The sequence below is a fragment of the Polypterus senegalus genome, chromosome 10 (assembly GCF_016835505.1).
Source record: "Polypterus senegalus isolate Bchr_013 chromosome 10, ASM1683550v1, whole genome shotgun sequence".
NCBI classification, from domain to species: Eukaryota; Metazoa; Chordata; class Cladistia; order Polypteriformes; family Polypteridae; genus Polypterus; species Polypterus senegalus.
In genome coordinates, this window is record NC_053163.1 from 12,842,043 (window position 1) to 12,898,577 (window position 56,535).

A 56,535-nucleotide genomic window follows, 5' to 3' on the forward strand; every position below is an offset into this window, starting at 1 on the left:
CTGTGGGGATGCTTCTCTGCAGCAAGCCCTGAAAGTCTTGTGAGGGCAGAAGTGAAAACGAATGGACAAAAATCCAATGAAATCCTGGAGGAAAACCTGATGGTCTGCAAGACACATGAGCCTTGGGAGAAGATTTGTTTTCCAGCACGACAACAACCCTGAAGCATAAAGCCAAAGATACACAGGAACGACTTAAGATTAACAATATTAATATCCTGGAGTCGCCGAGGTAGGCTCCAGATCTCAATCCAACTGAAAGTTTGTAACTGGACATGGAAAAAAACTGTTCATTCTTGATCAACATGACAGAACTTGTGAAGTTTTACAAAGAAGAAAGGAGAAAATTACATAGTTAATAGAACTAGGATGGACCATGTACTATGTTAGCCATTATGAATGTAGTGAGAAGTCAAGCAAAATGACACCTTTTATTGGCTAACTAAAAAGATTACAATATGCAAGCTTTCGAGGAAACTCAGGCCCCTTCTTCAGGCAAGATGTAATCTTCTAAGCATTGAAGACACTTCAGTTGATTGACTGACTTCTGACTATCTATATATAACATTCACTAAGTCAAGACACCCATGGAAAGCACGCCGGAAGTGGGGTGGATTCACTAAGCTGCCGACAAATAAGACACCTATGGCACACGCAGGAAGGAGCCACGCCGGAGGTGAATCGCCATATGTAGCATGTAAAACGGTTTGCGAGGGGTATCCCATGGGATCCTTAAAACAATCCTTTACAACTGAGGTTAAAACACAATGAAGTAAGCAGTCTTTAAAAACCGAGTTTTCGGTTACGACGCACGACTGCGTGCACCATAGCAAACTGTTTTACATACAGCAATTCGCATCCGCGACAAACATGCGTCTTCTTAGAGGCTCCTGCAGGAACACGGAAAGTCTACGTGAGTCACAGGTGCATCTGGACTGTGCAAAGACGACAACGACTCAAGTGACGAGTTGGAGGTGGGCACGTGAGTGATGACGGTCCGCCAGTTTTCAGTCACGGACGATTGTGTGTTGGTTCGTTCCGTGCATTGTTACAATGTTGCTTTTCTTGCTGATTTATTACATTACTGATTTTTCAAATGTTAATTTTCTCTCTGTGCTGAAAAATCATTAAAAAACCGGCCTGATTATGCGGCGTATGGCACGCAGCGGGTTGGCTAGTAGTTAATAAAGAAAGACCTGAGCACGCAGACTCAAGGATGTTATGATGAATACTTATGTGATCAGTTATTTTGTGTTTTAGAGTTGAAATTTATTGAGATTCACTTTGCAGAGATCTGATTTAAATTTGGCATTAAAGAGTCTTTTTCTGTTGATCAATGCCAAAAAAGACAAATTAAATCCACTGGGATTCAATGTTGCTCAACAGTAAAAATGTGAAAATTTCCAAGGGTTAAAATACTTTTTATAGACACACAGTATACTCGAGTACAGGTGTGTTTTAAATAGTGAGAACAGATCTCATTTCCTTTACTTTTTTTTTTTTTTACCGTGTCCTGTTCGGCTGTGAAGCAATCAGAATTGATGTCTGAATGCTGGCGACTAGCCTTACAGTTTTTCTCTCAGGTGGAGCGTTACAGCTTCTGCTGACGTCACGCCTGATACCAAAACTTTATTAAAAATATTTTCAGATGTTTTTAAGATTCGAACCGGACACGGAGACAAAAGTGAATGAAAAAGAAGAGAGAAAAGGAAGAGATGGAGGTAAAAGGGGAAGGGGGTTTCATATAGAATAAACAATAAATGAACCAGAATCCATTTCTAGACCTGCAGAGAAAAAAACAAAAAACAAAAAAAACCACAAGACAAAAACATTGCTGCATCAGCTACATGAAGATATATAAAAGTAAAAATGTTTGCTGACAATCACACAGTAATTATTACTAAGGCATTTAGGGCCAACCACAACCGTAGGTCATGTGCTGAAGATGTCCAAGTCATACTTATGAAAGCACCATGTGAGCACCTGTGTGCGTACGCACGCTTGTATGTGTAAGGTTTCTCTATAGGAGCGTCCAATAGTGAGTGTGAAGGGACACAGACCTGCCCCCAAAAACGTGCGGAAGATGGAGGGAGTTCCAAGCCCAGAGATCCAGAGGTCACCCCAGAGCGCGGAGACCCCAGGGAGACCGTAACCAGAGAAGCCCCAACCCCTCGAGAGGCGCAGAGGATCACCCCGGGGGGCCACAACCAGCAGCCGGCAGAGTTCCGGGAGATATCAACGGCAAGCCCCCAGGCACGCCCGCAGCCACTCACCCCGAGTCGGCCGGGCCCGGAACCCAGCAGCCCGGGACCCAAGGGCGACCCACCCCCCCGAGGACCCAACAGAGCCCAGGAAACCAGATCCCACCAGGCAGCCACCGGGAGCGACCAGACAGATGCTTAAGGCAGGGGGAGGGTAGGCGAAGATGTTGTAGCATTGCCAGATGTCCCAGGAGAGGGGAGGAGTCCAAAACCCCACCTGACATATACAGTCACACACAAACACAGTCATACTCTCCCTCCCTCATGCTCTCACATACACATACAACCCAAGACTTACAAGGATGTACGCCAGACACCCATTCACACTCCCCACACACACCCTACTAACTCTGGTCCCGGTGCTGCCGTACCTGAGGCACAACCATTCCCGGACGCCAGAGTTAGCCCCGTTCCGCAGGGGTAATAATGAGCAGGCACCCCCGTCCAACGCAGAGCAAAGCAACCCACCACTCCAGACCACAGGCAGATGGCCAGCTCCCACTCCTAGCCTCCAGCCCCGGGCAGCTAACTGAGAACAGAGGTGTAATAAGACCTCTAGTCTCATTTCCTTTACTGACAGTGAGTATGGAAGCCCGCAGAGGACATGGGTAGAAAAAAAAAATCATGTAAAGTATTTAGTATGTTTGATTAAACTGTTCCCCTGATTTAGTTTGTTTGTCATCATGTCTTATCATTAAAAACTTCCCTTGACTTATGTAATTTGTGCTCACTTTGCATATACCCTGTGGTAGCCATGGAGTCATCCAGAACCTTGCCACTGGTCAGCCACAGAGTGAATAACTTCAACAATGGTATATCTTTGTTGGTAGAGCCCTCTAGCCCCGAGAATCATATGCAACTGCTACTTGATCAGAGTGATGCCCTGTAAATCAAAAAGTAGTCTTATCATGGTGTCTCTATCCATTAGGCTGTCCGTATACAACAAGAAGTGCAGGATGGCTATGCAGAGCACAGGCACACGCATTAACTAAATCGCGGGAACATTAAGCACAAAAATTTCATAAATCGAAGGAATGTTTTAATTAAAATATGAACCAAAATGATAAATCATTCCTGTGGTTTATTATATTTTTCTACCCATGTCCTATCTGGGGCTCCATATGGGAACATAACAAATTAAAAAAAGAAATCCCTGGCAATAAAGCATCTAATTTCTGGAAGAAATGGTCTCCAAACTGCCCCTTCTAACCAAGTTTCTAGTTAGCATCTTCTAAGCATTGAAGACATTTCAGTTGATTTCTTTGTGGCTTACACAGTGCTTTTTGAAGCCGTTTTCCAGAACTGGAGGTTGGGTGCGTTCTTACTGCTCTTCTTATCTTTCACTATAACAGCAACTGCATCTCCAGAGACTTGCCTGTAAAACAGCTGAAGTTTATTGATAATAGTATCCAAACTGACAACACAGACAGATGGCAGATGCTACATCTGTTCCAGAATGGAAGGCCAAAACCACAAAATACATCTCAAACTGAGTAAGTTACTATATAATATGTTTATAATTTATTAATAAATAAACCTAAAAAAGCCAAAAAATACTTAAGCAAACAATTTTAGAGAATACAAGAATTAGTTAAATAAAGAATTCCAGAAGAAATAAAACAAGAATAAAATACTTTAATAAACAGACTAAAATATGGACATTTCTCAATACTGAAACAAAAGGAGCACAAAAAGAAAAGAGTACAAACAAGAAATTGAACTAAAAATAGAAATTAGCACTAAAAAACAGTATTTATCAAAGCCAAATCTGAAACTGAGATGCTAAGGCAAAAATGTAAAATTCTATACTAAATAATTAATAACCAGAGAAATAAAAAATACAGTTTTAAAGAAGAGGACAGAGCATAATAAGAGGTTGAAAAATTCAGGCACATTTTTCAGCTAATGCACAACAAGGTGTGGGTAGCAGGCTGAGTCTTAAATGGGCCTCTCAGGTAACTGTGGTTCTAATTACCACAGCACCTTAGATTACAAATTAACAATAATGAGGTTATGGGGCCATTAAAAAAGATGGACCATGATCAAAGAAACAGAGAAAAAGAGACAAATATTAGAAAAAAAGTTAACAAGGACAGAACAGGAATCCTGACAAAACCATGTGCAGTGGATTGTCTGGTCAATTAGTGAGCCCTCTGGATTCTAATATTTTAGGGACCATGGGGGTGGTTGTGCATTTTAGCAGATGCCACCATCTTCCTGCATACCTTACTTTGAATGGTGTCATCACTAACAGGATGAATGTGATGAAGCCACCAACTGAAAGTTTCACACCACACAGTGAATACCAGCCCAGTTTTACAAAGCTACAATGGAAGTCATCCTCGAATCCTCAGTCGCTGTCTGCTGTGGGAAAGCATCTCCTTGTTATAAAGGCAAATTGCAGCTTTTCATCTCTTCTGCAGAAATACAAGTTAAAATAATAAAGTATCTATCTATCTATCTATCTATCTATCTATCTATCTATCTATCTATCTATCTATCTATCTATCTATCTATCTATCTATCTATCTATCTATCTATCTATCTATCTATCTATCTATCTATCCCTGTTGGAAACTCTTACTACTGCATCATGTAATGCACAGTAACACATTAATTATAAATAATATCACTTAATCCATTAAACTGTGATTTCTTGACATTGTCTTTATCGGATTGTAGTATCTCTTGTCTGCACAAAATATTTTACATTTTTATAACCCCATTCAAAACTTATGCCATTTTATCATGTGGAATACAAGTTTTTCAGAGATGAGGCTACAACTCTCTTTCAACCAAAAAGACAACATGCTTTGGGAAATAAACTTGTTATGTTCTAATGCACCGCTATTACACCTTAGCATGATCTCAAAAGGAAACATAACTTCTCTTAGCAAAAGCCCAGCAGCATATAGTTTTTCTTCACACCATTTAAATAGGGGAGAGGTGATGTCCCAGCAAGAGTTTCATTTCTGGTATGAGACATCCAGCTGATAACACTCTGAAAACACTGTGGGTGGGGGTATTGACTGTGGCAGTTCACTTGACTTATTTTAGCACAGGAAATCTTAATTTAAATTCAGAGAGGCCAAGGTGGGATCAAAAGATGACACTGATGATGTCAAAATGTCAAGCAACAATCATAATCAAGAAGATTATAATGAAGTAAACAAATATCAGGACATGTAGCCAAAATTGTGGTTTGCAGACAGTATAGAGAGGCCAAAGCCAAAAGGGTACACATAATTAGAACCATAGCACTAAATGAAAATCATAGTTGAAGAACAAAAACAAGCATATTGTCATAACCAGTAAAAACAAGAAACAATGACTCTAAAGTTTTTTTTCTGTGAATCCAGTAAGTGCACTCCAGGACTGGAGTTTGAGACCATTGGTATAAAGTATGACTGACTATTATGCACATTCATGGGCTCTCCACCTCCAAAACTGAGGATTAAAGAAATATGTACCTGTTGTTTGGCTAGGAAAGCATACCAATATAGAGCTCTCAACCTAAGAGGTAAAAATCTTAAACAACATGCTATGTAATGCTTGCTATGATTGACCATTTTCATTTACTTGATTGTAGTAAATGCTATATAATGATTGTACTTCTGTGGAGGGCTGGCGCCCTGCCTGGGGTTTGTTTCCTGCCTTGCACCCTGTGTTGGCTGGGATTGGCTCCAGCAGACCCCCATGACCCTGTAGTTCGGATGTAGTGAGTTGGATAATGGATGGATGGATGATTATTCCTGTCAGAATCTTTCAGATACTATCAATAGAACAAGTGGCTATTGTCTCCAAATGACATTATGAAATGTATTGAATATTGTCGCATAAGCTGCACAACAGGCTGTACTGAGTGCAGACACCATGTTAAGTTATATCAGATGGCACATAACAAAATAGCCTGAAACTCACTGAGTACACACTGACGTGCCTCTTGTTTAGTAGTGTGGTAATCACTGTGTCTGTGTATGAGGACCTCTATTCATGTGATCCAGCGATAACATCTCAAGTGTGGAAAAAAGGGGCTACTTATTGTTAGAAGCAGTAAGTCGCTTTTTCATCTAACTGTGCAGCACTTGCTACAGGATATTGCACCATGACTTCCTCAGATGAAAGAGTCTTTATGAACATATAGCTCCACAATCGAAATATATATATGCAACAGAACTAACAAAAATAAATAAAATGTGCACAGAAGCTCCCAATTAGCTTTGCCTCACCACATTTCTCATTTGCTACTGCTACTTTTTTGTGAGCCGCCTCTATATTTTTACATGAATAGTACAGGTTAAACTGTGAATAAAAGTGCAATACTGACATATGATGCCAATTCTAGGTGGACAGCAGGTTTAGCCATTGAATTTGTTAACTACTGTTTAGTTGAGTTAATTTTAGGAACAGTTCTGATGCTGTGTGCGGTATGGTATTCCAAAATAGGCTAAAATAACTCACAGATCATGTTTGGGGAAAGCAAAATTTGAAACTACTGTTACTATTGGCATGTGAGGAGAAACTGGAATATCCACAGCTTTACAGGATAAAAATGTTGAAAACTCAACCAGGTTTTCTGAAACCATTAACATTTGCCTCAATATGCTGCCTGGACTGTGCATAATAAAGTTAAACTGAACCAAATGTGACATTTCTTCTGAAGAACAAAATGATTAGTGTAAAATAAAAATTTCTAAATACTTTTTGACTTTCTCATATACAAAGTATAGTAATCATGAAAGAAATTCGACCTTGAGATATTGATGAATCGCGACATTTTAGACCTCCCTGAGTCCGAAAATACCTTTTTTTTAGGAATTATATCAGTTTTGTTTGTGTGTCAACACAATAACTCAAAAACGCAACAAGATAGATGGATTAAATTTGGCATGTGATTATTACACCTGAATTTTAGATCTGTAATACCTTTTGGGCCAAATCCATCATCCGGCAGTGGTACTTTAACTGAATACATATTCGATTTTCTTTTTATTCATGAAGCTACAGAGTCCGATTTATTCAGCTTTACTTTTAAAATAATTGTTCAATATATTATTAATTTGATTTGTTGTTGATGGTTCTATAAGGTATATAATATATAAATATAATCATTGTGTTGTGGTTTACTCCTCAAATATTCATCCCCATACCTGAGTATACAAGTAAGTCTAGGGAAGACCACTCTTGATTTTTAGGGTTTTAGTCATCCACTGGGAACCCTGGAGTAGTGAAGAAATAATGACAGTATGAAAATACTAGACATGAACTATACATAGGTGCAAACCTATAAATACTTGGGAGTGCAGCTGGATGATAAATTGGACTGGACTGCCAATACTGATGCTCTGTGTAAGAGAGGACAAAGCTGACTATACTTCCTTAGAAGGCTGGCGTCCTTCAACATCTGCAATAAGATGCTGTAGATGTTCTACCAGACGGTTGTGGCGAGTGCCCCCTTCTACACGGTGGTGTGCTGGGGAGGCAGCATAAGGAAGAAGGACGCCTCACACCTGGAGATACTTGTTAGGGAGGCATGCTCTATTGTAGGAATAAAGCTGGACGGTTTAACATCTGAAGCAGAGCGACGGGCACTGAGCAGACTCCTGTCAATCATGGAGAATTCACTGCATCCACTGAACAGGATCATCTCCAGACAGAGGAGCAGCGTCAGCGACAGACTGCTGTCACCATCCTGCTCCACTGACAGACTGAGGAGAACCCACACTATGCGACTCTTCAATTCCACACTTTGGGGGGTGGTGGGGGGGTTAAATGTTAACATTACTCAAAGTTATTGTCTGTTTTTACATGCATTTTTATTACTCTTTAATTTAATATTATTTTTTTGTATCAGTATACTGCTGCTGGATTATGTGAATTTCCCCTTGGGATTAATAAAGTATCTATCTATCTATCTATCTATCTATCTATCTATCTATCTATCTATCTATCTATCTATCTATCTATCTATCTATCTATCTATCTATCTATCTATCTATCTATCATATAGTGCCTTTCCTATCTATCTATCTATCTATCTATCTATCTATCTATCTATCTATCTATCTATCTATCTACATGCACTGCACATGACTATTGTAAATCAGTCAGTAAGTCAGTCATTGTCCAACTCGCTATATCCTAACACAGGGTCACAGGGTCTGCTGGATCCAATCCCAGCCAGCACAGGGCGCAAGGCAGGAACAAATCCTGGGCATGGCGCCTGCCCACCGCAGACTACCGTAATTATAAAGCTCAATTCACTTCCTATGCAAATGATAGAGACTGAAAAAGAAAAAACTAAATGCAATCCAGTAATCCATTTCTCCTCACATCAGCTATACAAATTATATGAAAATAACAAAAATATTTTTTTTAATTGTTTTTATTTACATTTGTAAAGTTTTAATATGAAAATGAGTCTGAGTGAATCGAATGGATGAGGGCTTGTGTGCTTTGCAAATATGTTCTGGTGTGAATTTGTGGTTAGTGTAATTATCTGACCATTGACAAAGTACAACTAATTTGGCCACTCCTGATTTTTCTAAGATGGAAACTTCAGTTTCACATATTCAAAGTTATTTTAGCATAATGAGAGTGTTATTAATGTTCAATAAGCAGGTACATGAGGTTGAAATGGGGCTTGTTGTTGATATCCAAAAGGTCTTCTTACTATTTCCACTCCTGTTTAATCCAGTGATATCTGGAATCAAAAGTATAGATAAAAATATTCCAACAAATAATATTGTGTGCAGTCATTTGGAATTACTTGAAAATAACGTAAAAAAAAATCTGGTATCAAAGGTACTAAGTAAAACATTTCCCTTGGACGACAGGAGAATTACCAGAATCATTAAGAAAAACCCATGAGAGACTTTTTGATAAAATGAGATTGGTCATCACACAATCAGACAACAAGCATGAAAATGATAAAAAAAGAAACGAAAGAAGAGATGAAACTGTGGCTACACTGTAAGGACTGCCCCGACCTTTAAATTGCATGAAAGCAGAAATGACAGGGTGCTATGTAAAGGTAGACTTAATTAAACATGTGTTTTCATTTTTTAGTCTGTATTTTGCATTGCTTAAAAAAAATTTAAAAAAAATTTAAGGGAAATAAATAAAAATCTGGCTAAAATGGCCTGTTGTGGAGTGGTTGCCCTTTCAGTTCAGGCTTCTGTTTTCTTCTGTATTACTGATTGGCAAGGGTCTGTGTTATTAATCTAAAATTGTTTGGTATGAAAATGAGTGTATGACTTCATGATGGGAAAGTATAGTAAAATTTGTGGGGAATTTGCAGTATTATTAATATTAAGAGTGATTATAAGAACAAATTTGTTTAAGGTCTGGAGTTGGTTCCTTACTTTAATGTGCTGTTGTCGGCATATTGGAAAAGAGGATCAAGTTTTCAATTAACCATCTAAGTAAAACAAAAATGAGGGCAACAACAAAAACATGTTTAATTTGTATAATAATAAAAAGAAAATTAAATGAAAACAGCATGTTTAAATTAAATCCTAATTATTAAAATGTTGAATTCATGACAACTAAGGTCTATTCTGTGCAATTACAAGAATGTCTTGCAGAATAAAAAAAGGAAAAAATTAACAAACATAGAAGAATTGGGAGATCAGAAAATAAGAGGACTAAACTTAAGGATGGTCAATAAAAAACATAAGAGAGTAAAAATAGGAGTGAATTTAACAAAAGCATAAAAACAGTAAAACTAAAATCCTAGAGTTAATAGGAAAGCCAAAACCATAGCTAGAGGCAAGAATCTCTAACCAAAATCTACATCTGTGAATCGTTCAATTTTATTTTTATCCTAAAACTTGGATATTAAACCCTGGGCACCACCCTATTTTGTAAGGGAACACATGTAACATCATGGCGAAGCAATGTTCCCTCATGTGATGGAGCAATAAACAAGATGGCAGCACCCATGACACCATAGCACAAAATAGTAGTGATCACAATAAAAGAAAATGACATCTCAAAAAAATTAACAAAAGCAAAAGTAAAACCTTGGAGAATAGCACAGGTACAACATGATGAATCTGCCACTGAGGGCTACAAAGCAGACATGGATCAGACTGGAACCTGAGAAAGACCTTTTGGAAAAAAAGTTACATTAATCTGTTCTAGACTCAACTCAACAATCCATCCATTTTCTGAGCCCTGATGTGTTTTATTCATCATTTTCATATTGTTACTCTCGAGAGGTTCACAGACAGATTTTTGCATTTTCTTCTTTTCTTTGCTAACTGTTGAAATTTTATATTTGAGGTTTCCATTATGGCTTTATGATACAGAACAAACAAAAGCCTTTCCACCTAGTGACTCTTTACTTGACAACACCTAGGATTTTACAGAAAAGTTAACAAGCAACCTTTGACTGAAATATACAAGAAGAAAGTTGCAAATCCAGCTGTAACTCTCTCCATGACATATTTTTCTTCTTTCTTTCTCATAACTTCTAATTTTCCCAAGTATTAAAAAATGTAAGTGTTTTGAAACAACTAATGATCTCATTCTAATCTCATCTTCTTAACTACTTTTCCTGGTCAGGGTCGTGTTGTCAGCAGGCCAGGCCTATCAGCCCAAACTTGTCTCTTGCCAACTACAGATTCCAGCTCTGCCTAGGGAATTCATTGACATTCCTAAGACAGCTGAGAGATTTGATCCCTCCAGTGAGTAATGGGTCTTCTACGGCATATCTAACACTGGGAAGTTGAACTGGGGGCATCCTTAAGATATACTCAAACAAGCACAAGCGTCTCTTCTCAATCTGGAGGAGCAGCAGCTCTACTCTGAGATCCTCCCAAATTGCTGAGCTTCTCACCCTATCATGGAGTGTCAGCCCAGCCACCCTACAAGTGTAGAAGGAAATTTTTTTATTAGCATAAGAGAATAGCAAAATTAACATATAGAGCCATAAAAAGTAATTACAAGCTTCTAAAACATTAGATTAAGCATAAATTAGAATGTTAAGCAAATAGTTAACTAAAAATTAGTTATATTGCATTATTTTATAGGCTTACATTAACATTTCCAAAGTAAAGAAATTGATACAACGAGACCAGTTTTGGACAGGATAAGAGTTTGAGAACACCTGTGATTCAAGGCTAGGAAGAGATAACATAGAGAAGAGGCCTCTGGAACCAGATGGGTTGCTTAATCAGCAGAAAGGCTTTTACTATAGGCAGGGTCACGCTGACCTAATGCATGAAGAGAAAATCTTAGTAAATGCAGGCATTAGCAAAAATATTATAAGAATAAATTAGCAATTAACTTTAGTGTAGAAATTAAGACAAATCAAGCATGCCAAGCAATGATCAAATGAAAGCACATGCTATACTTCCTTTTAATTAAAGCTTAAGCTTCTGGTCACTATTGTAAAAAGTTTGGAAGGCTTAAGAGAGGAAAACCCATATATGGATTTGAAGCCTTGGCCAGTTAGAGAAAATGGGAACAGAATAGAAAGATAACACATTCCATAAGGGGGCCAGTAATAGGAATAGTAAGGAGATAATAAGGGTTCCCATGGAAACTCAAAGTCTGGTTAGAAGGGAGTAAAAGCAAGTAAAAGGGAGTCAGAGGAGGAAAGCAAAGAAGCTCATTAGAGCAAGGTCAGAAAAGACAGGAAATTACATGGTAAAGCCCAAAAATGGTGAAGAGGAAGCCTTCCACCCAGTCTTAGACCAATCAGAATAAGCCGAGCTGACACCAAGAGGAATAATGAACAGTGAAGCCAGGTGCAGAATGAGCTGATTGAATGAGCCAAAATGATAAGAAATTGTTATAAAAGCTTCAATGGTTGTAATGATCGTCGCTCAATCTCATTCGGCCGAATTGGGTTGAGTCCGTGTGGTTGATTTATTGCAATAAAGCCTTAAAACTCTGTCTGTCTATCTCGAGTCTTAATAGCCTTTATTTTTAGGTAAAAAAGCCTTCGGATGATTAATTTTTCGCCACGACACAAGGAAACCTCATTTCTATTGCTTGTACTCGTGATCTCATTCTTTTGGTCATTAACGAACAGCTCATGACCATAAGTGAGGACAGGGATGTAGATCGACTGGTAAATCTAATTGTTATGAATTCACATTAAATGCTCTCAGTATAAGATTTAAGACCTTACTTACTTATTTCCAAATAAGTCTCGGAAAAAAAAAAAGGCCAGCTTATTACAGCTATGGCAGAAGTATAAATAAAAATAGTCTGTGCAAAAATCCCCACTAAGCAGGGTAGCGTGGGAAACCAGCATATTTATTAATAGATAATTATACTTCATGCTTTATTTGGGCGTTACAGAAGTTTAAAGATATTACAATAAACAAACCCCTCCTTATACCACCATAACAAACATGACACACTGCATAGAGAAATTCTACTTCTGGCCTCGCTCAAGACAAAAACAAAAACGTGTTGCAGTTAGGCATCATAATGGCATATTGCCCTCATGTGAAGGAGCCACATTCTGACACACTTCTGCTGTACAATTTCACATAGATAGTGTGATAGACAAAATGCAAACCATTATTTAACATGACCATTAGTTTTGTTTCTTCAACATCTTTTCCTCTACAAACTTCAGTGAATTGAGAATGCTTCCAATAACTGACTCTGCCTTCTTTATCAGGTTGTTGATTCTTTTATGAAGTGATTTTGCCGGCTCTGCACAGCACAGCGTAGAAAAACACACTGGCTATCACAGGACATGTTAAGGATATCGTTATACATATTAAAGGCAAGCAGCCTCCAAAGGAAAAGAGTCTGTCCTTTCCCTTTCACATATAGTACCTTAATGTTAGTAGACCCATCCAGCATTTCTTGATGTGGACTTCCACGTAGATGAAGAAGTGAACTATTTCCATATCCTAACCCTGGGTATTGATTAGGTGTAGAAGCTCCTTGGTTTGACAAAAGGTCATCAATCTCTTTTAGAATAGAATAGAATGCCTTTTATTGTCACTATACACATGTACAATGAGATTAAAATCAGCACCTCCAGTGCAGATATATATGTAGAACACAACAAATAAATAAATGGTCCAAAAAGTTGCAAAAACATTGCAGAAAATATACATATGGAAAGAATAAATAACTATTGCACTATTGGATTATTGCATATTATTTAAATATTGCACAATAATGATGATCATGTGCGGTGAGTAGTGGATATTGAACCCTGAGAGTAATGAAATTTTACAGTATACAGATATTGTACAGTTATTATCAATAACATTTTAGTTGTAATAATGTTCAGTTGCTGATAATTCAATAAGGTCAAGTTCTCCACTTGACTCCTACACTCTGCCTCACCCCCCTTGACAAAAGACCCCTTTGAAAATGTCTGCAGTTGACAAGTTCTTGGCTTATTTCTATACTGTGAGGTGCACAGAGTAAACAGAGAAGGTGACATGACATGACTGTCCCATGTGGCGCTCCAGTGTCAATCACATCATCTTAGAGCCTAACATATTGTGGCTCCACCAGACAGAGAGTTCATTATCCAGGACACCATTGGCTCATCCACTTGTATATCTCAGAGTTTACCCCTTTAGTGAGGATGACTGAATGGAGTAAAACTTGTGACACTTGTGTAGATAATTGTGTTTACCACTCCTGTATTTTTGGGTCCAAATGGTCTTTCACAAGAGGAACCATATATTTGAGGACCGGCCTTTCATACCCCTTTATGACGTGTGATCTAAGAGGCACTGTTTTGTGGTCATTTGGTGTATAAGTGCCTGCCTTCTGGGAGAATGGGACAATATAAAATGTTTCATTGTGAAACTAAGTGTAGAAAGAGATCAGAGTCTCAAGAAAATGACCAACATAAACATGAGGAGAGCATAACACTCAACAAAGAAGCCATCTGAGCCCAGTGTACATCCGAGAAACTCAAGAGGCAATGACACTATCCATCACACTCACAATCCTACGCACAACACATTTAATAACATGTAACTATGTGTTGCCTATATAAAGTAGTAAAATACAGGGGATGTTCAAAAAGTTTTCACACTTTTATATTTTCGTTGGAAACGGTGAAGGTGGGAGGAGTAGTAATTGGTCGTGTCATGTGACTGGGAAAATTGCATCACAAAGGTAGGTGACTATGTAGAAAAGTGATGTCATTTGTTTTTTAAATCCTTAATAAATAGAGTTTTTAAAAAAGTGTGGAAACGTTTTGAACGCCCCCCGTACTTAAATATCAGAATTAGAATCACTTTATTGCTAGCACATGAACCATACCAGAATTGACTGTAGTTTGGTGGCAAACATGAAATACAGGACAATACCAACACAAGACAACACAATTACAACACACAATTAACCTGACGCTGTGCAAACCGCTGTACAAATACAACAATTTCTTCAACAGAACATTTGCAAACTTCAATACGTTAATTCAAATGAATGAGAAAAGCTATACAAAATTATATAGATATCAGATATCACAAGTTGAGCAAATATGAAATATTTATGAAGGACCAAACAGCACAGTTACCAGTTATTTATTGCAAATACAGTTAGGAATTAACCCTATGTGAGTTTATTTAGTATCTGAATAATATGAGGAATGAAGCTGTGAAGATGGTGTGTGGATAAGATCACGATAAACCTGCACCTCCTATGTGATGGGAATTTAATGAACAGATGGCTGCTGGGGTGGGTGGATTCAGCTGCAATCTTTCCTGCCCTCATTTTCACTCTACTGATGAACAGATCTTTTAATGTTTGGTTATAACAGACAATGATTTCCTCAACTGAACAAATCACCCACTGCAACCAAGAAAGGAAGCAGAAGGAAACCAAATGTCAATGGAGATGGTCACAATGCTCTCAAATGATAGCTGAGTACAAATCTAACAATATACGCCTTGATATGCTAAGCTTCTTGAGCTGGTGAAGAAATAATAACCTCTGCTGGGTGACCAAGGTGATGTGCTTGTCCCATTTTTAATGTATTAGTCAAAGTAGTCCCCGGGAATTTGAATGACTGAACCACAGACACAGTCTGTCCATTAATTTGCAAAGGTGGATAGTTAGTGATCTGCCGGAGGAAGTCAATCCTCATTTCCACTGCCTTAACAGCATTGAGCTCCAAGAGCACCATTCTACAAGATGGCTATCCTTTCTTTGACAGGAAGACATTTCATTATTGGAAATGAGGCCCACTACAGTAGTGTCATCTGCAAACTTCAGGATTTTTACAGATTTGTCTATGGATGTACAGTCAGTTGTATAAAGTGAGATGAGGAGGGGTAAAGAAACACAGCCTTGGGGGGGGGTGCAAATGCTAATTGACATTGGATCTGACAGACGAGTGGCCCAGTCCCACATGCATGTAAAGAATATATATTATTGTTTGATTAAAACTTTTATTAAAAGTAACTTACATATTGTGTGAGGGTTGGATTAAGTGATTCATTCAGAGCCAAACAGTAAATTAGGGATGTGGACTCAACAGACATTCTACATAAATATTATTCACTCAGTGACATTTTGTGACATTTAAAAACCAAGGCAGAGTGGATGAGATTAGTGTGACTCAACTTTCTTTAGCACACATTCATGACTAACTTTACCACAATGTAAAATAAACACAAGAATGGTAATGAGGACAGAATTTTCCTATTAACTTTGTAAAGTATTAAACAGAATTTCCTTTTCATATGAACAACAGTGTGCCTATTTAAGTGAACTTATTCAACACCTGAATAAGTTTCCAGGGAGATAACGAAAGCTCCTAAAAGTGAAACTGTTCTGAACTGCTGAATGATTTTACCTTGAGAAGCATAACATTAAAACAAACAGAAACCCATCCATCCATCCATCCATTCTCCAACCCACCATATCCTAACACAGGGTCATGGGGGTCTGCTGGAGCCAATCCCATCCAACACAGGGCGCAAGACAGGAAACAAACCCTGGGCAGGGTGCCAGCCCACCACAGGGCACACACACCCACCCACACACTAGGGACAATTTTAGAATCATCAATCTACCTAACCTGCATGTCTTTGGACTGTGGGAGAAGAACCGGAGCATCTGGAGGAAACCTGCACAGACACGGGGAGAACATACAAACTCCATGCAGGGAGGACCCGGGAAGCAAACCCAGGACTCCTTACTGCAAGGTAGCAGTGCTACCACTGTGCCACCATGCCACCCTAACAAACAGTTAGACCTGAAGATTTACATTCTCAGTTAATTCCTACTTACAGTCAAACCAGAGCCACTTGGTCACTGCAAGTGTGAAAGCCTCAAAATGAGATTGCAATCTAGAACTGTAGAATATTTACCCTTTCTTTTAAAAAGAAACCCACAGTCAGCAACTGAAAGAATAAAATTAGCAGCAATGTTTTTGCATGAAGGAGTATACTTCCCTTAAAAATATAAATTATTATTATGAAAAATGTTAATAACAACCCTCAGCTTTGTCTTTGTAATTAATTATTTCCAAGTTTCCAACATATGTTTGATGTAATTTCATACCTATAAAAATATTGCTTTTGTTGTGCTGATTGTTACAAGTCTGTATTTAGCAGAGGGTTTAGCTCTTCTGGTCCAGCATTGCTCTTGGTTTACCCTTTTGTGTGTGTGTGCATGGTTACAACCCGAAACTAAATTAAGGCTAGGTTGAATGCAATGACTTTTTCAGTGATTTTCTGTCGTAACCTTCATTTACATAATCTTAGCCAGCCGGAGGCAGTCATGGCATGCTCCCATGAAGCTGACCTAATGTGACAAGCCTAACAACTCGCTCCAATTAAATCAAAAAGGTTTCATTTCTCTTTTTAGTTGTAGGTGTGGGCTTTGTGTGCTTGTGAGGTGACAACCAAGGAATGCTGATCTGGATGTACAGTACAATGTATGGAAGGCAGCACTGAGGAATGATGAATACATGGGCTTTAGACCTCTCAAACAGAAGAGGAGTACATATATCTGATGTTTTGTTTCTTACACACTGTGGCTGAATGGAATAAAAGAGCCAATATTGCTGCTGAACTCGCCACAGCTGTTAACCTTTTGTACAATGCCAACTCTGCCAGGTAGCATGCTACTGGTTGTCAGAAAAAGAGGTGAGCACGACTGTACCAGAATGTCAGCATTCAGGTGGTAAATGTCACATGGACAGCAGATATCAATCATTTTAAATTTGAGATTGGCAGCTCTGGTGGGTAAATCCGACATGCCTAATGACTATAAGTCGTGTAATATGACATTGATTTTAGCAAAGGGGCTTGATGGCAGTAAATAATAATAATAACTTTTTTCTTTCTTTTTTTTTCTCACCAAATTGAATGTTTGTTTTTCCAGTTCAAGCATTTTCCAGTCAAGAAAATGTACCAGAAGATGAACCTCAAATTTTATTCTCTGAAGGACCAGGAAAATTAGCAGCAACTGGCTAAACGAAGGTTTATCAAAACAGCAAGAGAAAAAAGCGATCTTCAGAGGCATGAGGCTCCATTTCCATTCATTTGCTGAGGAACATGGAAAATGTAAGTAAAATAATTTGCCGCACATATGAGCAGATTCAATTGTGCCATTTATCATTCTAGTACTTTTGGGTATTGTGTAAATGATAAAGTGTAACATCCTCTTGTCTTTCCCAGAGCTCTTTTCTAAAAGAAGGTGTAAATCTGCAGGAACCGTACCCGATGTTAGGATTACTCAAGCAACAGACTAGAGGAAAGCATCTCAAAATCTGACTGATTTTTCGTGATATGAAAGGTGTGCAAACTTGGACAACTTGCAGTGAAAAGAGGACCACAAATGATTAGTTAGGTAAGTTAATGTTAACATTGTCACATACGTGCGCTTGGGAGACAGCTGAAGGGCCTGAACAAAAGTAATTCCACAACAGACCAGGGGGTGAAGGAGTGCACCAACTCTTTTTTTTTTTGCTTTCCTACAGACCATTCATGGGTAATTCCGCCTGACCCCGATGACATCACTTCCAGTCTCGAACCAATGGATGAAGACCCTTCCGGTTCTGGCCCTTTTGATGACGTCATGTCCGGGTCTGAGCCTATGGAGGAGGACCCTTCCAGTTCCACCCTAGATGACCTCATTTCCAGTTCTGGCCTTTAAAGCTGCCATCTTACCTCCATACCATCAGTTCCGTATGGAACTTCAATCTATGCACATCAGTGGCATACCTTATACCCTTTAGCAGCCAGGGAACAATATACAGGTGGCTGCCCCAAACGTTTTTTCAATTTTTGTGTCTCCTTTTTGTGACAACGTTAAAAAAGAAAAATTCTGGTACTGCCAAAATGCCACTGATAGGACAAATGACAGAATGAAAATGGTCAACAGTAGTGAAATTAAAGCAAAGAACACTATGACCTAAAATCCTGTTCGTGTTAGCCAACAACATTACCTAAACAGTTGATTAACTAATGCATGCTGACACTTGTGAAAGTATATGCTAATCTTTACAGAGATAGATTTAATTAGAACATGAGGAAGAACTGTGAGATTACTCCACCGCTGACATGTCTGTCCTTTATCTCTTTAGCCAGAATGAAGATGATGATCACCATGGGGACCATTGGCTCACAACCCGATGGGCCTCCGGCAACATCCTTCCTGGTCTGCAGAGCATAAAAGACATCAGGGACAGTAGCATGGTTGTTTTAGTGACCAAGAATAAACAGGACATACGAAAGTCCACCCAAGCACTCATTTTTCAAACCGCATGTCACATTATCAGTAAATGATTCATTCCTTAGTGGATCTCCGTCCTTTTCCATGCCTATACTTTATGTTTAATTACAAAACATAAAATTCTGAACATGGTGGCACAGGTATTAATGTTTAACAGACATGATTGTACCGTAAAAATATACACCAATCAGCCACAACATTAAAACCACTTGCATAATATTGTGCACAGTAGGTCTCCCTCATGCTGCCAGAACAGATCTGACCTGTCAAGGCTTGAACTCCATAAGACTTCTGAAGGTATCCTTTGATATCTGGCAACAAGACATTAGCAGTAGATCCTTTAAGTCCTCTATGTTGGAAGGTGAGACCTCCATGGATTGGACATATATTTTTTTTTTGGTACGTTCCACACATACTCAATCGGTTTGAGTTTGGAGGCTAAGTCAACACCTTGAACTTTTTGTAATGCTCTTCAAACCATTCCTGAACCATTTTTGCAGTAAGGCTGGGTGCATTATCCTGCTGAAAGAGGCCACTGCCATCATAGAATGCCAATGCCATGAAGGTGTATATGGTCTACAACAATGTTTAGGTAGGTGGTATATGTCAAAGTAACCGCCACATGAATGCCAGGATCCATAGCTTCTTAGCAGAACATTTTGAAGTTTACTGTGGTCAGCATGGGCTCTCTGACCAACCTGCAGCTATGTAGCCTCATACGCAACAAACTGCAAAGCACTGTGTGTTTTGATACATTTCTTTCATGGTCTGCATTAGGCTTTTCAGCACTTTATTCTACAGTCGATCTTCTGTGGGATCGGACCAGAAAGGCTACCTTTCACTCCTCACGTGCATCAATGAGACCTGAGTGCTCATTCACTGGTTGACCCACCTTGGACCATTTTTGGTAGGTGCATACTGAGAACAACCCCCAAGACCTGCTCCTTTTGAGATGCTCAGACTCTGTCATCTAGCTCTCACATTTAGGCCCTTGGGCAAGTGACTTTGATATTTTTTCTGCTCCCAACACTTCACCATCAAGAACTGACTGTTCACTTGCTGCCTAATATAAGCCAACCCTTGACAGGTGCCATTGTAATGAGATGATCAGTGTTATCCACAACATCTGGCAGTGGTTTTAATGTTGTAGCTAATGGGTGTATAAATGCCTTTTGGTTTACCTGCACATCAACTGAAATTTCTGAGGAAACGCTTAAGATGATATACAGGGAGTTATCAATGTCACTGCCTGGAATATAAGAAAAGGCAAAAAGAAGGAGAGTTGTTGAAATGGGGGATGAGTGTTGGTAAAGATAAAATATCACCCTAAAACACCACAAAAGCATTAGGCTTACATGTTCATATTCTCTGCTTATTCATCTTCTAAGTCAGGGTCATGCCAGGCTAGGGCCTTATCCTGACACTATTATCACAATAAAGGAATTAGCACTAACACTGGGGCAGTTTAGTCCTGTAAATCAATTAAAAAGTAGAGGAATTTAGGATAAGGGAGGAAAATCAAAGAACGTAGTGGAAAAGGAAAACACAAACGCAGGAGGACATTGGGAAAACATCAGGCAAACATGATGGCTGGTCAAGGACCTGAACCATGGACCTGTGTGACAGCAGTGTTAATCACTCTGTCAAATTTTATTTACTGTATGTTTAAAAAATATATATATTATTTATATACAAAAGTATATCTTCATTAGGTCTCCATAGTCAATGAGAATCTAATCATAAAATACAATCATTTTGAATCTGTGCTATCCAGTTCAAGGCCACAGGGGACCTAAGCTCATCCTGGCAGCATTGGGTGAAGAGGAGATATTAGACCTGGAAAGGGCGTTAATCAGTACAAAGAATAATCAACATAAATGAACCTAGACGTTTGTCTTCCAGATAGAAGTGGTGAGAGAGAGAGATAGTCAGGGAAGATCGCCAGACTCCGGGCACCAGGAGACATTACAGAATAACTAGGGGATTGGAGAAACGAGGCACAGACAAGGAAAAAAAAGCAGCTTCTGAAATAAATTCATAAATCAAATCAATAATTTCCAGAAAATTCCAAAAAACAAGCTAAGAATGTCCCCTTCTGCTTTATGTTTTCTGCCTCCTGTTTTGCTTTCTGTTTTTCATGTTGATGTATAAGCAATTATCATTTTGTATAGTTCTTTCATTCTCCAATGCACTGTATTATTGTTCTTGTTTACAATGTGTGTCAGCCCTACCAAAAAGTCTCATTAAAAATTAACATTACTAAAAGCTGAGCATATAAATAATTAAATACTAAAATAAAATCTAATGATCCATTCCTCTTTCTGGCATCCTGGAGCTGCTAAATTCTGCCATTAAGCAGACTACTAGAGAGTATTACTGAATAACAACACCCGATAGCATATCCTCATTCTGTGTTCTCCACTAATCAATCAATAGAGTCAGCATTAGTGAAAAAATCAAACTTTAATGCATAACAATAATATTTACTTTAAAGCACAGTATAAGTATACAAATGTACTATACGTGAACTGAAAGAAAGCACAAGAAATTCACAAAATGAGAGACAATTCAGACCATCAAGTCTGTTTGAAAAGCTACAAATGAGGTAAAATGGAAGGATCCCTAGTTTGTGAGTCTCTATTGGTTAAAAACAGTAATGTCTGATCTGATAACATGTTATGGTCAGGTGACTTTATAGATGTACAAAATATTGTACCTGGTTGGAAGAAAACATTTGTGTAGTCCTCTGAATTTGTGCATGAATTAACTTTCAAAAACAAGGTCTGATCTTCCAACTAAGTCACAATAATACTAGAAACAAACTACTTTGTTTAAACAAACATTGCGACTAGGAAATCTCTTTGCGCATTTTGTTGGCAATGATTTAGTTGTCACTGAACAAAAAACAGGAGTTTGGTAAACGTGGAAGAAAAATCAAAATGTAAGAATAACACAAAGGACGAGCAATTCAGTCCTCTCCTCTATTCATCTGACCACTTACTCCCTGCCAGTGAGCCTTTGGCATACTCTCTCCTATCATCTCCAAGTTTCCCCAACCAATGGCACTATGGGGTGTCTTTAAACCCAGGGTGGGATTCCAAGGTAATTCCCAAAGTTATTATAGGTCACAGTGTAACACCCAGAAGCAGGGCGGTCTTAACAGCATTATAGGCCCCCGGGCAAAGCAGTGCACTCGGTCCCCTAACCTACACAACCACTCATAGGAATAAAATGTAAATGGTCGATAAAGTTAAACATATATTCATTGTATTGGTACTTCCAACAAAATCAGTGTTTAAACACTAAAAAACATGTGGTACAACAAAGATTAATCAACACAAACATTTGAAAAATATGATAGGAGCCTTGAAAAACACAAACATTTCAACATATAAATGATACTCGATTGGTAAACCCTACAGACAGAGATGACACAGAGTGAAATTACTATAATTATTTATTATTGATCAAGTGTTCAGCAGTGAAATTTCTTTGCAGAGAATTGAGTTAATGTACGCATATACACTTTTACGTTATGTAGTGCGTGAGATTCGTACATATACAGGCACGTGAGGTTGCAGAGGGGACCGTGATACTATGTCTGAGGTGAATGCCAATGTCCACTTGTAGCACAATAACAAATATTTATAGTTTACTATAGTATAGTGTTTATTTATTGACAGCAATCACAATATACATAGATTAGCATGAGGCTCCTATGCTCGTGGGGCCACCGGACAACTGCCCAGCATCCCCATGCATTAAGACTGCCCTACCCAGAAGGTCTTTTGGCCTTAACTTCAGAACTCCCTCTGGTGGCCACATGTCTCCTTGCCCAGTGTGTCCATTATTTAATTTATGGATCACAAAGAACTCTTGCATTGACATACTAGGGTTAGCACTAGACAAACAGATTGCTATACTGGGAGAAATTATTTGTCATCTTTTTCTTCATCATGTTTGCAACATTTTAAATGTTGTCAATGTATTTTATTAATATGCAATTGGGAAATATTCAAATACTAGTGTTGTTACCCAGTGTCCCTTGAGAAATTTCATAAGACAATGAGCCTCGGTTATGTAACACTTTCCACTTATTATCATGTACCTGGTTAATGGAAACAACACAGAGATGTGAAAGGACTTCAAGGTTTTAATTCTTCTGGACTTAGTCCCAAGAAAGTTAGTCCCACGAAAGTTAGTTTTACTGTCATTATGAAATGATGTTGAGTCCCTCTCAGCACTATGTTGACTGCTGAGATGTATTGGCTCCAGCTAGAACTCAAGCAGTTCATTAAACATTCCCAGATATATCAAGGACAGCTACACATCTGCTCTTCAGCGGAGGTGCATTTATGAGCATGTGAACTGGTAGATGCCCGAAATTCTTTTCATTTTCTTGCCATGAAAACTGAAATCAAATAAAAATATATTGTCATTAGGATTCTATAAGCAACACGTGTTATCTTTAAGTGTCATGCATTCTTATGTGTTTCTGCTGTTCACTATATATTATAAACTTTCATCCATCTCTCCATTTTCTGAACCCACGGTTTCTAATTTGGGTTTGTAGACTCTACTCTGGGCACACTCATACACTCATGTCACCAATCACCAGTCTGTTAAACATGCATATCTTTTGGATGTGAAAGGAAACCAAAGGAACAGGGAAAAAAAAGCATGGTGAACCAAGAAGTACATGTAAACTCCAGTAAGCTACTGCTTTGAACACAGATACACAGGCAGGTAAGAAGAGGAGCTAGCACATGAACCGTCCATTTATAAAACAAATGTCTTCACCCATTCCCCTATCCATTCCTCCATCCATTTTCATATTCTGCTTCTTGCTTATACAGAGTCATGGGGCATATCTATCCTGCAGAATTAGACACATGGATAGTTCCGACACTGGATGGGATGCCACTCCATTATTTATTGTTAATTGCAAAAATGTTCCCAACAATAGTCTGTGACTGCATCTAGAGCTTGGTTCCAGCCACGCATTGATAGGATGGACTCCAGGTCACATAGACAAAAAATTGGCTTGAAAATGGTTTGATGAATGGCTAAAAGGCTATGAAGAAAAGCTGGTAGAAAGGAAACAATGTAAGGGGTTATTTAACTGAGAAACAGAAACAAATTCTACAGGATTTTTCCCCAAGAGTCCTTACTTGTCTTTTTCATCACTATAACAGCACATGCTCCAGCCATAAAACCAAAACAGATGAACACTGTGGGGATGATATTACGATGACGTCTATGGCCACCTAAAGAGAAAAAGAGAATAAATATTAATTTTAAAAATTATCATAAAATATTCATTTTCAGATTTTCATAGATAAGAGACAAATTAACTAGTACATGCAACAGGTCTATAAATTATGCAGAAGAGTTGAAATCTGCACAGATTTTTCATATACTGCCTGTGATATGATGTGTACTGTTCTGATCACATGGTAATAATCAATGTTGGGCTCCCTGCTTTATAGGATATTCTGATATCAGTTACACTTTCAAAGGATAGTTACAATCATACAATTGGATGAAATGTCACATTTATTTGATAAGCGCACACTTATTGAATAATTCCACTCATAGCAATAGAAAATCACATTTCTTTTTTAGGTGAACCTCTTTAGCTCTGATAACTGTAATCTGTTCATCAAGCAGGGGGATTTCTATTTGTGTGGTATTTGTTTGCAAGCTAATACAAAATTAATAATCTATTTATGGATAATTAATTATTTTTTTTGTTTTATTACTAATAGTTTAATACAACACAGTCAAATTTCATGAAGTTTACAGACGACTGTCATGGCAAGTCTTTTACAAGATAAGGAGGCCAGACATGGACCTGTTGCTGATGGGTTTGCACAATGGTGTGTGCAGATATGTGCTACGAGGCAGGAAGGAAGTTCAACTGAACTTTTAATAAGAATAATTTCTTAAGTTACAGGCACATGTTAAGTTATTCATGACAACTAGCAAGAGCTCCCAAGTGCACCCGCAATTAAAGTAATCTTGTAAGACTCTACAGGAAGTGTAGAAGCAGAAACTTAATAATAAATAACCTTCCAACACAACAGATGTCTACAGTGTGACGTTTCTTCTTAATAGCTAAATGTTTCCAAAACAAGACAAATGATAAGGCTTTAATTCACAGATGCTCCTCTCCTTCCTCTGTCTCAGCTTTAATTATAGGGGAGACAGTGCAGACGGTAGAGAACTTCTAATATCTGCAGACAATCACTGATGACAGGCTATACTTTGATCGTATCACTGAACACATTTGTAAGAAGGGGCAGACATGACTTTCCTTTATTAGGAAACTCAACAGTCTTAAAGTAGACAAAACCATGATGATAATTTTTTATTGCATTTTATTGAATCTGTTGTCATTTTATTTATTGGTTTGGCAATCTCAGCATTAACAATATAAACCATCTTAACACCCCTGTAAAAACTAGCAGTTAATTTATTGGTTTGCAACAGACCTCTGTCACCGAGGTGTACAACAGGTTAGAAAGAAAGACGACTGAATCCTTTTTTCTCTAAATTTCAGATGATGGCATTAGTCTGCAGATTTAGGTTTCCAGGGATAAAGAGCAACACATTTAAGCACTCTGCTATTCTCAGAGCGATAAGCATTTTGAAATATTACTTGTATGGATTCTGCTAAATTCTGAATTATTTGGTGTACTGTTAAATGCAATTATTCATCTTTACACTAATCTTGAAAATGTGTACTGTATATTAGATTTCAGTTGTTGTGTCCCGACTTACTTTCTTGTATCAGTGTAACAATAGTGTTTTCCCAAAACAGGAACTATATTTTCAGGCAACAATAAGTTCCGGAACATTGTAGTTCCTGGCCATTTTCGTTTCTGCCACACAACAGGAACTGTAACCTTTATGCAAAATACGCAATGTGGGAAAGAGAATGAAATGGTGCGAAGTGCAGCAAGCTCAGGACTCATCCCGTTATTACTTTGAAGTGGATGTGACTTCATGGGGGAGATTATTGCTTTGTTGCAGTGCATAGCACGATGCACTAGGGAGGTGGATATGAAGATTGTTGCGGTGCACAGGGTGGCACAATAGGGAACTCATTAGGCACTTCCAGAGTATGTTGGCCTGTGGCAAAGAATAGCAATCAGCATACAAACCAATTAGTTGTTTTTTCTGTCAGAACCATTTTTACAATTTTGGTCTTTAAGCTTTTTTGTAATCTTCAATTAGGTTTTTTAATTTTTCATGACAGTGCTTTGTCCTTTGGTGAAACCCCAGTTCAGCCAAAAGTGACAAAAAATTTTAAATACATTTTATCATGTCTGATGGTTGACTAATTCCTTTTGATATCATTATCATCCCCAAACACACTTAGTAAAGCCTGAAACTCGTTATTACGTTCATTTAGCTGTATTCAGCTCTTCAGATCTTCATTCATAACTCTCCAAAGTCCAAACTACTAACAGATAGGTAAGATGGTGCTAATGTGTGTGGTAAGCAAATCAGGCGCAATTCATTGCCCGAACACCACCCATGATAGTTCCTGCTTGAGTGAAACATACATATCCTGGAATAGGAGGTAAAAAAAGTACCAGGAACTACAAATGGCCCGAGGTCATGCAGTGAGAATGCTATTCAAGTTTCCGAATTTTTAAAAAATCCCAGGTTTCTAAAATATATAGACGCAGGGCGTCTGTCACATATCAGGCTTACCAAACCATCTATCGCTACAATTCCAGAAGATCAGTTAACTTTGCAAGAGCCACTTCTGATATAAACTTTGCATTAATGAGTTAACTTATATGGATAACATACATAATAAATACATACAAATAATGTGCAGATTTGAACGATTGCTTATCATGGCTTACCATCTTCTTGATAGTCCTCTTTCAAATGGCTGAATTTTACTAATGCTTGAACTTTATGATCTACTAGAATAAAATGGACAAAAAAAATCAGGATATATTTCCCAGAATTTATGTAAAGAACTAATTATTTTTGTCACTAACATTAAAATATTGCCTGGTAACTCTGCTCAAGATATTTATCTTTCACTCAGAGGCCAAAAAAGATAGAGGATTTACAGTTTTATGTTAGTACTATTATAGAATTACAGCTTACATTTTGCCACCATTTAATTTTGCTTCTGGAATGGATAGCACAGTCATTGTGATAGCACATAGAGAAATTTACTACTGACACACTTAAGTACTAAAGTCATAATTTTAAGCTCACAGTTATTTTTTCAGGTAAGGAGAACAGAAGGTTTGATATAAAGATGCTATACAAAGTAATTATGGCACAGGAGAGTAGTGATGCATTATACTCTATATAATGACACTATAAACCATTGTGAAGATGCAAATCAAACATGTAAACTAATTAATCAGCAATGAAAGCCAGACAGTTGAAGATGTTTTGGATGTTGTATGGGACAATAGCAATGTAATACGTTTAAATTACAGAAGATGGAAATGTGAAATGCAAAGGAAATCAAAAGATGTGAATGTTTCCAGGCAATACAATAATGTAAAATAATTTAACATCTTAATACAAGAGAAACAAATAGAACACTGAATAGTGTGAATATCTTCAAATTTTAAAACGTATAACACATAATTCTCTGGTAATAATTCATTTTTGATGCTACTGATAGTGTTGACAATTGTTCACCATTACACAACCACTGTACATCAAGACTGCCAGTACGAATGATAAATGTAAAAAATTATGGATGCTTTTATCACTTTTTTTCATGATTAGATTAACTTTCTTAATTGGATGGGGCATTTGTGGGCTTTATCATATTATTCTTTTTTTCTTATGCTGTCTGCAAATAACCAAAAATTTCTTACTACTCAGTCAATCAGGAATATACAGTATGTACAAGAATAAAGCTATATATTATAGTATACAAAACATAAATAAAGTTAAGATTAAAAAAAGGAAACATTTGGAACTCAAAACATATTGCAACTAACTTGCAGTGTGACATGCTGTCTATCATATGTGCTATTCTGCTACTGCCATAGACTGGCAAAGGAGCTCACCCTTACCAACTATTAACAGGACTATCATTGTCATTTTCTAACTTCTAGATTTTATTTTTAACAGGTAAATAAGTTTTTCACAATGCTGGATTTTTTCTTTTTTTTGCCCTGGGGCTTTGTGACTGAACAATAAGTAGAAACAATTTTCCTTCAGCTGTGTGAGAATATCCAATAACGTTTTAGCACAGTGGTTCTCAACCTGAGGGGTGGGCCCCCCTAGGGGGGTGTGAAATAACAAAAAGGATCAAAGAATCAAAAATATGAAAAAAACATCTGTTGAAACCAAAACAAATTAACTTAAACTACATTCTGATACTAGAACAATAGAGTTAGATAAATGTCGATAAAAGTTAAGTAGGTATAATAAAATATGCATCTACATTTCAAAAAATGTTAGGGGGGGCGCGATTAAAACTGTTATGAAAACTCGGGTCGCAAATACTTAACGGTTGACAAACGCTGTTTTAGCAGTCAGTTCCTTAAGTCAATTGAACACATGAAACATTATATACAGTACAGTATATAGAAAAGGCACCACTACGAAATGTACACTGTTGTGAAAAAAGTGAAGCTGCTAAAATGTATGGCCGGTCTATCTGTGTATGTTCATATTATCTATCGATAGTGCCTTAGTCAGTCTCTTTATTGGTTTATTTTATAAAATACAATTTCATCCACCATTCTCTCTTTCAGATTATTTTTCTACCAATTACATTATTTAAGTAGCTCTTTTCTGTTATATTACTCTAATTGTGTCCTCTCTGTCTGTTAATTTATTTTGTGTAGTATTTCTCCATGCCAGTACTCTAGAGTCATTCAGATTTTCTTCACAGTTGTATTTCAGATTGTGCCTTTCTGTGCACTTTTCTGTTTTACATTGTACTTTCTCTTTCAATTTATTATATTTATATAATTCCTTTCCTATATTTATATCTATTAATAGTTAGTAGAATCAATGTAATCATCTTTCTATTTAATAAAAAAAAAATAATTTACCTGCATCAGTTTTCTCCTTGACACGATCTGCAAAAGCAAATACAACAAAATATTTCAGAACAATTAACTTATGAAAGTAGGTCATCCTAATCATGTTCATAAATCTTTTCAGGTAGGAACAAGTGGGAGAACCGGGGAAACATGCCAGAAGGGAAACCAGAGGCTCAAGATTTCAGGTAATGTAATAGACGGGAAACAAGACAGTGGAGCCATAACTTCTAGTCATGCCTACTGCTTTTTTTTTTTAAACTTTATTCTGGAGTTCTACTTTTGTGTTTTTTGAGCACTAAATAGCCGGCACAGACTTTTACTGGACAAACATGCACAATTTGTGGCATTTCTGTAATGAAAATTTGCTAATTTAACATAATTAACCTACTTAATCCAATTCAAAGGAGGCTAACACCTGTTCTGGCAGTACTGAACCGAAAGTAGAAATCAACCCTCGACTGGGCACCAGCGCTTATACACACACCCACACTCACAAGGGATTAATTTGGAACTGGCAATTAACAGAAACTGCAGTCTAGGTTTCAGAATGAAAAGGCAAAATGATATGTGGAGAAAGTGCAAGAGTCACACAGAGACTGATTGGACTGGAGGACTGAACGGATATGTAAATATGTTTATGTTTTATATACATATAGTCACAAGTGTGCATAGGGGACACCTTCAGGGTGGTTCTGAGATTGCAATACTACAGAAAAGGGTCTAGCTGCAGCTTGCAGTATCTATGACACCAATCAGGTAATGCCCACAACGTCAGTCACAAAACACCCTTTGACTCAGATAAACCTCCTACAACCCTAATCTTAACCATAGTGTAATGGTGCCCTAATGTTAATCATAGTCTAATGTGATGAGTGTAACGTGACTGACGTTGAGGGAATTTCATGATGCTGGGGCATTACATGACTGACCTCATAGTTACTGGGGTCTGCAATTACACTCTGTTGATACCCCTTGACGAGAGGTGGCGCTAACACTTTCTCCCTTTTCGCCCACAGTTTTATATATACTGTACAATGGCTGACTCTGTACTATGATTTAAGGGATTGATAAAGTATATCAAAAATGTTATACACTGTATATGTACAGATGAACACATCCGCACATACCTACATATATACTGTAGATACATATTTACATTCACACAGCATAAATATATGCAGTATATTAAGTAATATTTATGCACTCTAATTTATTTGCCTATGTTTATGATTATATCTTACCTAAGTTATCACTTTCAATTTTTATTTAATTTTTCTTACACTATACAACAGTGTTAATAAACAGTCCTAACTATGTATGATCATATTTAGTTTTAGAAATTAATTAACAAATTACATAAAATTATATACTGTATGAACAAATCATATGATACAGTTCCAAACATACACAATAGTACTATACAAACAGCACACAATAAGACCATTTAATTATAATGTAGGGGTGTCTATGTGGTTTTTTATTTCTTCTTCTTATTTTTTTTATCCCTGGAATTTCTACTTTCCTCTCACACATCAAAGAACTGAAGATTTGGTTGACTGATGACTTTAAAATGGGCAGCTATAGGAGAGTATCATTCTAAATGACAGAGTAAGTGCATTATTTTTGGGTTGGGTCCCAAAGATGTACACATTGGAATATGCAAGTCAGAAAATGAACAAGTGGATGAATGGAAGCTCTGCTTCGTTGCAACAACCTCTTCAGTTTTCTTACATTTCATGCTTCTGCTTTTCTTGAAGTTCACTAGTAGAAATATCTACTTTAAGCATCTCATTTTAATTAATCAGTTGCACATAAATAATAAAGTTACCTAAAAAATAATAAAACAGTCTTACAGAAAAAGAACATTCTTAACAATTATTCTTAAAATGGTCTTGATTTACCTGTAATGAATAGCCGGACTAGTGCTTCACGATAGGCCTCATTGACAATAACTGTGCATTCATAAATTCCATCATCTGACAGTTCAGTATTTGTGATTTGCAAGATAATCTTCCCATGTTTTATATCATCCTCTAGTAAATGATATCTAGAATTCAACGCGTCTCTGCGCAGTCGTGAAGAATTTTGATATTTTTTAAGCACAATGCTGTCTTTTGTCCAAACAACAGTTATTGGTCCTTTTATCTGTATATTGGTCAAGGAGCAATGAAGTTCAGCAGTGGTGTTCACAGGGTTTCTCACAGTATCGGGTACACATGTAAAGTCAAAAGCCACTGGTTTCAGGAAAAAAAAAATATATATATATATTGAGAGGCAACATTTACTTTCAAATGTAACAGATTCTAAAGAGATATTTAAAATGTTCAGGCGTTACTTACAAATGGGAGGAACAGAAGCCAAAATAGCTATCAGCACAATCCAAGAATCCAGTTTCCTGCAAAATTCATATGAAATGACGATGAGCTACCGAGTTTATAAAAGATGAAGGTTTCAATCCTTCAGAATACCATGGAAGTTATTATTGTTATGAATAAATATAATTTCAGATATGTCTCCAGGGAATATAATTTCACTTGAACTGTTTGTAATTTTGTTTCCTTTTCACAGGCCTTATTCCACCTATTTTCCATTTTAAATTTCCAGATAGTTTATCTCAGATCGTATGACACAATCGAACCAAGTTCACTGTGGCTACTGGGGAGTACATATGCAAATTCATAGTTACATGAAAATTACATTGATAAATCTACTGTCATAAAACAGTGTATATCATCATTGTGTATCATCAACAGACCTTGTCTTTTGTTGTACACTATTTGAAACATGTTCTTCAGCACATAAACTTAGCACAGCAGAATTTTCAAGTAGTCTTCTAGAAAATGCAGCAGTACACAAACACTTTCCATGATTTTTTTTTTTTTTCAGGTTAAAAAAATGTTTCTGCCCATTGAAAGAAGTCCACAACACACCCAAGGGATATTTGATTTCTTCATTTCGCTTGAAAGTTTGAAACTTTTGTACAGCCGTGTTGATAAAATTTATTTTGGAATGCTTGAATTAACATTGACTAACATGTCAAAGTTATTGTAAGCTTTGACAGGATGCAAGTGCAGTGTATTTATACAAGATTAGGATGTTTGATTGGCAATCTCACAGGGCACTGCTGTCCATTTTCTTGCCACTTGTTTATTGCTTTTAATGCTCCAGGTTAGTCCTCAACTCATTATTCTAAGAATGACATTCCCCAGTGACCGACAGCAAATACTCAGCTTGACTACTAGAGCACATAAAATGTCACACATAGGAATCCTTCTTTCTCATTTACAAAAAAACATGCAACATCTCCCAAGCTTTAACAACATTTTAATAAATTATTGAAAAAGAATGTTAAACTGATTTCAATGACATCTCTTTCATTTTTAATAATATAAATCAAGTTTGAAGATGACTGGATGAGGGCCAATGACAATTCTGGAACAACAAGAAGAACAAGACACCTAATATTTCACCCACTCACACATTCATGGAGGATCAATTTAATGTTATCAATCCATCTAACCAGAATATGTTCTGACAGTTTAGATTTGGTGCTTTTGTCTTGAGGCAAACACAGCTGGTGCCTCAACATGAAAAGCAAAACCTGCTGAGGCGTTTTAAGTACTCAATTGTTTTTGAGCTCACAGCGTTAATCTAATATTTGCAGAATTCTGTTGTTCCAGGACAATCGCTCACTTTTTAAACACTCAGCTTCAAAGTCAGCTTCTGACATCATAAAGCAGGAAATACACACTCAGACTTGATGTCAAAGGCTGACTTTAAAGCAGACTGGTTGTTGAAGGGGCAACAAAAACATAAGGATATAAGACTGACAGAGCCGGCAAAACACCGGGCACCCACTGGGCATTTATCATTCAGACCCACTGTAGGATGGCAGATCATTACAGCATGCTTGCATATTGACTATAAAATATCAGTAAATTGAACCTGATATGAAAAGTGCAATAGAATCCCTTGAAGAAATCAATACAACCATGGTAAGAGGACATCCGAGAGCTGGGAAGCTTAAAAATCATCATTTGAAAGTAATAGTTCTAAATTAAGCTGAATGTGCAAGCTCAAAATCCAGTTTGCATTAGTGTTTGGTTGGGAGTGGCTGGCAAAATATTAATTGTGAGCTGAATTTATTTTGTAATGAAACTTGTAAGAATGTCATCAAGTGGCACGGTGGATAGCAGGGCCACTTCACAAATCCTTGGAAGGAAACAGGTGCCAGGACAATGTCCTTTATAAGATTGCACCCCATGTCTACATGTGGTTTCCTCTCACATTCCCCAAATCATGGTGGTTAGGTTGATTGAAGATTCTTATGTTGACCACATGGGAGTGTGGGTGTATGCATGACTAGCCGTCACCTGTGGCTCCGCCCTCTTAGCAGTGAAACAAGACAGTGAGGATGGCCCGCCCAGCTCCCTACTCGTGACGTCACACTTCCTCCTCCACTCAGCCCGCAGCCTCTGTCTCGGGTTAGTGCGAATATATTGCTCCTGCAAGTGAACTATGATTCTTATCGCACGATGAGAGAAGTCACAAAATCAACTGGAATGTTCAAGCAAATTCCAGAAAATAACCCGATCTAAATACATTAAGTAGTTCTCTTGTTCGCTGGCTAAGGAAATGTAAGGTACATCCCAGGGCTGACACGTGAGTGAGGAGGGCCGGTCCCCCTTGGCCCACTGTATCTCTCTCGGATTTGCGCAAATAAATCGGTACCACAAGCAAACTACAAGACGCAATGAGAGAAGTCGCAAAATCAACCGGAATGTTCAAGCAAATCATAGAAAAAAATCTGATTAAAATCTGTTAACTAGTTCTCTTGTGAAAAGTGTACAGACATAAAGACAGACAGACAGACAGACAGAAAGACATTTGATTTTATATATATATATATATATATATATATATATATATATATATATATATATAAATCCTGGAAAGGAAATTTATAGGGCGACGATACGTGATCTTCTCAGAAGTTCTCAGAAGACATTTAAAAGACACGTGAGACAAAAAAGACTGGACACGGAGCATCTCGCAGGGACCATAAACATGAGACTTGGTGCCAAGAGATTGTCCCAGGGCCGTCTCGTGGGGACTTGGAACAAGAGATTCTTGAAAGGCACACCCTTCTTATCAAATAAGAGCACGGCCAGCGGTAGCACACACAGATCCTGTGCTCTCAGCAAAGAAGAAAGAGTAGAGCGGAGAAAAGAGACCTTTGGGAGAGAAAAAAGGCAGATAAAAGATTATGAAAGCAGTGGAATTATAAAGGCTCAAACAAACAATGGCATGATAATCATGCAGAGAAACGTACAGAATATGAAAGCAGTAAAATTCGAAAGTATTGTAGCGTCCCAGCAAACTTGAAGCCTTTTTTGTTTTAAGTCACTGTTAGATCCGATTGATGGAGGGCAAAATACAGCACGGAAGACTGATAGTGGGGTACTGATTGATGCGGTGGGGGGTGGGTGTTAGAAAATTGTGTTTGGGGTTACGAAGACGGCAATTGTTCAAGTAGAACTTTTGTGACACTTTATTATGTCAGTCGCTACAGTATCAAAAAAAGATAGTAGAGATCGCATTAGTGCAAAGGTAACAAATCACAGGAACAAACATTAGAAAAAGTCAGATTATTTATTAGAGAAACAGAAACAATATTCACTCACAGGCAGTTACACATTGCGTTGATACAACGTGTCTCCAAAGACGGAATCAAAATTCAATGCGACATGGAAGAAAAGGTCATTCCAAAGTATTGTTTTTAATGAAGCTTTAAAGTAAAAGCTGTAAAATTCGAAAGTATTGTAGCGTCCCAGCCAAGTTCAAGTCTTTTTTGTTTTAAGTGACTGTTACGTCCGATTGAGGGAGGGCGGAGTACAGCACAAAAGACAGATAACAGGGTATTTATTGATGCGGTAAGGGGTTGCGAGACACGGGGGATGAGGGGTTAGAGAGGGTGCTAGAAAGTTGTGTTTGGGGTTACGAAGTCAGCGATCGTTCAAGTGGAACTTTTGTGACTCTTTATTACGTCAGTCGCTACAGTATCAAAACAAAAGATAGTAAAGATCGCATTAGCGCAAACAAAACGTAATTAATCCAGGAGTAATTGAAAAAATAGCAGGACAAAGCGAGGTCAGAAATAAAAGGCAAACAGCACAAAACAAAGTATTTTCGCCTTTGCATCATTCAATGCACAAAACGTAGATTTACACAATTATGGACCATACCCTATGAGATTCTGTTGTCCTGCAACATTTAAAGCAATGATTCCAAAGAAGAAAAAAATAAGCTTTTAAAATTGTGTATCCGTTAAACAAACACAGGGGTTGGCGAGTGAAGCAAGCAGGGGGCAGAGCCCCCTAGTATATATATATTGTGGCACCCAGCCCGGCCAGGACGCCCAGGAGGACCAGAGGAGGACTTGTACCTCCTCCAGACCGCGAGGGGGCGTCCGTCCTGGTTACGCTGGTGGCCTCGAGTAGAGGGCATGGAAGCCCAGCCCTGTAGGGGCCCGTGGTCACCGCCAGGCGGCGCCCCACTTCCAGACCACCTGCCACATTTGGCCGAGATCTCATGCCCTTGTCTCTCCCACTGTCTGGAAATCTTTATTTTAAAGTCTGAATCTGTGCAATGGAGAGCAACCAAAGTACATCCCAGGACTGAAGGACATGTCCTACTGTGACAGATTCAGAGAATGAAACCTGTTTTTTCTCAAGCAGAGTAGACTGCATGGGGACCTTGTCTAGATATTTAAAATCCTCAACGACATTGATAAAGTAGATCCAGATTCTTTCAACTTAATGGTGAATCATGTATCGGAGGACATCAGTGGAAATTTAGGAGAAGTGCGTTTAAGACTGAAACCAGGAAGCACTTCTTTACACAAAGAGTTGCGGGACCCCGGAACAAACTACCACAATATGGAGTAGAAGCAGAAACCTTGACAACCTTTACGTAGAATCTGGATAAGAGATTGGGATGGCTTAGCTATTACCTCAACAAATGGACTTGATGGACTAAAAGGTCTTCTCTCATTTGTCAAATTTCTTATTTAATGTGAGAGTGTTGGTGTGTGCACTGTGATGTGTTGGTGTGTTTTCCACAGTTGGACTGTGCCCAGCTGTTTGTTACCTTGAATTGGATAAAGGGATTAGAAAAAATGATCAAAAATACATATATTTATAAATAAAAACTATGAAAGATACGGAATACTGCTTATGGTTTATAAAGCCTTAAATAATCTCGCTCCATCTTATATATCGGAATGCCTGACACGTTATATTCCAAATCGTAAACTTAGATCTTCAAATGAGTGTCTCCTTAGAATTCCAAAAGCTAAACTTAAAAGAAGTGGTGAGGCGGCCTTCTGCTGTTATGCACCTAAAATCTGGAATAGCCTGGCAATAGGAATTCGCCAGGCAAATACAGTAGAGCACTTTAAAACAATGCTGAAAACACATTACTTTAACATGGCCTTTTTATAACTTCACTTTAACTTAATACTGATACTCTGTATGTTCAATTCATCACAATAACTATTCACAGTGGCTCCAAAATCTGTACTGACCCCAACTCTCTTTTCTGTTTCTTTTTCCGGTTTCTTTGTGGTGGCGGCCTGCGCCACCACCACCTACTCAAAGCATCATGATGCACCAACATCGATGGACTGAAAGCCAGAAGTCTACGTGACTATCATCACCAGGGGCCTCATGTATAAAGCCGTGCGTAGAACTCGCACTATAACATGGCGTAAGCACAAAAGCCGAAATGTGCTTACGCACAGAAAAATCCAGATGCAGGAATCTGTGCGTACTCCAACTTCCACGTTCTTCCGCTACATAAATCCCGATCAGCGTGAAAACTAACGCTCGTGCACGCGCATTTTGTAACGCCCCAAATCCTCCCAGAATTACGCCTATTTGAATATGCAAATCAATATAAATCGCCCTTAAGCGCAGCCTTCTGTGAAAAGACAATGGGAAAAGCACGGGAAAATATAAGAATTTCAGCGAATACCAAGTGGAGGCAAAGGAAAAACATACTATTTGTTCAAATAAACCGTGGTATAATCAACAAAATGAAGTTGATCGAGTGACATAGCGTGTTGGAGAAACTTGAAAGCTCACATTCACAAATCACACAGTGCCGGAAATAAAAAAGAAGTCACATATCAAAGTCGCCGTGGAAAGCTGAGTTGTAGCCCACTGTCTGAGTGTCATATGAAAGCTTATTAGGGTACAGAGAAAAAAGGCACACAGTGGGGAAAAAGCACGAAATGTCAACTTTAATCTCGACATTTCCACTTTAATGACGTAGTTTATTTTGTCATTTAGTAGAACATTATAAACTTCATCTTAAAATCGTTTAATTAACCAGTTTCTCAAATCACATCGTAATTAAAGTAGCACGTTAAATGCTTTGTTTTGTATTTGATCTTCTACTCGTATGTGATCTGTGTGTGTGAATCACTACTTGCTTCTTAAACTGGCTCTCTTCCTCCAACTGGACACAAAGTCCATTACATTTGTGATATTACAGCTCTCAGAATAACTAAAATACTGAGATGTATACGTGATGTCATTTTCATGATGATAGGAGCTAAAGCACATTATTAAACATGTGTTTCATGATCCTCGTGCTCATGACAAGCATTTATCTTTTATCGAAATTTGTCGCTGCGTTTTTAGCTGTGTTGTTATTTTCTCTTTCTGTTTTATATTCAATATATATTGGCGTGGCCGCCCATGCAATCCTTGCTTTTCTTTTCCCAAGTAACCGATCGCCACACAATCAGCTCTGTAATAGAAGTTAAGCCATCTGTAAGCTTAGCGCCGATTCTTCAAAGCGTTTAAAGAACATTGAAATATCTTCGTAGTACATGTTTAATTATTCTATCCTTCACGACACTCCCAGTGAAGAATATAGATTATTTAAATGAAGTTAAAGTTTTATGTGTATAATTTAACAAACATATTTTGCTGCATTTCACCTTAAAAATGATATCGTCATCATATGTAAATACGCGCTTTATAAAGTGGCTCAGGTTGTGAGATATTATAACTGTAGTGCAAGTTTACAGTGGGGTGATTGTACTTATAAGTACAAACCGTTCTACAAGGAGCAATTGATTGAGTGCATTTAAAGTTCTTGGGATTAAACTGTTTCTGAACCGCGAGGTCCGTACAGGAAAGGCTTTAAAACGTTTTGCCGTGGCTGAGGTAGAGTGTGCCTGATGCTGTATACCGATAATTCTCTTTCCGATCAGCTGCTGCTGTGATTCACACTCAGATACAGTGATATAAATACTCCGAGTCGTGCAGTGAGAGTAATATGGAAAAAGATGATCCGCTGTGGCAACTCCTAACAGGAGCAGCTGAAAGAAGAAGAAGAAGAAGAAGTGAGAGTAACAACGCTAAAGCAGTTATGGTATTTGGAATACTATGGCTGTTCCCCGGACCATTATATTGTTACGAGTTAATTACAATCAGATGCATTACACTAATAAACAATATGCGGTTAGTTTCTGTGTATTTATAAAGCCGCGTCATGAAAATAATGAGTAATCACACAAGAACAGTACCATTGCTTTGACGCTGGGTGCCGCCAGTTTGCAAAACCGAGCGGAGAACTTGCGTACGACAAGGCATGAGGTACCGTGGAAAAGTGCGTGTCTTTACGCCAAGTGTAGGTTTTATACATCGCGATTTGAACGTGGAAAAGTTCTTACGCAACATTTCTGTGCGTACGCACCGTTTATACATGAGGCCCCTGGTCCTTCCATGAAAACCCTAAATACAAAGAGGACTGTTTGACTTATGTTAGGTAGATTGCCCAGAGGGGACTGGGCGGTCTCTTGGTCTGGAACCCCTACAGATTTTATTTTTTTCTCCAGCCTTTGGAGTTTTTTTTTGTTTTTTCTGTCCACCCTGGCCATCGGACCTTACTCTTATTCTATGCTAATTAATGTTGACTTATGTTTATTTTTTATTGTGTCTTCTATTTTTCTATTCATTTTGTAAAGCACTTTGAGCTACATTTTTTTGTATGAATATGTGCTATATAAATAAATGTTGATTGATTGGTTGATTGAATACCAAAATGGTGGCAGTAAGCAAACTAAAACTGGAAAAACTGAAAAGAAAGAAAGAAAGAAAGAAAGAAAGAAAGAAAGAAAGAAAGAAAGAAAGAACTTTTGGAAGGTTTAGACATTTAAACTGTACAGCAGGAGCTGAAAGTACAAAACCATGGAACATTTTCTTACATACAAGCACACATAAATAAAAAGGCTTTATATACTTTATCAAAACAATGCTACATTAATAAATGTAAAGTTTTCTTTCAATAATGATAAACTTTTTATTTTTTAAACATCATATTTAGGAAAGACAGGTGGATGCGATTGCTCTTGAAAAATGGCCAAGAGGGGGTCTGCGTTCAGAATTTTTGCACTCACATTTAACAGACTTGTGCAGCTGCTCACTGTAGTGTGCTTTCCATCCCCAAAACATATAATGGTTCTGTAACAAACAGTTAATTGTTCTTTGCATGCCATATGGCATCGTTTCTCAACCTTTAAGGATTTGCAACCGGAGTTTTCATAACAGTTTTCATCGCGTCCCCTTAACATTTTTTAGAAAGGAGCCCACTAATACCAATTTGTTCTTTTTTAATTAATGATATATCATAGATGCATATTTTATTATACCTACTTAACTTTTATTGACATCCATCCATCCATTTTCTAACCCGCTGAATCCGAATACAGGGTCACGGGGGTCTGCTGGAGCCAATCCCAGCCAACACAGGGCACAAGGCAGGGTGCCAACCCACCGCAGCATATGGAACCAATGTATTTTAATGTAAGGACATAACAGGTGAATAATACTTATATGTTTCAAAAGAAGAAGCACGGAGTAACTTATTTCTTTAAAGTAAATTATTTTCTTGGTGGAAGCTGAATGTGCATTGTACTGGGAAGGAAAATTTTAAAAAGTGCTATTGTGTGATTGATGAGGGTAAATCAGCAACGTCTTAAACAATACACTACCAAAAGCACAAAAGATAAGGGCATTTAGTATATAATACAGTGGTCTTGCTGGAGGGAGTGCAAAATGAGGTAATTTTTAAATATGTACAAAAACCAGATCTTTAAGTTAATGCAGAAGGTGACTAAAAGGTTGACAAAAGCAAATCATACAAGTATATTATGAAACAAGCAATATTAAATTGTGTCAATAGAAAACTTGAGCAGATTGTTACGTTTCCACATTTACTAAGACCATTAAACCCCCACCTCCAACACAAACACATAAACACAAGGGCACAACCAAATCCCACCCTACCGTTTTCACAAATTTCTCGGTTTGATCAAAGGAATTGTAAAGAAACGAACTTGATGCGTAATTATACTCGAAGACGACGCAGGTATATACGACTACAAGAAGAGATATGCAAACAAGCCGACATTGGCATTACGAAAACAAGCAGTTTTACATTAATACAAAGGTAAACTTACCTGAATGGGTGGCTCATTTTGCAAATTCCACAGACCGGTTTTTTTCTCATACCTTGCTTTCGTTACATTTTAGACGTTTCTCGGATCAATCCGGCATATAACGAAAAGCAAATTCAATACAGAAGTCACGTATCATTTTCTCTGTCCTGTGCAGTGTTGCATTAAAAGTGTAAATGGATATTTTTTATCTCGGAAGGTAAATACAGGAGTGTATTTTGTCTCTCTCAGTTTAGAGGCACCACCGAGGGCTGCGTTCTCCGAAAACTAGGGATGCGGCCGTCGAAGAGCAGATGTTCCAAAGCGCTGCTTTGAGATGTGTTTCAGGTGAAGCTGGACCTTGTAGGTGAAATTAGCTTACTGAACAGTATTTTGCATTATTTGGAGAAGTATCCAGCTGCAGCAAGGAAAGTTTTTTAGCCTTTAACAGATACGTGCACCTCAGACACTATGAAGCCCGCCTAAGTCATTTGCTGTCGCCTTGTAGAGCCACGCCCCACGTGGGCAGGTATATCCCTATGTCCAACGTACCCAGGGTTGTTTCCAAAAACGTAGCAAACTGCTTTTTAGGCTCATGAAAACTTAGCTTTTGAAAAACACCGTTTAAATGTTTAAAAACTCCATTTTCCTTGTTTACGGGTAGACGGGGAAAACTTCAAACCATTGATAACTGGACAAGTAAGTTTTTTGATGGTCTGACAATAGCAACAACCTCATTCGTTGGAGTTCTGAATAATTTTCTTAAGTCGAATTTGATTGGTAGTTATTCCACCACCCATAATGTCTCCGGTCTGCATATTCTTCTCAAAATCCATGCTGAACACACATTTGGGGGAAAAAAGGGGGTCTGTGAAGGGAGGCAATGAATATTAATCTAGATGAGATTCCCTTTGTTATCTGTTTCGTGCTCTTGACAGCGGATTTTTGTGTTTTTATGTAAAGGGAGATTTAAAAAAAAATAAACGGACAGTAGCTTCGAAGCTTGTGTATTGCGAATTTCATAAACTTTATCGAGCACTTTCAGATCTGGAACCAGAAGAAGTCGCTACTACAGAATGAGCGTCTGTGTGTTCAATATGAAGTATGCAAAAATGTAATGTACAATAAGAAACTCGCATGTCATAATTTAATAAAACAAAATACAAGAACTATGTACCAAACAATACTTTTATTTAAGGAAGCATAGTACCCCGCACCATATATTCTGTCCTCTGTCTCTGCCGCTACAAATACTACTAACCGTTACCAGTTTTATTAATTGACCATTTCCTAATAGGAATCAAATAAACCATAATTAATATTTGATTAATAATCAAATAATTTGTGTAAATATTCAAGCTATGCTATTCAGAAGTTCTTTAGACTATTCACTTTGTAGTTCGGCGTTACACGTATTACTACTGTGCACTGTGCTATTCCTGCAGTATAATATTTCATAACAGTCAGTATTAGAAGTCGTTTATTTATTCTGAGGCTTCTCAGCGCCTAACAATACATATCAAGATATAACGCACATTCTACTCTCTAATATTCTTCTCACACTACTGGATTTACAAAAGAAAAGGCACCGAGCTTCTTTTATTTTTACTGACTCTTACAATGAATTCTGTATTACCAAAAGCAACTGTCGGCGCTCTGTTCCAGGAGAAAGATACTCTCACCCTCAGCCGCCCAAACAGTTACTCTGTCCTTCGAGTCACCAGGCTTTCTCCGCTCCCCGGGCGGCTTCACGAACTGTTTTTTTCCTATCGTGAGTCGTGGTGAAGGCTCGCAACATCGCCGCAATACGAAGCGAAGTTTATCGCAAAAGTATTCCTTCTGGGAGGATGGAACATTTTTGCCTGTTTATGTCAAACTCTGTCTTTTTTTGTAAAACTTGAGTTATGTCTATGGAATGTTACTTGATTTATTTAATTTTAATAAAATCATCCATCCATCCATCCATCCATTTTCCAACCCGCTGAATCCGAACACAGGGTCACGGGGGTCTGCTGGAGCTAATCCCATAAAATAAAGAAAAAACAAAACAAAATCTGTCCTCGCAAAAACCGTCAATTTTCCAGTATTACTATATAATATTACTCTAGTCACAAAAATCTACCTTTATCCACATACAGTTAGTTTCTTATTTCAGATGATAATACAACAGTAAATAGTATGTTAATTTACCTTTAAGGTAGACATAGTCTTACTTTAAAGAGTTTCTACGGCCTGTATAACAGCATACCGTCATGTTTAAGTATATGTTTAGTTCTGAGGTTTGGTAATATCTGTGAATTCTGATTAAAGGGTGGGAACGATTCGCCGGCTCACTAAATATCACGTTTATAAACCAATCCAACGTCTCATGAGGGCAGTGATTTTGAACTTCAAAGATCAAGAGGTGCTTTTGTTAACCTGCCTGACGGACAGCCAGCTTTGGTTTGTGATGAATCGTCTACAGTTAAAAAGTCTCCTAAAAAAAACCCTATTCGACACATACACGTGTGTCTAGTGTACAGAAAGCACATTACATGTTTAAAGTGCTATCCCTTTCAATGGGATATATATATATATATATATATATATATATATATATATATATATATATATATATATATATATATATATATATATATCCCATTGAAAGGGAAAATAAAACCTTCTGTAGCATCAGATTATACACTGGCATTCGGAGACATCAATGGACTACTGGTAAACCTGTTGTCACATGTGTTCTATGTGTCTGCTCTCTCGTTACAGCGTCACCTCGGTAGGCGTCGATGTCAGCTTGAAAGAATTGACAGCTATGCTTGATAAAATATATGAAGTGCATAATACTCATTTGTAGTAAGCAGTGTTTCACAAATCGTCAAAAGGAGAACTAATGACAAAGAATCCCAGGAGATGCAGATTTCAGTATTCAAAACACCCAAACCAAGAATTCTGCCAAAACGACACCAATAAAATCAGGGAGATAGCAGAACAGCATTCACCCTTTGACTGCACGTCTAAATAAATAAGTAAAGAAATTGACATTACTGTGTAATTGGTTAATCAAACTTACTGTGACAAAACAGTCACAGGCTTTTAATATGGTGCATATCCATAAAACAAAATGCTTATCTAAACTCTTTACTGTTATGTCATATATTAATGCAAAAGTTAAAATGACTGAAAGATATCATAGTAGACAGAGGCACTTCTCAAATGTGTGGAGCAAAGAAGTTGTGGTGGTCTATATGTGTGTTCCTGTCTGTCTATCTCCAATGTTGCAGTACTCCTTCTTCTTTCAGCTTCTCCCATTAGGAGATGCTAAAAAGAATCATCTTCTTCCATATCTTTCTGTCCTCGTCATCTTGTTCTGTTACAACCATCACCTGCGTGTCCTCTCTCACCACATCCATAAACCTTCGCTTAGGCCTTCCTCTTTTCCTCTTGCCTGGCAGCTCCATCCTTAGTATCCTTCTCCCAATATACCCAGCGTCTCTCCTCTGCACATGTCCAAACCAACACAATCTCGCCTCTCTGATTTGGTCTCCCAACCGTCCAACTTGAGCCGACACTCTAATGTACTCATTTCTAATCCTATCCATCCTCATGCAAATCAAATTAAGCAATAAGCTCTAGTTAGTTGGTGCTACTGAGTTCCTGAATGGATAACCACATTTTTAGCTTATTTATTTCTTTCAGTGTCAAATCATTTTGCTCAGTATCATTTGGCCTCTTTCCGATACCTGGCTTAAAATGCACAGACTGGAGAAACTGGGGGTGGCTTTTTTTTTTTTTTAGGAAGAAGCCCTGGGGGTGTAGCCTTTACAGCTCAAGATTTTGCTGTTATTTAATAGATATTTTTAATGTATTGTTCCCAGATGTGTATTCTCATCTGGTAAGACTAACCATAAATGTGCAGAGCTCAGGAGAGTCAACTCCAGCCACTCAGATCATACTTTGGAGTCAACTCCACCTACTTGGAGCTCCAGGCTGCAGAGGTATGCACTTGCAGAATCAGAGAGTTAATGTGTTTTGTGAATATTTTTCTCAACAACATCGATACTTTGAAGAAGGCATAACAACATCTTTACCACCTCAAACATCTCAGGGATTTAAGGCTGCCCTTCCAGTTACTAAAGTACTTCTATAAATCCCCAACCAAAGTATCCTAAGAAGAAGTATTACAGCTGCGGTGGGCCTGACCTCTAACAATGAGCAGGCTTACTTAGATGAAGGGGAGAGTCTATCATACTGGCTTCAGAACAAAAATCTTATCCTGAAAGTCAGAAAGACAAAATAATTTATTGTAGACTTTGTGATTAAACAGAGACACTTCCATGGCCTCAGTATTAACAGCACTCAGGTGGAGAGGGTTAACAGTTTCAGATACCTGGACTTGACCTGACCTGGGCCAAGCACTTTGACACCTTGAGGAAGAAGGGGACAACATCTTCAGCATTTCTTGCCTCGGGAATTTTAGTCTGCCCTCCCAGATAGTAAAGAACTTCTGTATACTGACTATTGAAAATATCCTGACAGGAAGTTTCATAGCCGAGTTTGAAAACAGCATGCAACTGGACTGCAAAACTCTACAGAGAATCATGCGATCAGCAGAACACATCACTGGGTGTGCACTCTAAAACTTCCACGATATCTAAACCTGGTCCAGATGTCGGACCAGGACAAAGAAAATTATCAGAGATACCAGCCATCCCAACAAGTGCCTACTCTCAGTGCCTGTGTTCAGGAAATTTTACCATTAAGAAGGTTAACAGAATGTAAGGTTATATAGTGCCATGATGGGTAGAGTACAAGTCCCAGCAAGTTATCCTTCAACTTTATAATGCAATGGTGAGGCCTCACCTGGAGTACTGTGTACAAGTTTGGTCTCCAGGCTATAAAAAGGACAAAGCAATGCTGGAAAAAGTCCAGAGAAGAGCAACTAGGCCGATTCCAGGTCTACAGGAGATGAGTTATCAGGAAAGATTAAAAAAGCTGAGCCTTTACAGTTTAAGCAAAAGAAGATTAAAAGGAGACCTGATTGAGGTGTTTAAAATTATGACGGGAATTATTCCAGTGGATTGTGATTGTTATTTTAAAATGAGTTCATCAAGAACATGTGGGCACAGTTGGAACCTTGTTAAGGGTACATTTTACACAAACAGAAGTTTTTCTTTACACAGAGAACCAAAGACATTTGGAATAAGCTACCAAGTTGTGTTGTAGACAGTAGGGCTTTTGGGACTATCAAAAGTAGATGATGAGTTTTGTTTTTTTTTAGAAGAATTAAGTGGATAGGACTGGTGAGCTTTGTTGGACTGAATGGCCTGTTCTCATCTAGATTGCCAGATTAGAACATTTTTCAGGGGCATAATGGAAATGAGTTACTGTATAATGGTATTTTGAGAAGCTCATACAAATAAAGCATTAACACGAGAAATTAATCATTCTCTCGTATTCCCCATGAACAAGTTAGATTTATTAAGTTGACTGTGAGCTGTCCTTCCTTTGCTTCATCTGCACAGAGGCTGTTACATTTCCTTCATTTCCAGGATAGGCTCTGGCTTCCTGTAACATTAAATTGAATTAAGCCATCTTGAGAATATTATGTTCTGAACATTTCATTGATTTTGTCATGTCTCTGTCTTAAGTTACATGCTGCTTCAGAGCTAATCTGCTTTATATGATAGCCCATAGGATATTTTCCATGTCAGATATGTGCAGCACAGCGGGGAGACATTTAGTGCCAATAACCCAGAGTCAAATCTGTGTTTGAATCCGGTTGTTGTCTGTTTGGAGTTGGTATGTTTCTCTCCTTGTCTGCTTGGATTTGAAATTTAACATAATTAATGATTTGAAAATGGCCCAGTATGTGCATGAGTGGACCCTGTGAAGGACTGGTACCCTGTCCAAGCGTGGTTCCTACCTTGCTCTCTAGGTTATTTAGTTTTGCAGTAATCCACCGTGTCTCTAAATCAAGGGTCTCCAACCTTTTTTCCTCCTGAGAGCTACTTTTACAAAATGAAAATGGCCGAGAGCTACTCATATTTTGTAACATTTATTCTCATAGCTTATTTCAACCCAAACAAACTGAAAAAGCTTGTTTTGCCTGAACATTTACAAAATGTTGGTGTCCACAACTCACATTTTGCAGTAAAGCATCACAAAAAATATTGAGTTCACCTGCAAGTGCATTTTGTATGTCTGTATGCATTTTCTACTGTATCTCACACTATTGAATTAAAACATGAATGCTGTCAAAACAAAACGATGCAATTCCAAATACACAGCTTTGTATTTCAATATATTCATGTCAGACTCACAGAGGTATGGAGACCCAAACAAAGCAGACATTTTCAGAGCTGCTTGGTGAAGATTCTTATAGTTATCAAGCTCTACTGAGCTCCAGAAATGCTGAGAATGCTGTTGAGACTTTAACTGCACATTATTTTGAAGGTTTACTAATATATAATATATAAAATCCAATGTCTCTCCAATGTCTCTCCGTCTGTCTGTATGTCTGTCCGCTTTTCAGAACTACTTAACGGATTTAGATCAAGTTTTTTTCTATAATTTGCTTGAACATTCATTCCGCTTGATTTTGCGACTTCCCTCATTTCCCTGTGTATCATAGTTCACTTGTCGTACCGATTTATTTGCGCAAATCCAAGATCCACACAACGGGCCGAAGGGATGGGTTGGGTTGCTGGGGGGAGGCTCTCCTTACTCACTCGCCAGCTTCAGGGCATGTTCCTTTACTCCGCTTAGCTAGTGAACGAGCGAACAACTGAATTCAACTTTGTTTGATATTTAAAATAAAGTGTTACTTAGGTCTTGATGAGTTTGAGTCCGGATATTCTCTTAAGTGTATGCCACAATGAAAAGATAGATTGCAATTCAGATTGTGGATCGTGATTTTGTGTTAAAAGGATCGTGATATGATTTTTTGGAATGGTCTCCCACCTATAATTTGACTAATCAAGTTTTCAAATTTATGTAGGATTCTTTAACGCCTTTGGCGAGCTACTTGGAAAGGGGTTGCAAACTACCGGTAGCTTGCGAATGACTTGTTTTAGACCCCTGCTCTAAATTATATATAGGGGGTTTTAGAATGGCATTTTATGTTCTTTTCAACTGTGACCAGACAAACATCCGATTAGAACATTATTTTTACATTCTACTTAACAGTTTAAGTTACTTTCTGTCTCGCAAAACATCTGCTACAATAGAAGCATACAAGATTTAAAGCCATAATCACAATGCCATTACGTTAAAATGTAAACATTATATTTTTATTATATATATGATGTGTACCATTACAGGAAAATTGATTCTCTCTCTGAAAAGTTTGCACTTTTTTTCCCCAAGGTTAACTGCTCTTTTCTGCTTAAAGACTCATGTGTAACATTAACTGTCAGTGTTATGAGTATGAGTGAAGGTAGACATGTGACTAAATGTATCTTGTGATGGATGGACATCATATGCTGCTAAAATAGGATTCCTCGTCTTGCAACTGCGTAAAGCAGAAAGAGGGTTATCAGAAAATAGATAGCGACCACCAACACTATGAAACAAAATGTCGTTTTGGTGGTTTATCAACTCATAAAATCCCCACTGATGACATTTCATCTCAAAATCAGCAGTTTTAACCAAAATTGATATTTGTTTATTATGACAGAGTAGTGCAAACCCAGCCATCAAATTCTTATAAAGTTTTGTTGACTGACCTCCTGATAAACAAGCTAAACTCAACTAGTAGATATCCTGAAATTGTTATGTGAGTCTTTCAAAATATGTTTATAACTGAAATCCTTATAGGTTAGCACAGGAGTCGGTTCTTTGGACCAAACCCTATTCTGCCTGATCCGAGTTTTGGGTTCTGCATAGCAACAAGTCCTAATGACAATGCATTATAGATATCAAGATATAAGGACATTGCCCTTTCACCCATCTTTTCACAATGTTTACTTGAGGGCAGCATTTTAATAAGCTGGCGAAAGATGTTTTGGATAAAAATACCACAAAAACAGGAAATAAATGTGGTTGATACTCAGGGCTTCTTCTTCATTTGCTGAGTTTTGAAAGAGAAAATGCTTACAAATTAGAATTCTTTTTACAGTGTCACATGGGTGTGATTGGGAGAGAACTCAAGGCTCATAAAATGTAATTACACTTCCAACCAACGGTTTTCACTGTTGCCTAATACTATTTCTCTTCCTCCCACTGCAGAAGCCATGATTGACAGTTACATCCTAATGATGTCATTTCTGGTTTCTGGACATCTGAAGATACCTCTTCCTATCCTCCCAAGTGGCCAAAGTGCTTTACAATAATAGAGTAAAAGAAAAACAAAACAATTAACATAAAAACATAAATAGAAATAAAATATATGAACATAAAATAAAATCTATACTAATAAAAGGCAAAGCCCTCACTCACTCACTCACTCACTCACTCACTCACTCACTCACTCACTCACTCACTCACTCACTCACTCATCACTAATTCTCCAACTTCCCGTGTGGGTGGAAGGCTGAAATTTGGCAGGTTCATTCCTTACAGCTTCCTTACAAAAGTTGGGCAGGTTTTATATCGAAATTCTACGCGTAATGGTCATAACTGGAAGCAGTTTTTCTCCATTTACTGTAATGGAGATGAGCTTCAACGCCGTGGGGGCGGAGTTTCGTGTGACATCATCACGCCTCCCACGTAATCTCGCAGTACATAGAAAACCAGGAAGACCTCAAAAAAGCGCTGAAGAAAACATGCATTATATAATTGAGAAGCCAGCGAAACAATAAGAAGCGAGCGAGTGACATATACAACCATATTCATGAGTTCTGCTACTTCGGAAACAAAGCACAATGTAAACCTATACTTTAAATTAAGTTCATAGACAGGCTGCCGCTGGCATTTGTAATTTAGTGCCTGCCCATATAAGGCCGTCCGTCAGCGGCAATCCAATAGCAAACTGCCACGGGTAAATATTCACGGGTGAAGGACTGTGCTTTTTTTATTTATATTTCTAGGTTTTGTTATGCAGCATGTTCATATTTGAATTTGTATAATTTTGACAGGATATATTTTTATGGAGAGCAAAATCTTTTGGGATATTTAAAATCTAAGTTTATTTTTATATAAAATTACATAAGAGTAAAGAAATGTGAATGTTTGTTCTTTTAACGTTTACTTTATTTCTAACTTGTATAATTTAGACAGGATATATTTTTATGGAGAGCAAAATATTATAAGTTGTTTAAGGTTTGAGTTGATTTATTCACGAATAATATTCCTGTCTGTTTTTACCATTCCTACCAAAGATATTTCTGTCGACTAAATAAAAATTCCTTCTATTTAAAATTTAAATAGAACTTGAACAAATACGATAGTTCATAATATCCACGCAGACTTGCGTAAGAGCGGGAGTCATCCGTTTTAACAAGCAGCGTATTGCACTGATACGAAATAGTTGTGTGTGTATATATGTAGATATGTGTGTATGTATTTATGTGTGTGTGTATATGTATGTGTATATATGTAGATATATATATGTATGTATATACAGTATGTGTATATGTATAGATATGTATATATATATATATATATGTTTATGTGTGTGTGTGTAAATATATATATATATATATATATATATATATATATGACAACAACACTCATCACTCACAACAGTGACAAAACAATTACATTGACAATCATGTTATGTTATTTTCAAAATTGCTTCTTTAACACACTACTTCTCCGCTGCGAAGCGCGGGTATTTTGCTAGTACATAATAAATAGAAATAATGTTATATAATCACAAAGAGGAAACCATCAGTATTACTGAAGGTCACGGAATGCAAGTGAATAGAAATGAGTCTTTAAACTCGTTTCGAACAGTTCAATTGTAGACGACTCCTTTATATGATGAGGTAAAGAGTTCCACAGGCGAGGCGCAGCAGCTGCAAAGGCCCCGTCTCCCTTGGTTTTACACTTGGTACGAGGGACAACCAGAGACAACTGACCAGAAGATCTCAGCACTCTGGATGGCTGGCGTAAAACACACAATTCAGATAAATAGGCAGGAGCAAGTCCATGTAAAGATTTAAAAACTAGCAACAAGATTTTAAAATGATTCGAAAATTGACAGGCAGCGAGTGTAAAGAAACTAAAATAGGAGAAACAGAGTCATACTTTCTTGCCCCAACCAGAAAGCGAGCAGCTGTAACCTGTGTATTAGAGATTTGTTAATCCCAGAATACAGCGAGTTGCAGTAATCGAGGCAGACGTTTAAGCGAGAACAGGACATGATGCATTCAACATGAAGCTCTTAAGCCTTCAGATTTGGCAGAATATAAATTCATTTTGTGACTTTAGGTATCGTTGTATAAATACCAACATTGCTGAATTCACACAAACCTGTCATTGGTAAAGAGACCAACTGCATTGGGACCCCTTAACTAGCTGCATTTACGGCAAGGTACAAAATAAGCTTGGAACAACCAAAATTACAATTGAAATGAAAATTGCGATTTTTAAAAAACATTTTATGGGTTCATCACCCAGTACCCATTATTGAGTTTGCAAGAAAATAGGCCTTAACACAAATTCAGACAAAGTTATTGTTTTGTTGTTTCCTTATATTTTAGCCTGATTTCTCCTTGTAGTAGCCTGGACCTTCACACCGTGATCTTAACTAACTTGAGCTGCAGCACTGGTCTCTGGTATGAGGAGCAGTTACCTTGATCCACATACTGAAACGGCCATTGCAGCTAGTGACGTTAAGTTTAGTCTTAACTCCGTTCAGAAACAGCGATGTGAAAAAAATATCCTGCTCATAAATTTTAGATTTACATGTAAGAAAAGAAAAACGAAAGTTGAACCAGCACAAGTGAAACTAGCATCAGCACTGCTATGATAAGTGAGAGTTGTGGCTTCTGCTCTTTGGTCCACAAGTATATATGTGTCATGAATGACTGTGCTGTGTGATGCTAGTCAGACATACAAAGTGCTGTGGACTTTTTGCAGATGGAGTGGCCATGCATGGTGTGTTTTCTCAGTGACAGCATTCCCCAAAGCTAATTCACTGTATATCTTAATAACTGAGAAAGAAAAAAACATTATTAACTGAAATGATTATGAGAATTTAACTTACAATACCAATGACTGTATTTTGTATTAAGCATGCTGCACAGAGCTATATGATTTTTACTTCTATGTAATTTGTTTTTCATTTAGGTAGAAAAAGAAGCTTATGCACAGAATTATTAGATTAACTTGCATTCCTTTATGAGAAAACGCTGCCTTTTGATACTAACAGAACACCCTGTGATGTTATAGATCAGTCATGACACTTATGTATTAAATAAGAATGTGCTAAGCTAACTGAACAAATGTAATCCTTGATATTTTATAAGTAATGTGTGTTGTGGAAGACGAATGTTCTCTTCGTTCCCTTGTACTAATTCATGTCTGAGAAGTGAGCTTTACTAAACCATGTAAAAGCATGCTTTGTTTTAGAAAACAGAAAAATATTTGTGCAAAGGACTCAAGGTCTAAGCATTCCACACATGAGTCTGCCTTATCACGTTGTCCCTTAGCTTACATCTGAACGCCATAACAAAAGGAGCCAAGAAATAAAGTTGCACAAGGGACATTAAAGGGGCTCAAGGTTTGTGTATAATAAATGTGTTGACTGTTACATTTCATAATGATATTAAATCACGCATTCTAGGGGTATAAAACTGGACCCCACCCAACAGATGGGGTTCAGAAGAGCCCTGACGCTGTCATGTATATTTGATTGTCTGCTTTTCTGAAACTCTTCTCACTGTGACTCTGCAAAATAAAGCTGCTTTATAACCACACATGCTGTCTGGTCTGAAGTCTTTGTCCACAGCGTGCAAAGGAACAAAAAAAAAGGAAGTGAGCATTGTCTAAAACTACTGAGTTACATAAACCTATAACCGTTAGGGAAAAAACTTGTTATAACTGGTCCTATGCACATGTAAGTTAGCAGAAGTGTATTTCTTAAAATTGTGAAAATACTGCTCAACGTTTAACCGTAAAAAACAGTGTTTTCCCAAATTCAGGATGTGGACAGGGGCTACAGCAATTAATGTAATAACCTCAAGATGAACTGCTATGTTTTTGTTTCAACGAACTTCAGTATTTAAGGAAGTACCCCTTTCCTGCTGGCAGTCTGCTGGCTCGGCTGACGGTTTGTAGCACATTAGACGTGACAGGTCTGCAGCCTGCCTCCTCTCACTAAGAATGAAAGAAATTGCTTTTTTACTTTTTTAGTTGGTGTCTGCCTGCTGTTGTTCTCGACTTTCATCCACATACACGAGAAAAATTTTAGTGTATAGCCAACACTGGAGAACCAAAGGGACCCTGTGATTACCACAGAGTATTTCACATCCCACTTAACAGCTCAACAAGTCCATCCCTGATGCCTTAATAATGCAACAACTATTGCTTCATATAACTCAGCTGTTGAGAGTTTGAGCGGCACAAACAACCTCGCCCATGAGCAGAGCTCCTGGCAGATCTCACCCAAGACTTTGCCACCTTCTCAAAAGACTTTTGTTATTGCAGCTCAGGCACGGATCGCCAAGCATTTTCCCTCGAGGAAAACTGAATAGAACCTTTTAAGTTCACCAGAAAAACAAGCATTCAAATAAAGAGAGCATATTTTTCATACAATCAGCCATTAAAGAGATATTGAGCAGCAAATGTAGGACTCTATCCCTTTTTCAACATGCTTAAATGTTTAAAAACGTTTTCATTAACTATTTTTTTGATTTTTGATTTGATACAAGTTACTAATCCCCAATTGTGGTCAACGTGAACACCTAACATTGGTGTTGTTTTGTTGAACAACAAGCAAAATCACGCAGATTGCAAGTTGTGTTCTGGAGAGACTGAGGTTAAAAAGGTGCAAAGGTATTTTAAGTGAAGTTGTTTCAGTTTTTATTTTTTTCTAGATATTTATACATAGAAAATCTAAAATTGTATTAGCCTGTGTTATAAGTTAGGCTACACCAGAAATAACTGCAAAGTTTTAAAAGAAACAGGCATAGTTATTGTTGTGTTATGCTCAAACTGACCGAAATTCTATTTTAATATATACTGTATGTGTATAGATTCAAACTTTTTAATTGAAACCCTTTCAGATATTGACTTTGTAACTTAAAGGATAAAACAGTATTTGTTTTAAATAAACACCTTCATTACCAAAATACAAATGCTTATTTCTACAAATCTTTAAACTGACTAGTATTTGTTTGTTGAGGTTACCTACTGAGAATAATTATATGCAATGGGAGTCATTGCTGGCAGTAATACGTGTTCAGACAGGGGAATAAAACTGCATCATAGCAGAAGAATTTGAAAGAACAACACAAGGCCTCATTTAAAAAGGATAGAAAGCAGCAGGATTCGAGCTTGTTGCATTGTTTAAAAAATTCAACATTTACCAATGTAAGAAACATTAAAAACAGAAACTTAAGAAGCAGACTACTTCAAATAGAGTCATGAAAAATCTTTTATAAATAAAGATACATTGTTATTTAGAGACAGACAGATGCCCAGGGTTCCTGGTATGAGTTGTCAGTCTATTCATGGCTGTTTCCTGCCTTGTACTCAGTGGTGCTGGAATAGGCTGTGGCACCCAGTAACCCCTTATTTCTATCAAATGGGTCAGAGGATGAATGACTAACTACATTACAAACCCACAGATGTACCATTAACAAAACTCAAGGAAAGAAACATATGAAAAGTACATACAATTCTAAAGAGATACAGACAAACCTGAAAAAGTGCTACACAAGAATATATGCCGCTTTGTGTCCCTGAATGATATACTGACTATCTGACAAGAATCCAAAACTAAGGGAAAACATGTTTTACTAATAGATTAATCTCATGGCTTGAAGCTCAGAGAAATACAGTGTGGAAAATAAGTATTGAATGCGTCAACGTTTTTCTCAGTAAATATATTTCTAGTGGGGCTATTGACATGACATTTTCACCAGATGTCGGTAACAACCCAAGTAATCCACACAAATAACAAGTAACTCCATAAATTAAGTTATGTGTAATAAAGTGGAATGACATGACTTATTTGTTTTAATTTCTTTGTATGTGTGGATTGCTTCAAACATTCTATGTTCCAGCTTACTACTGCTTGGTATGTGTTATTCACATTGTATCTGGCATTCATTCCTCAACATTTGTGTTCATGTTACAGCAAGCTTTGTACAAGCGATTGCATTATATATGTTTGTGCATTGACGTGAATGTCAGTTTGGAAAAATTCATCTGCATTAAATCAACTTGGCTGCTGCAACAGTCAGTCGGTAGTCATTACACCATGAGAGTAAATACAGTACTTAAAGAAATGACAGTTTTCCCAAAACAATACCTCAAATATTTTGAGTCCATGTGCCCTGCCCTGGGTAATTCTTTGAGATTAGCTGATGTCTATGCAGTATGGGACTGTAGAATCAGCGGGTTTTATTTATGTGTCAAAGCCAAATTCAGGAGCCAATTTAGGATGGGAAGAATATCTTTATTGACAAGCATATGGAGTCACTCAGTACATGGAAGGAGATGACCGACTTAGAAATGCTGGTTACATTTCTTGAAAACACTTTCTCAATTACAGTAGTGCATGATTAGTTTCTTTTCTCATCTCCTTGCTATTTACTTATAAACAGAACCCTTGGAGTCAGGCTTCGGCTACACTACATTATACTGGTTCTCTTATGCATACTTGTCCTTTGCTAAAGCGGCAGCAGGACTGGGTCACAGATCAAGAGGCTTTAATTAAAATGCTTCCTAAGAGTGCTAAAGACAAAAGCTAAAAGTTAACAAAGACATTAGTCTTTTAATATAATCTATATATATAATTCACTAAGGCAAGACAACCATGGAAAGCACGCCGGAAGGGGCGTGGATTCACTAAGTCACCGACAAGTGAGACACCTATGGTGCACGCAGGAAAGAGCCACGCCCACCAACTCCAAGACCATTGGATACGACGACAACTCGCAGGGCCACGCCCACCAACTCGGACGCGACGACACAGAAAAAATGGCGTCATTTATATTCGTCTGTCATAGAGGCCACATGCAGTGCAGGTGAGGTTAATGTCATGTGCATGTCATGCACCTCTGAGCCGCGTTGACTGTTCATAGAGGCATGTTTCTCGCGGAGGTGAATCGCCATATGCAGCGTGTGAAACGGTTTGCGAGGGGTATCCCATGGGATCCTTAAAACAATCCTTTACAACTGTCAATGAAGCACAATGAAGTAAGCAGTCTTTAAAAACCAACTTTTAGGTTACGACGCACGACCGCGGGCATCATAGCAAACAGTTTTACACGCTACATACAGCTATTCGCTTCCGCGACAAACATGCGTCCTTTTAGATGCTCCTGCAGGAACACGGAAGACTTTTTCCTGCCCACCAACGCTCCTTTTTCACCGGCCGGCGTCTACCCTCGTTCTCTAGGCATTCACACTGCCTGCCCATTTGCTCGGACGCAAAAACTCACCGACCACCCAGTTAGTCCCTTTCGTCTGTGGTAAGAGTCCGCATGTACGTCTGAGCCACGCGGCATTTGTTTTGCCGCAGGTTCACTATTGTGTTGTATTTTGCTCTCTCCAGAGTTCCATCTTTTCATTCACTTACTGTTGTATTCTCACACCAACCAGTTTTAGACATCCGTGTCTTTCCAGAAGTGTTTAGCATTCAATAAATAGTTATGCATGACATTGAGCGTGTGTCTCTCCGGCGTGGGTAAGCCGTTGAACTCCATTTGGGCTGCAAGCCATGGAATTCCCACTAAGTGTGACTCATACGCTCCCACTCATTACGTCCCTACCCTTTGTGCACACCCCCCTCCTACCGTGGTCGGGTATCTTGGTGGATTATATATAGAAAAGCAGCCAAAACCGAGGGGTATCCCATGGGGTCCTTAAAACATTCCTTTACAACTGAGGTTAAAACACAATGAAGTAGGCAGTCTTTAACAAC

The 56,535-nt window shown here is 37.9% G+C and overlaps 1 protein-coding gene across 2 annotated transcripts; it reads right to left on the reverse strand.

Annotated features, from left to right (window-relative positions):
• Window positions 1–21,388: 21,388 nt before the first annotated feature.
• LOC120536763 (butyrophilin subfamily 1 member A1-like) lies at window positions 21,389–41,199 on the reverse strand. Of its 2 annotated transcripts, none has more exons than XM_039765245.1 (7): window positions 40,527–41,199; window positions 31,333–31,388; window positions 30,895–31,227; window positions 29,003–29,029; window positions 26,825–26,884; window positions 24,116–24,211; window positions 21,389–23,355 (listed from the first exon to the last, which is right to left on the reverse strand). In XM_039765245.1, the coding sequence occupies exons 1-7, from the start codon at window positions 40,574–40,576 to the stop codon at window positions 23,336–23,338; spliced, it is 642 nt and encodes a 213-aa protein (XP_039621179.1). In that variant the 5' UTR covers window positions 40,577–41,199; the 3' UTR covers window positions 21,389–23,335. The 2 variants fall into 2 exon arrangements, with proteins under 2 accessions (XP_039621179.1, XP_039621178.1); XM_039765244.1 differs by having other exon boundaries at window positions 26,825–26,887; window positions 40,527–41,196.
• Window positions 41,200–56,535: the final 15,336 nt, after the last annotated feature.

Coding starts and splice junctions, on each gene's coding strand:
- LOC120536763 (XM_039765244.1), bottom strand. CDS start 40,576: ATGAGAAAAAAACCGGTCTGTGGAATTTGCAAAATGAGCCACCCATTC. Junction 29,030..30,894: donor AGTCCGGCTATTCATTACAG/GTAAATCAAGAC, acceptor TTGCTTTTGCAG/ATCGTGTCAAGGAGAAAACT. Junction 24,212..26,824: donor AGAGGACTATCAAGAAGATG/GTAAGCCATGAT, acceptor TTTTCTCTTTAG/GTGGCCATAGACGTCATCGT.